General features: G+C 43.2%; 2 protein-coding genes across 2 annotated transcripts; both read left to right on the top strand.

Moving 5' to 3' along the window:
• The first annotated feature begins 23,032 nt into the window (after positions 1 to 23,032).
• Positions 23,033 to 47,339, top strand: LOC139168212 (antihemorrhagic factor cHLP-B-like). Its single transcript, XM_070753723.1, has 7 exons — positions 23,033 to 23,402; positions 25,312 to 25,422; positions 29,983 to 30,064; positions 32,843 to 33,006; positions 43,327 to 43,437; positions 44,196 to 44,297; positions 46,612 to 47,339. Exons 1-7 carry the CDS (start codon positions 23,199 to 23,201, stop codon positions 46,840 to 46,842), a joined length of 1,005 nt encoding a protein of 334 aa, XP_070609824.1. The 5' UTR covers positions 23,033 to 23,198; the 3' UTR covers positions 46,843 to 47,339.
• An 8,062-nt stretch (positions 47,340 to 55,401) lies between these two features.
• LOC139168208 (fetuin-B-like) lies at positions 55,402 to 68,535 on the top strand. The gene is made up of 7 exons (XM_070753717.1): positions 55,402 to 55,779; positions 58,280 to 58,390; positions 60,610 to 60,697; positions 62,799 to 62,965; positions 63,457 to 63,570; positions 66,329 to 66,418; positions 67,909 to 68,535. Exons 1-7 carry the CDS (start codon positions 55,570 to 55,572, stop codon positions 68,347 to 68,349), a joined length of 1,221 nt encoding a protein of 406 aa, XP_070609818.1. The 5' UTR covers positions 55,402 to 55,569; the 3' UTR covers positions 68,350 to 68,535.
• Positions 68,536 to 72,089: the final 3,554 nt, after the last annotated feature.

The raw sequence follows: 72,089 nt of genomic DNA, 5'->3' as shown, positions 1-72,089 counted from the left end.
AAGGAAAAAGAAACCGCTATGGTTTAGCAATCATCTAAGGGCTATAGTCAATGAAAAAAAGGCTGCCTATAGGAGGTATAAAGAGTCTGGAAGTATAGCTGAAAGGGAGGTGTATAAAATGAGACAGAAGGAGGCGAAACAGATAATATATGCTGCTAAAGCCTCAAAAGAGGAAGAAATTGCCAAATCTGTAAAGAAGGGGGATAAAACCTTCTTTAGATATATTAGTGATAGGAAGAAGAAAAACTGCAGCATGACGAAGCTTAGTACCAGGAATAATACATGCATTGATGGGAATAAGGAGATCGCTGACCATTTCAATAGCTACTTCTGTTCAGTATTCTCCAAATACACCTTACAAAATAATACTATAGAGGGATATAGTATTGCTTCCAGCTGTACGGATTCAGCTCCAGTGATCGTAGAAGCCGATGTCTTAGAAGAACTTGAACAATTAAAGATAAATAAGGCAATGGGTCCAGATGGCATCCACCCCAGAGTTCTTAAAGAACTCAGATCTGTCATTGCTACCCCCCTGACTGATTTGGTTAACCAATCCCTGTTAACAGGAGATGTTCCTGAGGATTGGAGAATGGCCAGTGTTGTGCCTATCCACAAGAAGGGCAGTAGAGAAGAAGCTGGTAACTACAGGCCAGTTAGCTTGACATCAGTTATAGTTAAAAGGACCGTTGAACTTACCTGAACAGTCTTCTCGATGCACTGCAAGGAGAGTCCAACGTGGGTATTTCTCCAGTCTCATTGGAGGGACTGAGTTTTAATTATAAACATTATGCAGGTACCGCCCCCTAGCCCACCAGTCATAAAAAATGAAGGAGCAATAAACTATAAACTTTTTATTAAACACTGGAAGGCAAAACTGACTAAAAATAACGTCAATAATGTCAGGAAAAGCCCTTGGTCCACCAATCGGGTGGGTTTGGACTCTCCTTGCAGTGCATCGAGAAGACCGTTCAGGTAAGTTCAACGGTCCTTCTCCAATGCACTTGCAAGGAGAGTCCAATGTGGGATGTACCCAAGACATAATAAACGGGAGGGAAAATTAGGCCCAAGGGCGTTCATGTGGAACACACCCTCTGCAACACCCTCCTCCCAAATGCTGCCTCCGCGGAAGCAAAAGCGTCAATCCGGTAATGCTTGATGAAGGTAGATGGAGCTGCCCACGTGGCTGCTCTACAAATCTCTTCGATCGAAGCTTGTGTAGCCCAGGCTGCCGAAGCAGCCGCACTGCGTGTTGAATGTCCTGTTATTCCCTGAGGAACAGTCCGTCCTGATGCTTTATAGGCTTCAGTGATGCAGTCTCTTATCCAACGGCTAATAGTCTGTGAGGACACTCTAGCGCCTCTTCCTTGTGAGGAAAAGGAGATAAATAATGCTTCCGATGTTCTGGAAGTCTGTGTCCTATGAGTATAAATTTTAACAGCACGTCTCACATCCAATTTATGCCATCTGAGTTCAGATGGATGTGTGCCATGTGTACAGAAATCTGGCAATACTATTTCTTGTGTTCTATGGAAACCAGAGTTCACCTTGGGGATGAAGGAAGGGTCCAATCGAAGAACCACTCTATCCGGATGGAATAGACAGAGGTCAGGCCTCACTGATAGGGCCGACAGCTCCGACACCCTTCTGGCCGAAGTAATAGCAACTAGAAAGGCCGTTTTGATGGATAAGAAGTGCATCGGTACTGTCCTCAACGGTTCGAAGGGTGGAGCTGTCAAGGCCTTAAGGACAAGTGGTAGGTCCCAGGAGGGGAACCTATGAACGGTAGCCGGCCTAATATTCGACGCTCCTTTTAAGAAATCCCTAATCCAAGGGTGTCGTGACAAAGGCCGGTAATAGTCCTGACTTAATATTGTAGACAGCACTGCCACGTGGCGTCACAAAGTGTTTGGAGCCAATCCCTTATCCAATCCTGCCTGAAGGAATGTTAGGACGGTCCCCGGCAAGGCCGATATAGGGTCGATCTTCTGGACTCCGCAGAAGGTGCAGAAGGCTGACCACGTCGACTGGTAGATTCGCCTCGTAGATGGTCTGTGCGCTGCCTGCATGGTAGCTATGACCGTGTCCGGGAGATGTAGCCGTCTCAGACGGTCCCCCTCAAGTGCCACACGGTCAGGCTCCACCACTGAGGTTCCGGGTGTGCAATGCATCCCTGGCTGAGGGCTACTAGATGGTCTCGGATCTTCCAATGTGGAGAGATGGACAGCTCCATCAAGTCCGAGAACCAAGCTCGTCGAGGCCAGAAGGGTGCTACTAGTAGTACATCAGCTCGTTCCTGTATGATCTTTTGCAGAACCCTCTGTAGTATGCGAGTAGGTGGGAACCCATACAGGAGTCCCTCTGGCCAGGGGAGTCGCAACGCATCCACTCCCTCCGTACCCGGAGATGGAAACCGGGAGAAGAAGCGTGGCAGCTGTGTGTTGTGACACGTTGCAAACAGGTCCAAGATCGGTGTGTTGAATCGATTTGTCATTTTCCAGAACACTCTGGGGTCCAATTTCCACTCTGCCGGGTCCAGAGTCTTGCGGCTCAGCCAGTCCGCCCACACATTCTCCTGCCCTGATATGTGTTCGGCTGAGAGGGAGGCCAAATGGACCTCTGCCCATCTGAACAGAGATTCGGCCTCCTGCATCAGGCGTCTGGATCTCGTCCCCCCCTGGTGGTTTATGTAAGAGCGGGCTGAGACATTGTCCGTTAGAATCAGGACATGGCTGCCCTGCACCAAGTGAGAAAAGCTGTGTAGTGCCAGGGAAACTGCCTTCAATTCCAAGAAATTGATGTTGATGTCCCTCAAATCCTGGGGACTCCACAGACCCTGGGCCACGCTGGATGAGAGGTGGGCTCCCCACCCCATCAGGCTGGCGTCCGTCGTTATAGTGACAAAGTCTTGTCCTCGAAATGGTGATCCTCGCTGGATGGCTGTTGAAGTCCACCATCGCATGGACCTCCTGACCCCTGCCGGGAGAATCACCTGTGTATTGGTGTGACTGGTCTTCCTCCTTTGGAAAGGTAGCAGGAACCATTGGAGAGGGCGCAGGTGTAACCTGGCCCAAGGCACGACATCTATGCAGGACACTAGCGTGCCCAAGGTCTTTGACAGGAAGGCTAGTGAATGCCTTGGTTGGGATCTCAAGGCCTGGGTCAGAGTTCGGACATTGGTCTGCCTGTCCTGTGATAGGAATACCTGGCACAATTCTGTGTCTATTGTGGTGCCCAGGTGAGCCAAGCGGGTTGTCGGTGTTAAGTGGCTCTTGTCCCAGTTTATGGTAAACCCGTGTGTTTGTAGGGTGGTCAAGGTAAGCTGAAGATCTCGTTGTGCCTGGTCCCAGGACTTTGACAATATCACAATGTCGTCGAGGTATGCCATAAGGCGCACTGACCGGTGTCTTAAGGTGGCCGTAAGGACGTCCAATAGTTTTGTGAATGTCCTTGGTGCTGATGAAAGGCCGAATGGCATTGCTCGATATTGGTAATGAGATCCGTTTCAGCAAAACCGGAGGAATTGTCTGTGTGCCGGGAGTACCGGTACATGGAGGTAGGCCTCTTTGAGGTCGATAGAGGTGAGCAGGTCCCCTGGGCGTATGGACTGTAGAATAGACCTCAGGGAGTGCATTTTGAACTTTTGATAACGCACATACAGGTTCAACCATTTTAGATTTAAAATCAAACGAACCCCTCTTGAAGATTTGGGAACCAGGAAAATGACTGAGTAGAAGCCTTTTCCCCTCAGGTGTACCAGAACCTCCTCTATCGCTTCTATCTCCAGTAGATGTTCTATTTCTTTGTGTAATAGCGCCCTCTTTTGCGGGTCCAGCACATGAGGACATGGAAGGAATCTGTTTGGAGGCAAACGAAGAAAATCTATCCTCAACCCCTGGGTTGCTGTGCCAACTGCCCAGGTGTCGAGGGATGTAGCCCTCCAGGTGTCGGAAAAGTGTAGAAGCTTGCCCCCCAGAGGGTAGGAGACTGCCGAGTCATTTTGCTCGCTTGGATCCTTTGAAGTTTGATCCTCTGTAGGGACGGCGTCCCTGCTGATACGGTCTGCCTCGGTCCACAAAGTACGGCCTGTCCGAGCGGTATCCTCCCTGGTTGAAGGAGCCCTGGGGAGATGTCCTCGACCCCTGAGAGGCAGCTGAGGAGGGCTCGGTACGAAATGTCTGCCTTCTGTAAAATGGAGTGAACCGTCTTTCCCCTCTCCTGCTGGACCATGGGAGCACTTTCTTCTAATCCTTATCCTCGATAAGGACTTTTTCCAGGGAATCCCCGAATAATTTCTCCCCCTGGAATCAAGCTGAGGCTAGGCGCCATTTTGATTTAACGTCCGCCTGCCAGCTTCGGAGCCAAATTAATCTACGGGAGGACAGGGAGGATGCCAGTGCGCGGGATGCGAATTTGACCGCATCCATTGTGGCATCCGCCGAAAATTCCGTAGCCGCCAACAGTTTGTTTAAGTCCTGGCGGAGCTTCTGGTCCTTCTGGCTCACCCTTGATTGGATGTCCTGTATCCACAGGATAGTTGCCTGATTGAAGTACGAGGCCGCCGAAGCGGCTCGTAAGGTCCAGGTTGCCATCTGGTGTGTCTTTAGTGCTATGTTTTCATCTTTCTTATCCTCCGCCTTCAGCCCCTCAGAGACCTCGGATGGCACCAGGGCGGTGGAAACTAAGCCTGCCACCGGAGGGTCTATGGTTGGAGGGGCTAAAAGAGATTCCATCTCCTGATCGAAAGTATAGAACTTTCGATCAATCATAGAGGGTCCTTGGGCTGCTGCTGGTGTTTCCCAAGGCTTTTTAATGTTTTCAAGAAATATATCAGAGGAAGGGATGTTCTCCGGTTCCTTCTTTGGCACCGAAAGCAAGACTCCCATTGAGGCCTGTGCGGTGGCATCCTTGGCCTGCTTCCCCTCTCCTGCCTCCTCAAAGGCTAGCTTGGACTTATTAAGCAAAATTCGAAAAAGAGAGGGCTTGAAGAGGCCTACTAGACTCGGGGGCTCGGGCGGTTGTTCATCTCCAGATAGTCCCTCACCCTCCTCGCTGTCCTCCTCCTCGGGAAACAACTCCTCCTCCATTGACCCTTGAAGAGAAGCTGGAGATGGAGCAGCCCACAGATTCCTATGTCGTGGAGGGTTCTGGACCACAGGGGCCTGTTGTTGAGCACCAATTGTAATCCCCTGGGCATATGCGTTGGCGATTAAGTCCTGGAGATTCTGTGGCATGCTCTGCCAGGTGTCCAGGGAGCTCCTCAGGCCCACTGCAGAAGGTGTAAAAGTGGCAGTGGGCTGGCTAAACTGTGCTCCTCGATGTACATTAAATGCCTCAGGTGCTGCTAGTAGGGGGCATTCTGGCGACCAATCCTGCTCCGTTGCCGAGCCTACAACCCCAGCAATGCCACTCAAGGGGGAGGCCGGAGGGGGCGTAGGCCCCAGAATGCTAGATTGAGACAAGGCGACTGGCTGTTGTCTCTGGGCCATTTCCAACTGTCTCTCAAGCCCTTATTCTTTTCTCAGCCTCCTTAAGGGAGGCTCCCTGAGAAGACTTTGACTTGGTCTTCTCAGCATGTGGCTTGTCCTTGGGGGTACAGGGCCTGATCGCGGCAGGCAACTCCTCCCCCAAATGCGCTGAGGTATCAGCCATAGTTTTTCTCCTTCCCAGTAACACTCACGGATGCCTCGGGAATCCGAAGAATCGTCTCGATCACGCAGCCGATAAAGCAGAGACCAACGGCTGCTGTTACTGCGGCTGCACGTCACTGGGTGGCTCTGGGCGTGGCTAGGAGCCTTCCGAGCTCCGTTCGACCACTGCCTGGTGTTTTCGGCAAAAAAACATGGCCGCCGCGCCGTTGCCATGGCAACCGGCGGGAAACAAAACGGCTTCTCCCGCCGTTTTTGTGTTGAAGTAATGGCGCCCGTGGCGTCTTCGTGCCATAGTAACCGGTGGGATGCGCATCGGCTTCTCCCGCCACTTTTTTACTGCCTTTAATGGCGGCCGCTGCCGATTCGACGCTGCGTTGCCTCTGGCGTCCCCGCGCCTCAGCCCTTTGTCGACAAGGTCGCCTGCATCCAAAATGTTCGGCTCTGGTATGTTCGTCGGGTGGGGCAGCCCCCCCCCCGACGTCAACAGCCTCCAGTCAGCCGGGTGTGACCACGGAGGTCAGCGACCCGGCCCGCCCTGCCGAGAAAATCTACCCCCCCCACAATCACTCCAACACCTGTGAAAAACAGGTGTGGGGGGGATCGGGCGTGACAGGCAAGGGGACAGAACCCACGGAGGGTCTGGTCCCCTGCTGCAAGGGAGGGAGCCACTCTTCGTAGAAGAAACATGCAAGGAAAAGAAAAAAGAAAAAAGCATTAGTAATTAAGAAAAAGAAAGGTAAAAAACCATAACATCTATTGTTTTACTAATACTTTTTATTATTATTATAATTATTTTGTTAAAGTATTCTCTCACACAATTTTAATTCCAATATATAATAGTCCCACTAGCTCGTGCCTCACAATCAGAAGACTGTGAACTGGAATCTAGATAGAGGCAGATATTTCTCTGTCTAGGCATAATGAGAATATATTTTCTGAAGGGCATCTAGCCATGAAACACTCTGCTAGCTCCATTCAGTTGCCCTGACTCCACCCTACAAGAGATTATGGGGTCATTGAAAGATGAAGATGATTTAATAGTTCCACTAAAAGTAGAATCTAAATAAAGTAATAGAATTCAGTACAAGTACTCCACAAACTGCAACCACGGCTGAGACCAACATTTCTGCTGCTAAGCAAGATGGTTGTTAAGTGAATTTTGCACCATTTTATGACCTTTCTTGCCAAACCTGTTAAGTGAATCCCTGCAGTTGTTATGTGAGTTAACACCACTGTTAATTGAATCTGGCTGCCCCACTGACTTGGCTTGTCAGAAGGTCACAAAATCTGATCACATGATCCCAGGACTCTGTAACCATCATAAATCTAAACCAGTTGCCAAGCATCTAAATTCTGACCATGGGATCATGGGGATGTTGCAATGGTCATAAGTGTGGAAAAAGGTATTATGCCACTTTTTTCAGTGCCGTTGGAACTTTGAACAGTCACTAAAAGAATGGCTGTAAGCCAAGGATTATCTGTAATGGCAGAATTATAAATTCAACTATTTATACCATAATAATTGAAGAAAAGATAACCTTTACTGTCATATTTTTTAATGTGGGTACACTGGCACATATTAACAATTAACTTCTGTTGCTTGTTCTCAAAAGAAAGTATATACCCAGACACATATACAACACATACTATATATAGCACATACTGTATATACACTAGATATATATAGATATATAGATATATATATATATAGATATAGATATAGAGACAGAGACAGAGACAGAGACAGAGACAGAGATAGATAGATAGATAGATAGATAGATAGATAGATAGATAGATAGATAGATAGATAGATAGATAGATAAGAACATAAGAGCCATGCTGAATCAGGCCAAAGCCCATAGAGTCCAGCATTCTGTGTCAAACAGGGGCCCACCAATTGTACATGGGGATCTTGAGCTAAAAGAGAAGGCAAAACTCCCCCTTTCACTCCACCCCCAACAAATGATACCCAAGGGAATCTTGCTTGCCTCAACCAACATAGAGATGACACTTGGACATCCGTTTCAATAACCACTGATACACCTGGCATCCATGAATCTGTCTAATCCTGCCTTGAAGCTATCCGGATTGACAGTTGTCACGACCTCTTCTGGAAGTGAATTCCATAAACCAATGACCGTCTTGGTGAAGAAATATTTCCTTTTATTTGTCGTCACATTCTTACATATGAGCTTTAGGGAGTAGTCCCTTGCCCTTGTATTGTGTAATAGAGAAAATATTTTTTTTCTATCCACATTTTTATTCCATGCATGAATTTATACACTTTGATCAAGTCACCTCTTAAATGCCATCTTTCAAGGTTGAAGAGGCCAAAGAATTGCAACCTGGTTTCATAAGGCTGGTGAGCCATTTCCTTGATCACTTTTGTTGCCCTTTTCTGCACCTTTTCCAGGTCCATTATATCCTTCTTGAGGTGCGGTAACAAGAACTGTACACAGTACTCCAAATGTGGATTTTGCGCATGCGTCGCTCCAGATAGACGCACCGAAAGAAAGCTCCCTCATGTGAAGGAGGAAAAGAGAAAGTTAACTCCCGACAACCCTCTCTAGCTTGGTGAATAGTGGATTGAGAGGAAGCGGATTGAATGGAGCAGTTGGAAACTCTATAAAAAAGAGTTAAAAGAAGAAGCAATTCACAGTTTTAAATGTGAGTAGGGGGAGAAGTGAGAACAAAGGGAAGATGGCGTCCACTTCGGAGCTGGAAGGAAAGATGGATTCATTGCTAACGGCATTTGCCAAAATGGGACAGTTACTTCAAGATATGAAAAAGGAGATTTCGGCTGTTGGAGCGGGGGTGGCAGATTTGAAAGAACAGTCTAAAACACAAGATCCAAGAATTGGGAAACTGGAGGAGGGAAAAACTCGCCAGGAACTCCGCATTATCAACTTAGAGGACAGACAAAGAAGGGCTAATCTTCGCCTAAGCGGTTTCCCAAAAGAGTTTGCGGAGAGCAAACATCTTATTCAAGCAATTCACCGATGGTTCAGTGAAAACAACGTTAATTGTGACCTAGGTGAATTTGAAAGAGCGCACTGGGCTTTTGGATCTAGGAATCAAGATCAAAAAGATATTATTGTAAGGTTCAATTCGCAAAGGAGGGCGGCAGAAATATTCAGAGAGTTAAAGCAGATCTCAAACTTACGTTATAAGGCTATTCCAATACGCGTTTTAAAAGATTTGTCTGCAGAAACTCTCAAGATGCGAAACCAGATGAGAGAAGTCACCTCCCAACTTTACGAAAATGGAATCCGGTTCTCATGGCGGTATCCAGCTACAATAATTGTTTTTAAAGACTCCAAAGTTTTCCAGGCGAGATCTCTGAAGGAGGGAAAGATTCTGCTTCAACAGCTGGGAATAGGTTTGGAGGGATGTTACCAGGCTTTGACATCGAAAAGCCAGCCAGAAGTTGGAGACGGCGATGCGAGGCATGGAAGAAGGGAGGAGGATTTGTTCATGCTTCAACCGACTCGTGCAGCAGAACAAAGCAAGGAGGAAAAAATAGCAGCTCTCCAAAAGGAACTGGAATTTCTCCAGGAAAAAGAGAAAAGAGATAAGCCGAGGGTTACGCGTCAAAAAAAGAAATAATGAATTGAACTGAGCTGAATTGCTAATATGGTATCATGGTTTTCAACTAATTAATCTTTTCTTTGTGTATTTTTCTTTTTTTCCTTCCGCTAACCATTAAGGGGAAAAGAGGGAAGGAGGGGGGAATCTTTTGATATGGTATTAAATGGGGAAAGACGGGGGGGCTTTCTAGTGGAACGCAAATCCAGGGGTGCCTCTCGATAACGAAAGGTTTTTTCGTGGCCTCCCCTTGGGGGGGTGGCAGGGAAGAGGCACTAGGGTGGGGATTCAAGGTAAATAAAAAGGATTTTTTCGGTAGGCTCTGTTTTGCAGGAGAGGGAAATGTATTTAAAATTATATAAATGGGTGATACAGTATTATTGTCGTTGAATGTAAATGGTCTTTCATCACAGAAAAAGCGTTATAGAATCATGAAGCTGGCTAGGGATAGTAAAGCTGATGTTTTATTCTTATCAGAAACTCATAAAGGAAGGGAAAAAACAGATAAATTAATTATAAATAGCGAGTGGCAACAAGTTTATGAGTCGAGAGGGACGGCCAAATCAAGAGGAGTCGCCATCTTGTTTAACCGAAGAGTGTTATTTCAATTAATTAATATTAAAAGGGATAAAGACGGTAAAATGCTATTTATTAAGGGGAAAATAAAAAATAAGTTAGTAACCTTAGCGGTAATCTATGCCCCCAATGTTAATGCAAAACAATTTATAATGAATGTAAAACAGAAACTAGATAATTTTGCGGAAGGTACAGTGATTTTAGCAGGCGATTTCAACTTGGAATTAACAGCAGGGAGGGGGGGAAAGAAAAAATTACATTTAAATAAAATCAATATGACGGATTTACATGAAAATACAGTAAATAGGGACACCTTTTATTCCGCAAGACATAATAAATTTAGTTGTATTGATTATATGTTAATTAAAAAGACAGCTGAGGCAAAGCTCAAGAAAGTGGAAGTGAAAAGTATTTGGTTATCAGATCAAGCGCCTCTACTAGCAGTGATTGAGTTAGAGGCTGGCAGGAAACAATGGATTTGGAGATATAACCCTGTGGTTTCAGCTAATGAGGAAAATAGAATTAAATTCCAAAAGGAACTGAATGGATTCTTTCGTATTAACGCAACAGGTGAAATTAAGCAAACAATAGTTTGGGATACACATAAGGCTGTTATGAGGGGTAATTGTATCAGTACTGAAGCTTTTATTAGGAAATCTTGGGAAGCTGAAAGGAAAAATTTATTAAGAGAAATAGATTTAATCCAAGAAACTTTAAAAATTACAAGAAATAGGGATTGGAATTCACTATTATTATTTAAGAAAAAGAAATTACAATTACTTGATGAAGAAAGATGGAATAAAAGAACCGTTGTACATACCTGAACGGTCTTCTCGATGCACTGGAAGGAGAGTCCAACATGGGTAATTACCAATCCTATTGGTAGAGACTGAGTTAATTTAAATATTTAAATACGAGGTAGTCACCGCCCCTTAGCAGCCCCCAATACCTCAGTTTTAAAAACGAAGACAGTATAGAGGTAACACAATTTATTGAAATTCAACCATATAACAATCAACTTCAACCTCGTAAACCCAAATACTCCGGCGACCTGGCAACTACGCCGGGTGGGTTTGGACTCTCCTTCCAGTGCATCGAGAAGACCGTTCAGGTATGTACAACGGTTCTTCTCCACTGCACTGGGAAGGAGAGTCCAACATGGGATATACCAAAGTTCACATCCCTTGGGAGGGAAAAGGCTGTGCCACGGTCGACGGAGAGGAACACACCCTCTGTAACACACGTCTCCCAAAGGAAGCTTCAGCCGAAGCAACCGAGTCCAGTTTATAATGACGGATGAAGGTTGTAGGCGAAGCCCAAGTCGCTGCCTTACAAATGTCCTCTATAGAAGCTTGTGTATGCCATGCTGCCGAGGCAGCAGCACTCCTGGTGGAATGCGCCGTTATGCCCGCCGGAGGCGATTGAGACCTAGCTTTGTACGCTTCGGCAATGCAATCCCTAAGCCAGCGACTAATGGATTTGGATGATACCCCAAGTCCCATAGACCTTTGCGCAAATGATACAAACATTCTGTCAGTTTTCCTAAACAGAGCAGTCCTTCTGATATAAATCTTCAAGGCCCTCCTAACATCCACCTTGTGCCACCTTAACTCCAAGGGATGTTGGCCATGTGTACAAAAGTCAGGGAGGACCAACTCCTGCGATCTGTGAAATCCAGAGTTGACCTTGGGAATAAAGGCCGGGTCCAGTCTCAGCACCACTCTATCTGAGTGGAACACGCACAAATCCGCTCGAGTAGATAGAGCCGACAATTCGGACACTCGGCGCGCTGATGTGATTGCCACAAGAAATGCCGTCTTAAATGATAGCAGTCGAAGTGGAACAGACCTTAGCGGCTCAAAGGGAGGTGCAGTAAGAGCTTTCAGCACGAGAGACAAATCCCAAGTTGGGAACCTATGTATCTGAGGTGAGTGAGAGTTGACCGTTCCTTTAATAAAGTCCCGTACCCAAGGGTGTTGTGCTAGCGAACGAGATTGATGTACCTGTACAATGGTCGCGAGAGCCGCTATTTGTCTCCTCAAGGTATTTGGTGCCAGACCTCTATCCACTCCTGCTTGCAGGAACTGTAACACCAAAATAACCGAGGCTTGTTGTGGATTAGCACGCTGTGTTAAACAAAACTTACAAAATGCCGCCCAGGTGGCCTGATAAATTCGCACCGTAGACGGACGACGAGCAGCTTGCATGGTAGATACCACATTGTCCGGTATACATTGGTTTCTTAATCTCAGCCTTTCAAGTGCCAGGCGGTCAGCTGGAACCATTGAGGGTTCGGATGATATACTGACCCCTGGCTCAACGATATTTCGCAATCTGGAATCCTCCACGGGGGAGACACAGAAAAGGCTGTCAGATCTGCAAACCAAGGGCGTCTCAGCCAATGGGGAGCCATCAATATCAACTCTGCTCTCTCCTGCACCATCTTGTCCAATGTTCTTTGAATAAGGCATGTTGGTGGAAATGCGTAAAGTAGACCTTTGGGCCATGGAGACAGAAGAGCGTTGACCCCTTCCGCTCCTGGCGTTGTGAACCTGGAATAGAATCTGGGCAATTGGGCGTTGTCCGGAGCTGCGAAAAGATCCACTGATGGAACTCCGAAGCGGCGGGTTATGTTGTTGAAAAGAGCCGGAGCGAGTCGCCATTCCGACGGATCCAGGGTCGCCCTGCTCAACCAGTCCGCTTTCACATTGCTGGTCCCCGCAATATGCTCCGCCCGCAATGAAGACAGATGAAGCTCGGCCCAATCGAAGAGGGCCGTAGTCTCGAGCATGAGGCGCTGTGACTTCGTGCCCCCCTGATGATTGAGGTGGGCCCTGGTCGCTACATTGTCTGTTAGGACCAGTATATCTCTGTCTTGAACCCAGCAAGCAAAGGCTTGGAGTGCCAGAAACACAGCCCTGAGCTCCAGGAAATTGATGTTGATAGGGGTCAGGTCGTCCTGAGACCAAAGACCCTGGGCCATATGAGGACCCATGTGAGCCCCCCAACCCGACAGACTCGCATCTGTGGTCAGAACCAAGCACTCGTGGCTGTGGAGAGGGGAACCCCGGAATAACGCTGGGGACAACCACCATTTCAGTGAGTGTTTGACGTATGTTGGAAGCCTCACCTGCCTGTGAGAGTGGCTCACCTTGTCCTTTTGGTACGGTAGTAGGAACCATTGGAGACTCCTGATGTGGTGTCGAGCCCATGGTACGATTCCTATAGATGACACGAGAGTCCCAAGAACCTTGGACAACATGGCCAGCGATACTTGATGTTGACGACACAGATTGCTGACCAGTCGCCGTATGTTGAGGATTCTTTCCGGTGTCAAAGATACCGTGTCCTGAGTAGTGTTTATAATAGACCCCAGATGTTGGATGCTTGTAGAGGGAACAAGATGACTCTTTTCCTCGTTGATGGTATAGCCATGTCGCTCCAGGACGGTTCTTGTAAGAGTCAAATCCTGTTGCGCTTGGGGCAGTGACTTGGACATAACGATGATGTCGTCCAAGTATGCCATCACCCGCACAGACTGGGCCCTGATATGCGCCGTCAAAATGTCCATCAGCTTTGTAAATGACCGAGGCGCCGAGGACAGGCCGAACGGCATCGCCCTGTACTGGTAGTGTGTATCGTGCAGGCAGAACCTGAGAAAACGACGATGGGCCGGCCAAACGGGAACGTGCAGGTAAGCATCCTTCAGGTCTATCGACGTTAGAAAGTCGTGATGACGAATAGAGGAGAGAATCGATTGGAGAGAGTGCATTCGAAACCTGCGATACCGGATGAAGGCATTCAAGGACTTGAGATTTAAGATCATCCTGAACCCTCCGGACGCCTTTGGCACGAGGAAAACGATTGAATAGAACCCCCGTGCCTTTGGCATGCTCGGGCACCCTCTCTATCGCCTTGATCTCCAAAAGATGGGCTATCTCCTGCTGCAAATGATGTCTTTTCAACGGATCCCGTGTTAATGGACATTGGACAAATCGGTGTGGTGGGGGCTGAAGAAACTCCAGACGCAACCCTTGAGAAATTGTGGCTAGCGCCCATTTGTCGGTGGAGATACTTCTCCAGGAGACACTGAAAAGTTGTAGCTTGCCTCCTATGGGCGGTAACGGTTGCAAGTCACTTTGAGTTGCGTTTGAAGCCCCTTTGGTTTCCCCTGAAGGGCCGTCTCGCTTGTTGATATCCCCTCGGTCGGTCCTGAAAGGCCGCACGGTCACCTCGAAATCCTGACTGACCATACTGGCCTTGCTGGAAAGGTCTATTCTGACCCACCGACGAGGAGGAGTCCCAACGAAATGGCTGGCGACGATTATAGGGGTTAGCCCGACGCTCCTGTCGCCTGTATGCTCTGGTAAGGGACTTCCGTTTGTCCTTGTCCTCAATGAGGACCGGGTCCAAGGCTTCCCCAAACAGCTTTTCTCCTTGGTATGGCGAGGAAGCCAGGTTCCATTTGGACTTAAGGTCCGCGGGCCAGTTTCGTAGCCAAAGGAGTCGTCTGGAAGCCAGAGAAGTTGCCATTCCTCGAGCCGAAAACTTCGCTGCATTGAGGGTAGCATCTGCAGAGAATTCCGCTGCAGCTAACAACTTACTGATGTCCTGTCGTAAACGGCCATCCTCTGGCCCTAGACGGGCTTGCACCTCTTGCAGCCATATTATGGAGGCCCGATTGAAAAAGGAGGCAGCCGTGGCTGCTCTAAACCCCCAACTGGCCATTTGATGCGACTTACGCAATAAAATCTCCGCCTTTCTGTCCTCTGGCTTTAAGCTATCGCCAGTTTCAGAGGGAACCAAAGCCTTTGAAATAAGAGTCATTACTGGCTGGTCTATAGGCGGAAACTCCAACAGCTTCTCCATATCCTCATCCAGAGTATAGAATTTCCTCTCTATGACCGAAGGTCCTTGAGCCGCTGCTGGAGTCTGCCAAGGGCGCTTGATACTTTGTTTGAAGATATCCGAGGATGGCACATGGTCAGTCTCGGGCTGAGGCTCTTTGAAGAGAACTGTAGATGGTTTAGGGTCCTCAGTAGAATCCGTAACTTTAGTAGAACCTGGCAAATCCGCAGTTTGCTTTGCCTTATGGAGTAGAAGCTTGAAATAAGAAGCCTTAAAGAGACCCGCCACCACCGGGTGTTCTGGAGTGGTCTCGTCATCTGAGAAATCATACTCTTTCTCAGTCTCCTCCAACTGGGAAGGCTCTTCAACCCAGGACCCCATACCCGAGAGGGGCGGTACTGACCAAGGATTTCTTGTAAGACAAGGATGGCGTGTATTTTGCACCTTTGCAGCCATCCCCTGGGAATATGCATCAGTGACAAGCTCCTGCAACGCTGGAGACATCTGTTGCCATGTGTCAGGGTGCACTCGAAGCCCAGCTGCAGTGGGTGTAAAGGTAGCTGAAGGCCCACTTTTCATAGAATGAGGTGCTGAAGGAGGCCTGGCTTGACTAAGGCCTAATGCAGTCTGACCAGCTGCAGGCAGAAATGGGCCCTGCCTCTCTGGGGACCAATCCCTTTCTGACAGGGTGTCAGTTGGTCTCAACCCAGAATATGGAGCTTGAGGATCCCTGGCCTGAAACACCAACTGCGCAGGGAGAGGCGAGGCAATTCTAGGTGTCAGAATGGCTGCCTCCAGCCTCTGCTCCAGTGCCTTAATTCGCCTCTCTGCCTCTTTGAGAGAGGAGGAGGAGGCCTGAGCATTGGATTTCTCCTTGGGTTTTGACTTCCCCTTATCCTTGGGCCCCATGCTAGGAGAGGATGCCTTGTCAGAGGTCTTCTCTTCCATAGCTACTCACAATCAACTGTAGTTAACTTTCAATATAGAAGCAATGCTACACCAACGAGTCCTGACAGCAAAATGGTGGCTTTAACCCTTTCAGGCCTGACTCCTGAGCATAGCCACTGTTGGTCGCGCCCACTAAGTGGGCGGAGAGCAACTCCTTCCCGCTCGAAAGACCGGGCTGTCAAGCTGTTATAACAGTATTGCAAGCCTCAAAATGGCGGGCGCTGTCATTGCAAGCCTCCGCTGCCATCGCAAGCCCCAAAATGGCGGGCGCGGGGGAATCTGCCTCAAAGAAGGTCGCTCCCCATAGCCAGCCGCATGCTCCTTATCGGTTTCCTGCCCAACCGGCCTAATAGCCCTCCTTGCCGTTCCAGCGGCTTATAAGGGCTGGAGCAGTCCCACAGTCTCTGCTGCGGCAGCGGCGGCGGTAGCGCTGCGGCGCGGCTTTTTTCTCTCAGCGCCGAACAGCTGAGAGGCGCTGGCGCTGTGCCAGGTAGTCGTCTTCAAGGGGAAAACGTTCCCCGAGCCTCCCAGTGAGGGGGGCGGACCCCCTCACCTTCGGCTCTCAGCCAGGTATGGCCTCTGAGGCCAGTGACCCCAGGCTGAGTTGCTCCCCGCTCAGGATATGCCCGCTGAGGGAAGGGATCCCCGGGAAGAGAAACGGTGGGGGTAATGCCCACGGAGGGCAGAAACCCCTTTCCAAAGGCTCCTCTTCATTCTGCAAGAGAAAGGGAAAAGGAGAAAAAAGAAGACAAATTATTTATTAAACATTATTAATACTTAGATTAGAAACTCTTAAAAAACAGTCTCTACACTTAGACTGAGTTTTTAAAACTGAGGTATTGGGGGCTGCTAAGGGGCGGTGACTACCTCGTATTTAAATATTTAAATTAACTCAGTCTCTACCAATAGGATTGGTAATTACCCATGTTGGACTCTCCTTCCCAGTGCAGTGGAGAATGAAGATGATTATAAAACATAGAATCAGGGGATGGGGGAACAAATCAATGAAGCAAATGGTACACTATTTGAAAAAAAGAAAAGAGAAATCCCACATCTCTGCTTTAAAGGATAAGGAAGGTGTAATTAAACGTAGTAATGTAGAAATGGAAAAAATAATGAGTGACTTTTATGGGAATTTATACAAAAAAGAACATATTACTTTGCAAACCATAGAGGTCAAAGAGAAATTAACGGAAGAAGATAGACAAATGCTAAATGCAAAAATCACAAATGATGAGATATCTAGAGTTATTAAAGGGTTGAAACCTGCTAAAGCCCCAGGTCCAGATGGTTTTACTGCTGAATATTATAAGGCGTATATGAATGAATTATTACCGCATATGGAAAAATTGTTTAATGATGTAATTAAGACTTCTGAAACTCCACAGACGTGGAAAATATCAGAAATTATAACTATCCCAAAACCAGATCGTGATTTAACCGATCCAAGTTCTTATCGCCCTATCAGCTTATTAAATCAGGATTATAAAATATTTATGAAAATATTGGCAAACAGGGTGGAGAATATTTTACCAAAAGTAATTGGGGAAGACCAATATGGCTTTGTTAAAGAAAGAAAGATTTACGAACCAATAAGAAACGTGGTCAATGTTATACACCATGCTACCAATACCAAAAGAAAACTAAGTATTCTAAAGTTAGATGTCTACAAAGCCTTTCACAAAGTTAATCATGATTACCTATTTCAACTATGTAAAGATTTAAATATGGGAGATTCATTCTGTAGAATTATAGAAACAATATATAAGGATAATATAGCTCAAATCAGAGTAAATGGTAACAGAACAGAAATGATTAAAATTCAGAATGGAACTAAGCAGGGTTGCCCAGTATCCCCAATGTTATTTGTATTAGCAATTGAGACTTTAGCAAACAAAATTAGAAATGATAAGGAATGGAGAGGTTATCAAATAGGGAAATTTGAATTGAAATTAAATTTGTTTGCAGATGACGCTATAGTGATGTCTGAAACCCCAATCGAAATGATGAAAAGAATAATGATATTGCTCCAGGAATTTAAAGATCAATCGGGACTTATGGTTAATATAGAGAAATCAGAGATAATATGTTTAAATACTGGCCCTAAAGAGCAAATTGAGATACAAAAAATATCAGGATTGAAGTTAGGTTGTAAAAAAATGAAATACCTGGGAATTTGGTTGTTCAAGAATCCAATAAAAATAGTAACGGCCAAATATAATTTAATATGGAAAAAAATTCAGAAGCAGATAAAGAACTGGAAGGGAAAAAAGTTAGGAAGAATTGCCAAGATTAGGGCCCTTAAAATGATGATAATACCAAAAATGATGTATCTATTTCAGGTTCTACCGGTTATCTTTCCTGAGGCAAAACTAAGAGAATGGGACAGCAAATTAAATTTCTGGATTGAAGGAAACAAAAAGCTTAGAATAAGCAAACATTGGCAGTTTGCACAAGAGAAAGAGGGGGGTTGGGGCAGCCCGTGCTTAGTACTATATAGAGAAGCATTTCAAATAGAAAGGTTAATGGAATTACAGTTATGGGGGGGAAAGAAATGGGTAAAGTTAGAAAAGGAAATTAATAATATAAATAATAAAGAGTTATTATTTAAAAATTGGAGTAGAACAGAAATTAGCAATTTAAGTGATCCTCTCAAAGCATGTTTAGAAATATGGTCTAAATGGCAGAGGAAAAGTGGAATTAGAATCTCCAGGCTATCAACGTTATATGTATTGAATATAGGGGATGATGTTAACTTAAGCAGAATTATCAAAGTATTAAATAGTAAAGGGATAACGAGAATTGAACAATTATATGAGAAAGATGGAAGAGTTAGTAGAACTCGATTGGAATGGTGGATTGGTAAACAGAAATGGCTGCAGATTAATGCAATAAGCACATATTTAAATAAAAGTGAGAATAAAGAAGCTCTCTTACGAGAAGAAAATTGCTTAGAAAAAATAATAAGAGAAAAGATAAATGAGAGTAAAGCACAAGCCGGCAATATATATAGAATGCTATTGCAGATGGAAGAGGAAGTAACAAAAAGTTTGACAAGATGCTGGCAAAATGACATACAAATAGATGAAAGCGAAATGAAAGAAATAATAGAAAATATATATAAGATTAAAAACACGAGAGTTAGAGAGATGAGAAGGAAAATTTTACATAAATGGTACTATACACCAGTACAAATTGCACACTTCCAGGGGAAAGAGAAGGGTAATTGTTGGCATGGGTGCCAAGAAAAGGGAATCTTTATGCATATGCTCTGGGAGTGTGCAGAAATTCAGAAATTCTGGAATGAAGTGCAGAATGAAATTAATAAAATGCTAAACATTAACTGGACAATTACAAAAGAAATAGCAATTTTAATTAAATATAGGGAACTAGGAGAATTCAAGGAAATTAAAGCTGCAGCATTGGAAAGTGCTCAAGCGGTAATGGTATTAGGTTGGAAAGACTACAAAATGGACACTACAAAATTGGTACTGGTACATGGTGGACCACATACACTTCGAAATTATGGAAATAAGATTAAATAATTTTGACGAGAACAAATTGGAGAAGCTGATAGTACGATGGAATAAGGTAAAAGATTATATGTTGAGTAGAATCTGTGATGTAAATGTGAAAAATAAACTGCAATCACTCTTTTAGTAATATTCGATGCAAGATAGAGCCAAGGAACAATAGATAAACAAATTAAATTCTTTGAATCCTCTTGTATGGGTGGTGGGGGTGATGGGGGGGTGTCTTGTTGTTAGGTGATGGGCACATGCACTGTGCACTGTTGTATGTTTGTTTTATGTAACTACTTTATAAAATCAATAAAAAATTTATTACACAGTACTCCAAATGTGGTCTCACCATCGATTTGCACACAGGCAATACAACACTTGCCAACTTATTTTCGATTCCCTTTCAAATCACGCCAAGCATGGAATTTGCCTTTTTTTTACTGCTGTTTGCACTGGATTGACATCATCATTGAGATGTCCATCAAGACCCCAACATCCCTTTCTTGGGTTGTCTCAGAAAGCTTGGTCCCCCTCATTTGATAGGCATAATTGGGGTTCTTTGCCCCGATATGCATAACTTTGCACTTGTTTAGGTTAAAATGCATTTGCCACTTTGTTGCCCACTCTCTCGATTTCGAGAGATCCTTCTGGAGATCCCAACAGTCACTTTCACTTTTCAAGACCTGTCCTCTAATTCCATGGCTGAAGAGTATTTTTAGGAGCCTCTGATGAGGGACTTTGTCAAAAGTATTTTGAAAGTCAAGATATACAATATCAACTGGGTCTCCTTTATCTATGTATTTATTTACACCGTCAAAGAATTATAACACGTTAGTAAGACATGATTTTTCTTTGCAGAAACCATGTTGCTTTTCTTTCAGCAATGCCTGTTCTTCTATGTGGCCAGTAATTTTATCTTTAATAATGGTTTCCATCATTTTCCCTGGAACTGAGGTTAATCTGACAGGTCTATAATTTCCTGGATCATCTCTGGTTCTTTTCTTGAATATCAGAGTTACTTTTTATTTATTTATTTATTTTATTTATTTATTTTGTCCAAAGTTAAAGAGAATAAAAACATGTAGTAGTAAATATCAGGGAAGGGATAGAAGAAGAGATATGAGAATAGAATACATCAATGAAGAGTAGAGGAAAGGATATATGAATGGGAGAAAAGATATATAAAATATAGGAGAGACAATTGGACAGGGGACGGAAGGCACACTAGTGCACTTATGATCGCCCATCCCTCTAATCCTCAGCTATAATGCCTGATCTTAGAGAAATATTATATATTCACTCTGTGAAACTTTAAGGTCTCTGTATTTGTTTTCACTGACAATTTGCCATCCATGGTTAAGTTGAAGATTTTCACTGACAATTTGCTATCCATGGTTAAGTTGTGGTCGCTGGTTCCTATGAGCTCGGTTACAAAGACCTCATGAATCAATTCCTGTGTATTAGTTAGAACCAAGTCCAGGATCCCCTTTCCCCTGGTTGGTTCCAGGACCATCTGCTCAAGGGAATAATCAGCTAACGTGTCGAGGACTCTCGTCTCTCTTTCATGTGTAGAACAAGAATTTGTCCAATAGGGGATAGTAGAAGTCCCCCATTATGACTGCCCTATTTATTTTTGAGGCCTCCTTAAATTCATTTTCCAAATAGCAATCTGCCTCTGGAGTTTGGTTGGGAGGGCGATATCTGTCCTGCGATAGATAGATGATAGATAGATAGATAGATAGATAGATAGATAGATAGATAGATAGATAGATAGATAGATAGATAGATAGAGAGGGGGGAGGGAGGGAGGGATGGAGGCAGGCAGGCAGGCAGGCAGGCAGGCAGAGTGTTGTAGCTGGTCCATGTCCTGCTCAGCTGATTTCGAGGATTGCAAATGCTGGCCGGGGAATTCTGGGAGTTGAAGTCCAGATATCTTCAAGTGGCTACGGTTGGGAAACACTGTTCTTGACAACCAAGTCTGAGAGTGAAGAGGATGAGGAGTTATAGATTGGAAACCAACCAGAGACTGTGTCACTTTGGCTGTCGTGTTCGGGCTTCCTGGACAGCGCATCAGCCAATAGTTTTTTCCCCACTGGAATGTGCTTCAGTTCTAACTTCAACCTCCTAAAGTATTGCGCCCATCACACCTGTTTGGGTGAAAGTTTCCTAGGGGACTTCGGGGCCTCAAAGTTCTTATGGCCTATCCACACTTCGGAAGATACCCTGCTCCCTTCTAGGAATTATCTCCACGTAAGCAGCGTCCAACGAATGGCATGATAAGACGGAGTGGCTGTGGGTTTTGCCTCCCAAGGACAATTCCATCTGTCCGTCCTGGGGGGGGAATTATTGACCCCCTCAGAGAGGGTCCGCAACTTGGGCGTCCTCCTCGATCCACAGCTCACATTAGAAAACCATCTCTCAGCTGTGGCGAGGGGGGCGTTTGCCCAGGTTCGCCTGGTGCACCAGTTGCGGCCCTATCTGGACCGGGACTCATTGCTCACAGTCACTCATGCCCTCATCACCTCGAGGTTCGACTACTGTAATGCTCTCTACATGGGGCTACCTTTGAAAAGTGTTCGGAAACTTCAGATCGTGCAGAATGCAGCTGCGAGAGCAGTCATGGGCTTACCTAGGTATGGCCATGTTTCACCATCACTCCGCAGTCTGCATTGGCTGCCGATCAATTTCCGGTCACAATTCAAAATGTTGGTTATGACCTTTAAAGCCCTTCATGGCATCGGACCAGAATATCTCCGAGACTGCCTCCTGCCACACGAATCCCAGCGACCGATTAGGTCCCACAGAGTGGGCCTTCTCCGGGTCCCGTCAACTAAACAATGCCGGTTGGCGGGTCCCAGGGGAAGAGCCTTCTCTGTGGCGGCGCCGGCTCTCTGGAACCAACTCCCCCCGGAGATTAGAACTGCCCCTACTCTTCCTGCCTTCCGAAAACTCCTTAAGACTCACCTTTGCCGTCAGGCATGGGGAAACTAAACATCTCCCCTGGGCATGTTAATTTATACATGGTATGCTTGTGTGTGTGTTTGCTATTACATGGGGTTTTTCTTAAATCGTTAAATATTTTAATTAATTGGATTGTTGTGACTGTTTTTACTTGTTGTGAGCCGCCCCGAGTCTTCGGAGAGGGGCGGCATACAAGTCCAACTAATAAATAAATAAATAAATGAGCCTCTTTCTCCCAGATGGCCGATCTCCTCTTGGTCGGCATAAGTTTCTTTGAAATATGAGCACATGGCAAACACCTCACCCCCTTGCCACAGCTGAGAGATATTGTTCTAGCCTCAGCTGTGGATCAAGGAGGACTCCCGAGTTGTGGACCCTCCAGGCAGCAATATAAATTTACTAAATAAATATACAAACAACTGTAGTGGCTCATGTAACAACTCTTCCAAGCAAGGTTGTATGCACATCCCGAAAATCGCTACCGGAGCATAGCACGTGACTGCTCTGGTAGCAGGCAATAACTGGTGTCCGGTACTTGCTACCTCTTTAATAAAATAGATGGATTTGACAACTGCAATGGTTGCCATTTTGGACGGCGTAAAGGCTAGTCTGGGGACAGATCATTCCAGAAAAGGGTCGAATTAGTTGCTAGGAGTCAACGTCTGTTGGGTGGCACTTAATCTCTATTAGTTAGATCAGTAATGGAACTGAGGTTTGACACAAAGTCTTCCATATAAATCACACTATCTTTGTGCATCATTGATATATAATTTCATATTCTGAAAATACCATTTTCTGCAGCAGTGTCCTGGGATGAATAGGACTGACTGAATGGAACAGTTGCTTTCCTCTTTTTGCACAATCTGCATTTCCTCCCCTTACATAATCAAACTTTGCCTAGATGTCCCCACATATTTATTTTGCCTTTCCTCTTGTTTGCAGGACCTTTGGCAATATTGCCTCCTTCCAAGTAAGCCAATGTGAGTGGTAGGTGGTGGTGTTGGCATAGCAAACAGAAACACTCCATAAAAAGGAGCCCCTGACGTCGGACCCTCTGAAGTCCACCTTCCTTCCCTTGGCGCCTTGTGCATCCTCTCTGAATCCAGCCATGAATTCCCTGGTAGCTCTCGTGCTCCTGGGTCAGTTTATAGGAGGCACATCACTGAGCTATCTCTTGATCCCGCAATTGGACTGCAACGGCGAAAAAGCTAAGGAGTTTGCAGACCTGGCCGTGCACTACATCAACGATCATAATCTACACGGATACAAACAAGCTCTCAATGTAATTGCGGATGTTCATTCCTATTCCAGTGTAAGTACAGTGGGAGGAGAATTTTTTCTAGTTTCATTTGCTAAATTAATAACAGGTGATTTTTTTGTGGGGTGGGGGAAGGATTTGATGTTATGCCTTTCTGATGAGATTTGGGCAATTTATGGCCTCTTTCTAGTCAATGCTCATTTATCTCATAGTTTCCATTTCAGTTGAATTGCTAGACAGGTTCAGACAATGCGTGTCCATCATTTTAGAAACATAGAAACAGAAGATTGATGGCAGAAAAAGACCTCCTGGTCCATCTAGTCTGCCCTTATATTACTGTATTTCCTGCATTTTATCTTAGGATTGATATATGTTTATCTCAGGCATGTTTAAATTCAGTTACTGTGATAGTGACACACAATCCCCCCACCCTGTCCCATTGAATGCTTATGCTTCTGACCACTGCTTTTTTAGCTGTCAGATGCTTAGAAAGGGAGGGTGGTCATCTCGTGATCTGCACCATATGCACAACATGTTTAAACTATAAATAAAGAATAAAATAAGAGCATGTTTTTCTGTTTGCATTTTGATATGCAGAACCTGGTGCGAGTACTGGTTAGATTTCTTGCGTCCACTCATCCCCTTGGGTTATTTAATGGTTCAGTGTGTGATGGAAATCCAGGAAAGGGTTCATTCTGCAACTGGGTTAAGTGTTGCATGGACTCTCCAATGGAGAAAAATGTTAGCTCCCTCCCAACAATCTGATCTTCATTCCTGCCCCAAACATTTGTATCTATAGAGAGTATCTATAGATAGACAGGCCAGGACTACCCAATGCCATTTTTTGGAGTCCAAATCAGCGCCGGGTTGCTCCTAGTTCAGCCTGGTTCTGCAAACCAGTAATGGCGGCTGCAGGAGGCTCCACCCACCATCCGGGACGCTTCTGCAGGAACTGGTAGCAACACAATTTAGAACCCTCTACTGGCCCCAATGAATAGACAATATGTACATACCTGAACCATGCAATGTCAGAAAGAGGCCATTTCTTCCTCCAAAACCTGGCCAAAAACAACATCTGGGAAATCAGCTGAGATCCTCGTACCACATGCAGAACAGATCAGATATTCATGTCAGTCTTGTCGATTCCTGCCTTTCAACTTCCAAAGGAAGTTGTGTTTATCTTAAGGCAGCATTGAGTCTTCGGAGAGGGGCGGCATACAAATCTAATAAATACAAATACAAATAATTGACATTTCCTGTTGGGTGTATTTTCTTTAAAGCAGTTTTTATTTATTTTATTTCATCAAAAACATGCACAAGGTAGCAGGTATTGGTATAAACGTAAACAAAAGCAAAGTAAGTACAGTGGTACCCCTGCCGCCCGCTTGGATTTCTCTCTCTGGCGCAGTGTATGGGAGGCATGTGTTCCTCCTCAGCGTCTCAGAATCCCTCTTTTTTTTCTTTAAGCCTTAAAGTTTTGGATTTTTTTTATTCCCCTCACCTCACCTTCTTCCCTTGGCAGCGACTGTCCTCCTCTTCTTCCTCCTCCTTCTCCCACCCAAATTCCAGGCTTTTATTTCTTTCTTAATGGGTTTGCACACATTATTTGCTTTTACATTGATTCCTATGGGGAAAATTGCTTCTGCTTACAAACCTTTCTACTTAAGAACCTGACCACGAAACTAATTAAGTTCTTTAGTAGAGGTACCACTGTACAGGTAAATTTGGACAATAGGACAATAAGATAGTGAAGGTAGGCACAATGGTGCACATATGCCTACTCTCTATATACTTCGTAGAAATGGGGTGAAGTCAACTGTAGATAGTCTAGAGTTAAAGCTTTTGGGGTTAAAGCTTTTGAGAAGCACACCAGGCAAAGATCTATAACTTCCACGTGAATTCAAACATTTCCAAGTCCGTAAAAGACAGAAATATGAGTTATTCTCCTAATTTTTCATTTTAGGGACCCCTTGATGAGAGAGCCTACATTGACCTATATCTTCTGGAGACAGATTGTCATGTCTTGGATCCAACTCCTGTCGAGAATTGTACTGTAAGACCACAGCATGAACATGTAAGTGTTTGAAGGTTTCTGAACATGCGAGACTTTGGGAGAAGACAGGTGGCTTCTTACCACTCTACCAAGAGTAAATTGAGTTTCTGAACACATATACACACAAACTGATATATTTATTTGTTTATTTTGTCTAACGTTTATATAATTAAAGACAATGTATAAACATGATTGTGAAATATAGTACAAGCATGGTTATGAGTACATGACATTTTACAAATACATGGGAACATTGGGGCATGGACGATAGGCATGTCATGAGGTCAACAGTAGGCAGTCTAAGGTTAAAGTTTGGGGGGTTTGGGGAAGGAACTACAGAGTCAGGTAATATATTCTCACCATTGACCACTCTGTTGCTGAAGTCAATTTTTTTGCAATCAAGTTTGGAGCGGTTTAAATTAAGTTTGTATGATTTGTGAGCTTTTATATTGTTATGGTTGAAGCTGAAGTAGTCATTGACAGGTAGGACAGTGTTGAAGATAATTTTGTGTGCTACACTTAGGTCAGATCAAGGCGGCGAAGTTCTAAATTTTCTAGGCCCAAATTTCAAGTCTGGTGGCATAAGGTATTCTGTTGCAAAGAGAGGAATCTATTATTGTTGAACAAATGTTTAATGAAACCTCAGGGGTCGCTAACATATTCCATGGGCATCATTTTGAGTTCACATTACATAGCCAAATTTCATTTCAACACTGAGCAATGAATTATTCAGGAATTAAGAGGTCAATTCTTCTTTCATGTTCACCCTCTGACCCCCAAAGCTGAATTGTTCCCATGCCAGATTCCATGAAAACACCTTATTGCTCCTCTCCTTAAAACAGGAGGTATCCAACCACAGCAACTTTTAAGACCACTGGACTTACAGAATGTTGTGGTTAGCTCTGGCCCTGCTCTTGCCCCAAGGACTGTGGATGTGGGGGAGACATCCACATGCTACAGGCCTGTTTTGCTCCCTGTGGAATCTGATGGTGAAGGCTCCTCTGACCAAGAAGACATGAGTGACAGGGAGGAGGAGAGGGTGGCAGACAGCTCAGAAGGAGATCAATTATCTCTCTCCTCCTTGGATTCAGAACAAGACCTAATGATACAGCCACCCATGGGGAGAGCGATGCACAGGCAACAACAACTGAGAGATTATTATCAAAGAAAATGAGGCCACCTGTGGTTGGGTGGGGCTGTGGTAATTAGTGAGGCTGCTATAAATAGCAGCCTGTGGGTTTGGCCATTGTGGAGGATTATCTGATCGTTGTGTTTCGTGACTGCTTTACTGACTTTGACCTTTTGTGTGCTGATTTTTCCCCGCTTTGAAACTAAACCAGAGCAAAGTGTGTTTCACTTTGTGAAAGAAGAAGGACTGTGAATGGGAATGGGACTTTTTGCCTCCGCCAGTTGGATGAAGCTCTTTCCTCCACAGCAGCTGATCAGCCGCTGCCTTCACTCCCTCGCCCAAAGGCCCCTAGCTCTTGGCCCCAGCCCTTTGGCCACAAAAATCCAAATTCAGCCACAACCTTTTGGCCACATGGGACACTTCGCCACCATCCAATCAGAATGGTTGTTACAAAATGTTACTTTTGGAAGGAAAGAATGGGACAGTTTGCTCTTTCATACCAAAACACACACATTGAATGATAGAGAGGGAAGGGACCTTGGTGGCCATCTAGTCTGACCTGACCCACCTTCTCATTCAGGAGACTTACAGAATGGTATAGAGGAAAGGGAACTCAGTGGCCATCTAGTCTGACCCACTTTCTCATTCAGGAGACTCACAGAATGATAGAGAGGGAAGGGACCTCGGTGGCCATCTAGTCTGACCCACTTTCTCATTCAGGAGACTTACAGAATGATAGAGAGAGAAGTGACCTCAGTGGCCATCTAGTATGACCCCCTTCTCATTCAGGAGACTTGTAGAATGATAGAGATGGAAGGGGCCTCGGTGGCCATCTATTCTGACCCCCCTTCTCATACAGGAGACTTACAGAATGATAGAGATGGAAGGGGCCTCAGTGGCCATCTAGTCTGACACCCTTCTCATTTAGAAGACTTACAGAATGATAGAGATGGAAGGGGCCTCAGTGGCCATCGAGTCTGACCCATTTTCTCATTTAGGAGACTTACAGAATGATAGAGAGGGAAGGGGCCTCAGTGGCCATCTAGTCTGACCCATCTTCTCCTTCAGGAGACTCGCAGAATGATAGAGATGGAAGGGGCCACAGTGGCCATCTATTCTGACCCCTCTTCTCATTCAGGAGATGTACAGAATGATAGAGAGGGAGGAAACCTCAGAGACCATCTAGTACAACCCTCTTCGCAAGCAGGAGAATTGGTCTTCCGGTCAAATTCTTGGGCTGCTAAATTGGCTGGTGGAACTCCTTGCCTCACAACAAGCTAATCCTTTAAAAGCTAATTTGGGAAACTAGAGCAGTCCTCTCAAAAGAGGTTTGGGAGAGACTGCTAGTTAGCAAAGGACAGAAGTGAAGGCTGGTTGCTGTCTGGGGCCCCTTTATGACCTGCTACTCATGGTAATCTTTGGAATTTTTACGATGCGTGGAGCATTTATGACAAAAGAAAGTGTCAAGAGAGGCAAAAATTTGGAGGCCCCAGACATGAGGGTAGGGGGCCACCCCCACCCTCCACCCATACACATTTAACAAGAGTTGGAAGGGACCTTGGTGGTCATCCAGTCCCACCCTGTCCTTCCGCCCATACACATTTGACAAATTCTGACCTGCTAAATTGGCCAGGGGAACACACTGCAACATAGTCCTCTCCCAAACTCCCTAGCAGCAGCCTGAGCCCAGGGCCAGGATTACACCCGTCACCAGTACCCTGGGTTGAGCTCACAAAGCCAGAACAAGGTATCACTATTAAGAAGTCATCTCTCCTTCCCCTGGAAAGGTTAGCTCCATGGCTCCCACCATATCTGCCACTCTCCAGCAACACCAGGATATTCTGACCCTCTGCCACCCCAGAGATAGGTGTCCCCTCCCCTCCTGCCTCTCCAGGTGGGTCAAGTATATCATTCATACCATTCACATTCACCTCATCCATACCATAATCCCACCCACCCCACCAATACACATTACTCCACCCTATCCCAATTATCCATCAATTAAAAAAACCCAATAATTTAATTAAAATATTAAATTGATAATAGTTAAAAAACACTAATAAAAATAAAAAATATCCAGGATATAGGGAAAAATACAATACATTAGTTTTAAAAATTTTCATGAGTCACAGTTCTTCCACAAAGGGTACGGTAAGATTTTTCCAAAGGCAATAAAGGGAAAGGACTGGTTTTTTTTCAAAAATAGTAGTTCGGGTGGGGGGAGGAGGGATATCACCTTAGTCTCCAGTCTTCTAAATAAGTTCTCACCCCCATTGTTGTAACTTCGGTCTTCTCCTGGCTCAGCTGGCTACATACAAGGAACATGGTCCTTATTAGTCAGGTCTTGGTTTCCACAGGTTGCTTTCAAATGACGGCCCCTCTCACAGGTCGACATCTCCGGTACTCCACATGGTCTTAAAATGGCCACAATGCAGCCGGCCACCATCCTCGTCAACTCCTCTCTCGATGGCTGGTCCTGGCCCCTCCAACCCACAGATCTTCTTCCAGCAGATCTTCTGGCGCTGGCTGATCTCACTACCAGCACCCCAGATTTGCCTGCTCTCACCAGCCAGCTCCCAAGGGCACCCAGCCACCCAGCCACCTTCGATCTTACCAGCTCAGCTTTCGCCTGCTTTGTTTCCATTTGGGTCCGCCTACACACATGCACGCTCGCCTCGCTTTCACTGCACTCGGCTTCCATTTGCTCAGCTGCCGGTCACCTAAGTTCACGATCTCAATATAAGTTGGCAATCTCAAAACAATTTAAAAAAAACCCCTAGCTCCTTTCAACCGCAGTTTTAGAGACGGAGAGAGAGGCTGAGGGGGTGGCATCCAAAGACGGCCGCTATCTTCTGCTCAACAGCTGATCTCACTGTATTTTTCCTTTGATCGCTGTTGTCTCAAAATGCCCCGAATAAAGCCCTCGGCAGTTTCAGTCTCAAACAAAGATATTCCCACATCAGGCAGTATTGAAAAGTGCTGTCTCGAGCTAATCAATTATCTATATCCTGGATCTTTTGCTGTAATCCGGCGGGAGCAGCGTCTCCCAGCTACCTCCTGCTGCCGCACCGGAACTGGAACTTATTACTCTGAGAACTTCTAGCAAGGAGCTGTCTGGACCTCCTTCTTCCCAATGAAACTATCTAAACTTTGATGTCTCTTGCTTCTTTGGACTGCAACCCCTCCCACCTGGGAATTCAGACTAAAATCCAATACAGTGCATGAGCTACTCTAATGATGACAAATTAGTCTACCCGAGTTACTAATGCACTGTGTCCATAGTAATAATCTCCAATCTCTTAAGAACATGAAATATGCTGTAGTGGACCATAATAAATGCTACTAATGCTATTAATCCCCCAGAAGCACCAGTTTTAAAGCACTAACCCAAAATGTTAAATCATGTTAAGTTGATTGTTAACATGTTTAATGTGATGCTTTTATGTCTTTAGGCTGTTGAAGGACACTGTACTCTCAAGATTCGACGTTATAGGAACAGCACCACATTTGCTGCAAAATGCCACTCAGAACCAGGTAATTCGTCTTCATCCCTCTTGGATTCTTAGCTGGGCTCCGCCACTGTCCATCTGGCCCTGCTGCTTACAGCAGCTCCGCTGTTCGCGGCCCACGTGGCCCTTAACTTTGGGGACCTCGTTCCATGCCACCACTTGCCCACAAGGCCTCCTGCAGCTTTTGCCTTGCCGATCATCTACAAGGTTGTATCCTCAAAGCTTGTATTTTTTGTTCTCATTCTTTTTGCCAATGTAAGATTAGAACATTTCTTGCTTGAGATTTGAACTTGCCAGTTCTCAGACTATTGTGATACATGGTCAAGGTCTTTTTGAAGGGTAAAAGTATTGTCAATTGTGTTGAATAGTTTAACATTGTCAGCAAAGAGAACACAGTTGTTTATAATATGGTTACAAAGGTTGTTTATGTAAAGAATAAATAGTATTGTTCCTAGAACACTGTCTTGGGGGACATCACTGTTGACCGGTGCAGGGTTTGAGAGGGCACTCCCTATTTTAACTATTTGGTGTCTGTTTGACAAGAGCATAGTTATCCAATCATGAAAGGGACCAGAGATGCCACAAGATTTTAGTTTCCAAAGTAGTTTATCATGTACTACTGAATAAAAATCTTTACAAAGTCTATGTAAATTGTGTCTATTGATTTACCTTGATTGAATTATGTAGTCCATATGTTTCTGCAGTGTAGGAGTTGCAGGTTACAGTATAATTTTTTCTGAAACCATTTTTTTCTGTTTGTTAGAGAGTAGATTGTTAGTTTCTATGGGGAGGGTAATGGATTGATTAATGATAGATGCCATGACTTTGCAAGTGACACAACATAAAGAGGTTTGTATGCAATTTTCAATGTTACTTGGCTCTCCTTTTTTGAAGATAGGGATGACTGTGGCCATTGACCGTAAATTGGATAAGAGGCTAGTTCTGAAGGATTTTTCAAATATTATGCTAAGAGGTTCAGCAATGGCTTTGGAGAGCATTTTTAAGAAATATACACATAGACTGTCAGGTCCAATGGATAGAGATGGTTTTAGGTTGCACAATGCTTTCCCAACATTATCTGCTGTAAAATCAATTATTATTTGCATACAAATCCAAATAATAAATAAATAAATAAAATCAATTTGTGTTAGATTGTTGCAGTTGTTTGTGGTACAACTAGGAAATATGGGGCATGAGCCAATTGCTGTTTACAAAGAGGGAGCCGAATCATTTGGTCCTTTGAGGGGTGGAATGGATCTCAAGTCTTGGAGTTGATTGTTTACAAAGTTATAAACGGTGCATGTGGTTAGTTGAATCTTGTCTTCTTGATTAATTGGTGGCTAGGATTTTGGTAGGGATTTTTAAAGTTAGCAACACAGCCAGGTTTCTTTTTCTGCTTACTTATATAAATAAGCTTACTTATTTATATGGGCAAATTCTTTTTCTTGGTTTTGATAATAATTAGTGGTACATATAACTTAATGACTCTGCATTTCAAGCAAAAAGATATTGTAGTAGTCTTCAGCAATATTACAGTCAGAGAGTAATGTTTGCCAATCCAGGGATGAGAGGTCAGCATCTATGATCATAGTTGGCTTTTTAAAAGTTGTAATTAGCTATCCTATTATTGTGATTGGTTTTGTAAGGACATATATTGTCTTGTCGTATACCGTCTTCTGCCGCACGAATCCCAGCGACCAATAAGGTCCCACAGAGTTGGCCTTCTCTGGGTCCCGTCAATTAAACAATGTCTGGCGGGACCCAGGGGAAGAGCCTTCTCTGTGGTGGCCCAGGCCCTGTGGAATGAACTCCTCCCAGAGATCAGAATGGCCCGCACTCTCCTTGTCTTTCGTAAATTGCTTAAGACCCACCTATATCGCCAGGTATGGGGGAATTGAGACATCTCCCCCAGGCTTATATAGTTTTATGTATGGTATGCTTGTGCTGTATGGTTTTTTAAATGATGGTTTTTTAGATGCTCTCTTTTAAATATTAGATTTGTTACATTATCACATTGTTATTATTGTTGTTGTAAGCCAACTCTGCGGAGGGGGCGGCATACAAATCTAATAAATTATTATTATTATTATTATTATTATTATTATTATTATTATTATATTGAAACAAAAGTCAATCATGCTGTGATCACTGTTGGAAAAGGGCTCTATTATTTGAAGTCCATAAATTGAGTGTAAATGGTTGCAGAAGATGAGGTTAAGATAATTGCTGAGCCTAGTATTGTTTGTTACTATTTGTTCAAGCCCTAGATTAGTAAAGGGTTGAGGGTATGGGTTCAGTTGAATATTTATTTAGGATCCATTTATTTAGGGTAGGTTGAAGTTGCCAAGAAAACTATTGGATGGATCGGGGCGGTGTATCTGACAATAGCTTATATGGTACTTTAACACAAAGTGCAAAAAAAAAAAAGACTTTGTTTCTCAAATGTTCCTTCCAATATTTGGGGGGCTGCCTCAGAGAGGAGGGGGTCAAGCTGTTTTCCAAGGCACCTGAAGTCCAGACAAGGAATAATGGGTGGAAACAGAATAACCTGGAAATAAGGAGAGGTTTTCTTGAAAGCTTCCAGTGATGAAGCTCCCACAACCTCCAAAGACAAGATGTTGCTTTGGTTGATTGAGCTTCATCACTGGAAGCTTTCAAGGAGGGACTGGACTGCCATCTGTCAGAAATGGTGTAGGGTCTCCTTCTTGGATAGGGGGTTGAAATAGATGGCCTACAAGATCCCTTCCAAGTCTGTTAATCTGTTTCTGTAAATGTTGTTCTTGACATTTTTTTTGCTTTTCAGAGTCTGAGGAAGATGTGCGGCGACACTGTCCGAAGTGCCAAATTCTGCTGCCTCTGAATGACCATCGTGTGGTAGAATGTGTGGATTACGTGATCCATAAACACAATGAAAAATTGCCGAACCATGCTTATCAAGTCCTGGAGATTTCAAGAGGGCAGCACAAAGTTAGTATGCAAATCTTAAAAAATAATTCCAATGACCTCTTTCGGTTGAATGCTTTGATACTTCATATAACAAAGAAGAAACAGGAATTATGCTCTGCAAAAGAACCAGATACCAACAAAGTAGTAGAGAGTACTTCCCCCAGAGTCAGCCTTTTCCAGGTCCCATCAACTAGACAATGTCGCTTGACGGGGCCTAGGGGAAGAGCCTTCTCTGTGGGAGCTCCGGCCCTCTGGAATCAGCTCCCTCCGGAGATTCTGAAATGGTATAGGTTCTGACTCACTTTTCTGCAATCCGGCTGAGTCCCTGGTGACTGCATCAAATAAGGCTGCATCGGGGGCCTTAGACCGGGTTGCTCCTTTGCAGCCTCTCCACAGTGGTGGCTCCTTGGTTCACCGAGGAACTCCGGGAGATGAAACACCAAAAGAGACACCTGGAGTGATGATAGAGAGCCAGTAACTCTGAATTGGAATGAACACAGGTAATGGCCAGCCGCCCTATTTAGGGTGACCCATTCCCTTCTTAATGTGGAGGGAGCAGAAGTGTCCTTGCAGGGTAGAGCTGAGGAATCTGTTCAATTTCTGGTGGATAAACTCTGTGAGATTCGGATGGACCTGGCAATTCAGACAGAGGTGACAGGGGCAGGTCTTTAGTCCTGTTGGCCTGATGACCCCTGATGGTGGACAAGGCCATGGGAGTTGTGAGTTCCTCCACTTGTTTACTGGACCCATGCCCATTCTGGCCGGCAGGGAGGTGTCACGCAACCTGAACTAGGCAATGGTTAATGCTTCTTTGAGTGAAGGGTCCTTTCCACAACTGCTGAAAGAAGTAGTTGTGAGACCCCTCCTCAAGAAACCATCCCTGAATCCAGGCAAGTTGAAGAACTTTAGGCCAGTTTCCAACCTGCCCTTCATGGTTGTTGAGAAAGTGGTGGCGCTCCAGCGATCTTTGGATGAAACTGATTACCTAGACCAGTGATGGGCAACCTTTTGAGCTTGGTGTGTCAAAATTCGCCAAAAAACCGAGCATAACTCGGGTGGTGTGTCACCTTGAGAAAAAAACACTCTCACTCTCTCTCACTCCCTTCCTTCCTCTCTCATCTCTCACTCTTTCTTTCTTGCTCTCTCTCACTCTCTCTCTTCCTTTCTTTCCTTCTCTCTTCCTTCCACTTTTTTTCTCTTTCTCTCTTTTCCTTCCTTCCCCTCTTCCCCTCCCTCTCCCTCTCATCTACTCTTCTCCTACTCTTCCTCTCCTGCTTCTCTTTCTCCTCCTCCTTCTCTTCCTCCTCCTCTCCTTTTTCTCCTCCTCTTCCTCTCCTCTTCCTCCTCCTCTCCTTTTTCTCCTACTCTTCCTCTCCTGCTTTTCTTTCTCCTCCTCCCTCTCTTCCTCCTCCTCTCCTTTTCCTCCTCCTCTTCCTCTCCTTTTCCTCCTCCTCTTCCTCTCCTTTTCCTCCTCCTCTTCCTCTCCTTTTCCTCCTCTTCCTCCTCCTCTCATTTTTCCTCTTCCTCTTCTCCTTTTCTTTCTCCTCCTCCTTCTCTTCCTCCTCGTCTCCTTTTTCTCCTCCTCTTCCTCTCCTTTTCCTCCTCTTCCTCCTCCTCTCCTTTTTCTCCTACTCTTCCTCTCCTGCTTTTCTTTCTCCTCCTCCTTCTCTTCCTCCTCCTCTCCTTTTTCTCCTCCTCTTCCTCTCCTTTTCCTCCTCTTCCTCCTCCTCTCCTTTTTCTCCTCCTCTTCATCTCCTCCATTTCCTTCTGGTTCTCCTTCTTCTGCTCTTCCTTCTCCTTCTCCTTCTCCTATTCCACTTTCTCCTCCTCTCCTTTTCCTCCTCCTCTTCCTCTCCTTTTCCTCCTCTTCCTCCTCCTCTCATTTTTCCTCTTCCTCTTCTCCTTTATCTCTTCCTTCCTTCCTTCCTCTCTTCCTCCCTTTCTCTCTCCCTCTCATTCACTTTTCTCTCCCTTCCCTCCCTCCCTCCTTCTTTCCTCTCCTCTTTCTCTCCCTCTTTTTCCCTTCTTTCTCTCCACGTCTCCGGCGGGCAGACGGCTTTGCTAACCGGCACAAGGCTCAAGCCAGCTGCCCGGGAAAGCCCTGTGCCAGCCAGGAAAGCCGGCTTTACTGGAAAGCAGCGCGCTTTTCAAATGCGCTGCTTTCCTGCTGCAACTCTTTCCTGGGCGGGGGGGGGCACCCGAACAGAGGCGGCGGCGGGTTCAAGGGACCAACAGCCGGTCCTTTTCGGGGCTGCGTTGTTGCAGCGTCTGAGGCCGCCGCTGCCTCCGCCTCCAGGCGAAGGGATCTCCTCGGTGGGCGGCCTCGGAGGCTACAACAACGCAGCCCCGAAAAGGACTGGCTGTTGGTCCCTTAAAGCTGCCGCTGTCGTCCACTGCGGAGATCCCTTCGCCTGGAGGCGGAGGCGGCCTCAGACGCTGCAACAACGCAGCCCCGAAAAGGACCGGCTGTTGGTCCCTTGAACCCGCCGCCGCCGCCTCTGTTCGGGCGAAGGGATCTCCACAGTGGGCGGCAGCAGCTTGAAGAGACCAACAGCCGATCCTCATTGAGCTGAGTTTCCTTTGGCTTCCTTCGAGGCAGCAGGTGACCTTTGCAGCTTTGCCTTGAAGGAAGCCAAAGGAAGCTCAGCTCGGGGGCAGGCCTGAAGCAGCAGCCACCTACTCCGCTCCACGCTTCGGCCGCGCCGGGGCCAAGTAAGCTGAGGCTAGGCCCATCACCCCGGCTCCAAGTGCGGGGCCTGGGCGGACAAGCATTGGGAGGGCCTCGCCGTCGCTTGGCGGGAGAAGAGCTCCCCTCCCCGCGATCCGGGACGGCATGGCCGTCAACAAATTAGTGTGCGGGGGTCCTGATGGCGCCGCTTGCTTACGGCCCCCTCCAGCCGCTCTCGCAGGGCTTCCAGGCTTCCCGCAGGGCGGCGAAGAAGCAAAAAAGCGGCACTGGAGGGACCAAGAGGGTCTGCAGCTGAGCGTCTGGAGGAGGAGGAGGAGGAAAGCCAGGGGGCGGGGAGGAAAGCGGGCCTGCAATTGGCCAATTTCTTTCTCGCCTTCAGGGAGAGGAACTGCTGCTGCTCTGCCATGGGGTGCTTTCCTCCCCGCCCCCTGGCTTTCTTCCTTGCCACCGCCAGATGCTCAGCAGCAGAGTGGAGGGGAGATTCGGGAGCTTATGGTAAAATCTCTACTGTAGTTTGGGGACCGCTGCCCTAAAGCTCCCCGTTTCTCCAGCCGCGTGTCACCGAAAATGGCTACGTGTGTCAGTGCTGACACGCGTGTCATAGGTTCGCCATCACTGACCTAGACCCTGCTTTGTTTCTAGATAGATTAGATAGATAGATAGATAGATAGATAGATAGATAGATAGATAGATAGATAGATAGATAGATAGAAAGATAGATAGAAACATAGAAACATAGAAACATAGAAACATAGAAACATAGAAACATAGAAACATAGAAACATAGAAACATAGAAACATAGAAACATAGAAACATAGAAACATAGAAACATAGAAACATAGAAACATAGAAACATAGAAACATAGAAACATAGAAACATAGAAACATAGAAACATAGAAACATAGAAACATAGAAGACTGACGGCAGAAAAAGACCTCATGGTCCATCTAGTCTGCCCTTATACTATTTCCTGTATTTTATCTTACAATGGATATATGTTTATCCCAGGAATGTTTAAATTCAGTTTCTGTGGATTTACCAACCACATCTGCTGGAAGTTTGTTCCAAGGATCTACTACTCTTTGAGTAAAATAATATTTTCTCATGTTGCCTTTGATCTTTCCCCCAACTATCCCCTTGTTCTTGTGTTCACTTTCCTATTAAAAACACTTCCCTCCTGAACCCTACTTAACCCTTTAACATATTTAAATGTTTCGATCATGTCCCCCCTTTTCCTTCTGTCCTCCAGACTATACAGATTGAGTTCATTAAGTCTTTCCTGATACGTTTTATACTTAAGACCTTCCACCATTCTTGTAGCCCGTCTTTGGACCCGTTCAATTTTGTCAATATCTTTTTGTAGGTGAGGTCTCCAGAATTGAACACAGTACTCCAAATGTGATCTCACCAGCGCTCTATATAAGGGGATCACAATCTCCCTCTTCCTGCTTGTTATACCTCTAGCTATGCAGCTAAGCATCCTACTTGCTTTTCCTACCGCCCGACCACACTGCTCACCCATTTTGAGACTGTCAGAAATCACTACCCCTAAATCCTTCTCTTCTGAAGTTTTTGCTAACACAGAACTGCCAATGCAATACTCAGATTGAGGATTCCTTTTCCCCAAGTGCATTATTTTACATTTGGAAACATTAAACTGCAGTTTCCATTGTTTTGACCATTTTTCTAGTAAAGCTAAATCATTTACCATATTACAGACCCCTCCAGGAATATCAACCCTATTGCACACTTTAGAGTCATCGGCAAATAGGCAAACCTTCCCTACCAGACCTCCCCTATGTCACTCACAAACATATTAAAAAGAATAGGACCCAGAACAGACTCTTTTTTTTTTAAATTGTTTTATTATTAAAATGAAAACATTTACATCATATAATACAACATAAGGTACAATTCGAAACATAAGGACAAACAGTACAGAAAAAAAAGGAAAAAAAAGAAAAACAAAAGAAAAACCTATAGACATAACGAGTAAAAGTGTCGGCGAGTAAACGGGGGAGTTGTATTGAGAACGAAAATTGGGTCAAATTGTATATGCTCATTACCATGTTTCAAGGATTGTATCAGAGGTGTTCAATGCCAGAGTTGAAATAAACACATTGCGGAGAAGTTAACAGATAATAATAAATCTACATATCTAAATATATATAACGTCTCATGTTATTTTATGAGATAATAAAATGGTTTATACCAGATTTGTGACAGTTCGAAGTGTAGTCAAAAATCACAATCTTATAGCCTATTGTTCACGTTTTTGCTTCCTAGCCAGTTATAAAAAGGGTCCCAACACTCGTTGAACGTAGCCGAGGATTCATTTCTAACTTGTGAAGTCAATTTTGACATTTCTGCACAGTAAAATATTTTTTTAATTATTACTTCATTTGGGGGTACTTCTTCGTTCTTCCACCACTGCGCATATGAAAGTCTAGCTGCGGTTACTAAATGAATGATTAGGTGTACTTGGGATTTCGATAGATTTTGTCTGATTATGCCCTGATTAATTAGCTTTTCTTGAGGGCCTATACATAGCTTGTCTAGAAGAGCATTTTTCCTTATCCCAGATATTTTTTTGTCTTTGTTATATTTAGATTGGATCTGGAGGTATTCCCACCATTCCACTTTTTGACCCAAATTTTCTAGTTCTAGCCTTGTTTTAATTGTTCCATTTGAGTTTAGAATGTCATTATATCTTATTATATTGTTTTTTTAATATAAATTTGGATGTACGTAGGCTTCTAACGGGGCGTACCACATGGGAGTTCCTTTATATAATTTAATTTTAATTTTTTTCCAAGTGTTGATTAGTGATTTCCTTATCAAATGGTTAGAGAAATATTTATGGGTTATTGGTTTTTCGTCCCAGAGATAATAGTGCCACCCTAAATGGAGATCGTGGCCTTCTAAACTAAGAAGTCTAGTATTAGTTAGACTCATCCACTCTCTTATCCATGCCAAGGAAGCGGCAATATAGTAATCCTTCCAGATTGGAAGAGCCAGTCCTCCCTCTTCTTTCTTACCTTGTAAATATTTCAGTCGAATTCGGGGGCGTTTGTTTTGCCAAATGAAATTGTTAGTTACTTTAGTCAGATTATTAAAAAAAACCTGTTTTAATTGTATGGGGATTGTTTGAAATAAAAACAGAATTTTGGGTAATATATTCAGTTTGATGGCTGCAATCCTCCCAAGTAGGGAAAGTTGTAAGTTCCTCCATTTTGACAGGTCTGTTTGTACTTGGTCTATTAGAGTATCATAATTGTTTGATTTTAAGCTAGACACTCTGTTTGTCAAATTGATGCCGAGATATTTAATTTTTGTAGTTATTTGAATGTCCAATTTAGCTGATAATATATCTTTCTGTGATTGTCGCATATTTTTGGTTAGAATTTGGGTTTTGGTTTTATTTATTTTGAGGCCTGCCACTGCACCATAATCTTCCAGGACTTCTAATAATTTGGGACCTGAGTCTAAAGGATCTTCTAAAATGAATACCAGGTCGTCTGCAAAAGCTTGGAGTTTATAGGTTTCTTTCTTGCAATTTAATCCCCTTATATCTTCCTTGTCTCTAATAATTCTCGTTAGTACTTCAAGGGTTAAGATAAATAATAAAGGGGAGAGTGGGCATCCTTGTCTTGTACCCTTGTAAAGAGAGATTTTTGTCGATGTGTCCCCATTGAGAATAATATAGGCTGATTGGACAGAGTAGATGGCTTTTATTGCATTTATAAATTTGGGACCAAATTCCATATATTCTAGTTGTTTAATCATGAATTTCCAGGACACATTGTCGAAAGCCTTCTGGGCATCAAGAAAAATTAGCGCCACTTGTTTTTCGTTATGAACTTCATAATACTCCAGTGTGTCTAACACAATTCTGATATTATTTTTAAGCTGTCTCCCGGGAAGAAAACCATTTTGGTCCGAATGTATAAAATAGTTTAGAAATCCTTTGATTCTATTCGCTAGGATAGAGGTGAAGATTTTATAATCGGCGTTTAAAAGAGAGATCGGGCGATAATTAGATATGTCTGTATGGTCTGTGTCTTTTTTTGGAATTAACGCTAGGTTTGCTTCTGTCCATGAAGTTGGGATTTTACCTCTGTCTAAGGCCTCATTCAGTGTTTCTAACAGGGCCTTTTCCATTTCTATAGGCAGATCTTTATATAGTTCTACGGGAAGCCCATCCGGCCCTGGTGCTTTATTGTTTTTTTGATTTTTAATTGCTTCTTTTAATTCCGTGTCAGTGATCGGTTTATTTATTATGTTGACCATATCTTGTGGAACTTTAGGAAGTTTGGCCTGTTCTAAAATTTCTTGCATTTTTAGCTCTTGAGTGTTATTTTGTGTAATATCGGCATACTCGTAAAGTTTGCTGTAGAAATCGCCAGCGATCTTTTTCTTCCTTTCCAGGTCGTGACATAGTTCCCCATTTTTGTTTTTAAGACAATTTATTAGTTTCTTTTCTTTTTGCTTTCTGAGTTTATTGGCTAACCATTTGCTAGGTTTATTGGCATTTTCAAAATTATATTGGTTAGTTCTTTTAATTTGTTGTGCCAAATTTTGTTGATCTATTAGATTTAGTTGATGTTTGATTTGTAGCATGTTTTGTTTAATTTCTTTTTTTGGGGGAAATTTCTGGAGTTCTTCTAAAGCCCTATAATCTTCCTCTAATTTAGCCGATTTCTGCTTTTTTAGCTTAAATTCTTTGGCCATATATGAAATCGCTATCCCTCTGATAACAGCTTTGGCTGTGTCCCAAACATTTTGAAGATTTGTATGATCTTTGGGGTTTTCTTGGAAAAAATAGTTCATTTCAGTTTGGAATTTTACCTTAAACTCTTCCTGAGTTAACATGGATTTTTGAAGAGACCATCTGCAACACTGTTTAGATCCTTTCCAAATTACTTTGAGTGCATTATGGTCTGAGATGTAACTGGAATCAATCTCTGACGAATAAATTTTGGTATTAATTTCTGTTGTTACCCAAACCATATCTAATCTTGACCAAGATTGGTGCCTATCGGAATAGAAGGTATATTTTTTAAGATTGGGGTTTCTATCTCTCCAACTGTCTTTCAATTTTAGTTCTTTAATTAATTCAAAGAAAGCTTTCGGTAATGTTCTTTTCTTTTGTTTGGTCATCTTGTCATTTTTATAATCCAGTTCGGGATTAATTATACCGTTAAAATCTCCTACTAGACAGATATTGTCTGTGGAGTGCTCTTTAATTATATTTAACAGTCTTTTATAAAATCTTTCTTGGCCTTCATTCGGAGCGTAGATATTAATTAGTGTTATTGTATCTCGTTCTATATCTAATTCTAAGATTAAAATTCTGCCCTCCCTATCTTTGTATTTCAATTTAGCTTGGATGTTCGAATTGATGTAGCATATTACACCCCTTTTTTTCTCTGCGGCCAAAGATGTAAATAACTTCCCAAGTTTATTTCTCTGGAGTAGATGTTCAAATTTATGTTTAATATGGACTTCTTGCATTGCAATGATGTCGAAGTTTAATTTAGCAATTTTATTTAAAATTTGATTCCTTTTTTGGGGGGCATTCAGTCCATTTATATTAATTGTATATAACTCGATTCCCTTATTTGGTTTTTCCTGAGCCAGGTTTAGGTTATCTATATTTAGGTCTTGTTGCCCTAGTACTTCTTGTTTCCTTTGGATATCCTGTATAGCCATTATTACCTGACTCTTGTGGCACACCGCTTGTAACCTGTCTCTGCTCAGAATACTCACCATTAACAATAACTCTCTGATGTCTACGCTTCAGCCAGCTTAAAATCCACTGAACTATCCAGGGATTAAGTCCAATCTTCACTAATTTATCTATCAGCTCTTTATGTGGAACCGTATCAAAGGCTTTGCTGAAGTCCAGATAGGCAATATCCACGGCACCACCTTGATCCAACACCTTTGTGACATAGTCAAAGAAATCAATGAGATTAGTCTGACATGATTTGCCTTCAGTAAAGGCATGCTGATTTGGGTCCAATAAGTTATTGTTTTTTAGGTGCTGATTTATCCTCTTTTTGAGTAGAGTCTCCATCATTTTAACTACAACTGATGTCAAGCTAACTGGCCTGTAGTTACCAGCTTCTTCTCTACTGCCCTTCTTGTGAATAGGCACAACACTGGCCATTCTCCAATCCTCAGGAACATCTCCTGTTAACAGGGATTGGTTAAACAAATCAGTCAGGGGGGTAGCAATGACAGATCTGAGTTCTTTAAGAACTCTGGGGTGGATGCCATCTGGACCCATTGCCTTATTTATCTTTAATCGTTCAAGTTCTTCTAAGACATCGGCTTCTAAGATCACTGGAGCTGAATCCGTACAGCTGGAAGCAATGCTATATCCCTCTATAGTATTATTTTGTAAGGTGTCTTTTGAGAAAACTGAACAGAAGTAGCTATTGAAATGGTCAGCGATCTCCTTATTCCCATCAATGCATGTATTATTCCTGGTACTAAGCTTTGTGATGCTGCAGTTTTTCTTCTTCCTGTCACTAATATATCTGAACAAGGTTTTATCCCCCTTCTTTACAGATTTTGCAATTTCTTCCTCTTTTGAGGATGGATGGATGGATGGATGATAGACAGACAGACAGACAGACAGACTAGATAGATAGATAGATAGATAGATAGATAGATAGATAGATAGATAGATAGACAGACAGACAGACAGACAGATAGATAAATAAATAAATAAATAGATAAATACCAGTGTTGTTCGCTGGAGTAACAATTTTCTTTGTGTTTCCCTGCTCTCCTTCCTGGGTTGCCCGCTGCCACAGGCTGGGTAGGTATGCGAACAGGTGCTAATCAGCTGTTGAGAAAAGAGGGGGGAGGAAGGGATTTAAAAATATTAGAAAGTAGGGGGAGGGTTACATGATTATTGCCGCACGATGCCTTTTCATCTCAGCTGCGAGTGGAGTGAGGGATTAGTGAAGGGGAAAAGACCGCAGCCCAGATCGCTTTGGTGCGGCTTGGCTCAGCTCTTTTTTTCCCTGCTGCTGCTGCTGTGTGCTTGTCACTTTTTTCCTCTTTCTTCCTTCCTGGCCTTGGGAGGTGGCCACGTGAGGCTGGAGGGGAGCCGGGCAGGAGAGAAGGAAGCTCATCCGAGGCCAGGAAGGAGGAAAGAGGAAAAAAGTGAGGAGCGCAGATGGAGCAGCAGCAGGGGAAAAAAGGAGAGCCCAGCCAAGACTGGTAATGCCAGAACTTACTGCCACCGGTCAGCTGGAGCGTTCCACCCCATCCTACCTGCTGCCCAACTCTGTCTACATACATACGTAAATTAATTAATTTTCCTGGTTGAGCAGAGTGGGATGGACTAGAAGACTTCCTAGGTATCTTCCAGCTCTATTCTATTGGTAAATATTCTAAAACAGAAGCAATGAATCAGCCATGTAAAAGCTAAGAAATCCTTATTTCTTAAGGGTGTTGGAGATCCCAAATGACCTCTCCCTCTGTCAAAAGAAGGTGTAGAATTCAGTAAGAACAGGTGACCGTGGGTGATGATGGGATATGCAGCAGACAGGACTAAAATTCCATTCTCCCAGCTCTTCACTTTTGCCATTTCTATCCACAGCCCAACTGAAACATCTCTTGCTTTGATTTCAGTTTGAGCCTGAAGCATTCTATGTGGAGTTTGTTATTGTGGAGACCAACTGCACTCATCAGGAAATCCATGACGACCACCATCACTGCCATCCCAAACCTGTAGGAGAAGCAGTAAGTGAGAAGGGTCGTCTCCAATCCTATTTAAGCAATTGCCATCTTTCTTTCTTTCTTTCTTTCTTTCTTTCTCTCTTTCTCTCTTTCTCCATCTCCCTCCCTCCCATTTCTTTCTCTCTCTTTCTCTCTTTTTCTTTCTTTCTTTCTTTCTTTCTTTTCTCTCTCCTCTCCCCCTCTCTTTCTCTCTTTTCTTTCTCTTTCTTCCTCTCTCTCCCTCTCTCTCTCCTTTTTTTCTTTCTTTTTCTTTCTTCTCTCTCTTCCTCCTCTCTCTCCCTCTCTTTTTCCTTCCTTCCTTCTTTCTATCTTTTCTTCTTACCTTCTTCCTTCCTTCTTTCCTTAATTCCTTTCCTTTCTTCTCTCTCTCTCTCTCTCTCTCTCCCTCCCTCCCACAGTCCTACCCCTCTCCTAGCAAACCAGGACCACATTCCAAATAAATATACAAGGCCAAATACTCCATACAGAAATATAGCCCAAATCCTACAATTAATTGATTGATTGATTGATTGATTGATTGATGAATAATCAACAATATAACCTTTGACCTCTATGCAACGTTAATTTCTTCACAATTTGCCCAAAATTAATGCACTCCCCATCCCCTCCCACAAACCTCCAGTCAACATCTGAAGAACATTTTCATGCTAAATAGTCTAATGAATTGGGTTGTCATCTGACCAGATCCTTTAATTCACTAATAACATTTTGTTTCATATAGACATATCTTAATTCTTCCTTCTCTCCCTCTTTCTCTCCAGCATATTGGATTCTGCAAAGCGACTGTGTTTAGATCACATGATGCCACTGAAAAACCTAAAGATGAACAGTATGAGTCGGACTGTGTCATCTTTGATGTCAAGGTATGTATGATAAATTTAAATTTGTTCATCTTCCTTCCCTTTCTCCACCCCGAGTTTCTTATCCTCATCAACTTTAAAGTGTGTAGAATTCAACTCCCAGAATTCCCTAGCCTGCAGGCTGGCTGGGGAATTCTAGAACCTGAAGTCCATATATCTCCTGATTTTTCTTATCCATTCTGTCCATCTACCGGGTTCAAAATAGACTCCCTATCTATAGATTCCCCCGCATCCCTTCACATCAGCAGATGCTGTGATATATAATACGGTTTGTTTGGTTTTTATTTATATACTTCCTTTTCTCTGAGATTATTATTTTTATCCTCACTAGGACCCTTTGGGTTATAGGTTGGGCTGAAACAGAATATATGAAATTTATCTAGCCAGGAAGAGTTTGAATCTAATCTCCTCAATTTAACTCTGACTCCTTAATTGCCATTCTATTCATTCAACAAACTGTAGTTATAACTATTTATTTGTTTGTTTGTTTGTTTGATTGATTGATTGTTTGTTTACTTATTTACTTACTTACTTACTTACTTACTTACTTACTTACTTACTTACTTACTTACTTACTTACTTACTTACTTATTGGATTTATATGTCACCCCTCATATGCCTTACAATAAAAAAATAAGAATGGTCCTCGATTAATCGAAGGATTAATTGTGGGTTTTAAATTTTATTCATTTGACTTGTACTCAAACATTTGCCAACTGCCAAGTTAGAGGTAATCCTCAATTTATGACGACAACCCCAAATTTTGATTGCTAAGCAAGACTTTTGTTAAGTGAGTTTTGCTCTGTTTTACACCTTTTCTTGACACAATTGTTAAATGAATCACTGCAGTTCAGTTAGTAGCATGGTTGTTAAATGAATCTGGCTTCCTCATTGACATTGCGTGTCAGGACGACACAAAAAAAGTGATCCCATGACCCCGTGACACGGAAGAGTGTCAGTTGTCAAGCATCTGAAATTTGACCACAAGGATGCTGCAATGGTCATGGGTGTTAAAAAAATAGTCAGAAGTCACTTTTTTCAGGGCTGTTGTAACTTCAAAGAGTCACTAAATGAATGAGGAGTATTGAAAATATAAAGAGCTGTCAATTTTCTTGATTTTCTATTTTCAATTTCCAGTGGATTTTCTTAATTCACTTTTGTGAATTCATATTTATTTATCTGTCTGTCTGTCTGTCTGTCTGTCTGTCTGTCTGTCTGTCTGTCTATCTATCTATCTATCTATCTATCTATCTATCTATCTATCTATCTATCTATTTAATTTGATCTCTATGCCACCCAATCCCAAAGGACTCAGGATGGCTTACAACAATTAAAAAAACCCCTCTAAAATCCTAATATAAAATAGACACAACAACATGCATACACACCAATCCTTCACATTCATATATGTGGCCAAGGACGTTACTTTCAGGACCCCCGGGCCTGTCGGCATAGCCAGGTCTAAGTGGCCTAATGAAAGGCCAGCAAGGTGGGGGCGGTGTGGATGTCAGGGGGAGTTGATTCCATAGAGCCGGGACAGCAACAAAGAAGGCCCTTCCCCATGGCCCTGCCAATCTGCATTGCTTAGTCGACGGGACCTGGAGGAGGCCAACTCTGTGTGCTCTAATTGGTCTCTGGAGGTATGTGGCAGGAGACAGTCCTGTAAATAGTCTGGTCCTAATTAAATAATTAAATAGTATTTTTTTACTCATAAATGCTATAATTATTATATATTAACACTGTGCTCCTCAACACATTCACATGTCATTTGTCCTTTTTGTGGCTATTCAAATAATGTAACTAAATCAACTGAAAAAGAGTCCCAGCACCTACAGTATTTGAAAACTTATCTTGGTTGGTAAGCCACTCCACCGAGTCACATGACCAATAAGCCACCACCCCCGGTGACATGATTGTCAAACCACTACCACCTGCTCACATAACCATCGAGCCACACCTACAAAATAACCGACGGCCACAGCGTGGCAGTAAAAATATTGGCAGCCCATCACCGGTTCTGAAGCAACAGCAACCCACCTCTGAATAGCACTTAGATTTATATTCTGTTTCACAGTGCTTTGCAACCCTCTCTAAGTGGTTTAGAGAGCCAGCCAATTGCCCCCAACAATTGGTTCCTCATTTGGAAGACCAAGTCAACCTTGAGCCTAGTGAGAGTCGCTCTGCCAAAATTCAAGCAGCCAGGAATAAACAAATGTAGCACTGTACTCTAACCACTGTGCCACCGCGGCTCACCGTTCAACGGCTGAAGAAAATTCATCTGTGTTTGTATGTTGTTCTTTTGTTTTGTTTTTTCCAGGAGGGACATTCTCGCACCCATTTGATCGACCATCACTTTGGAAAACATATTGCTTCCCCAGCACACAACAATACTGTCCTAGACCTTGCCCATTCGCACAAAGATGAGAATACCGTATATTCTTTGCCGGTATCAGAAGAGACTGAGGACGGAAGAGAAACAATAGTAGACCCTGGTCACAAAAGTGATTCAAACATTTGTCCAGGAAAAATACATCACTTCAAGGTGTAGGCCAGCCGTGCCAGAGAGCAGAGAGAAGCCGCCCAGTTAGTGCAAAGCCCTTTTCCAAATCTGAATACAAACCTTGAATCTAAAAGGGGAGTTTAGCCTGGTACATGACAGTCTTGCCCAAGTGCTGTGATTACCCCTTGTTGTTGTTACGAGAAAGAGGCTTTGTATTTGTGCCTTTCTGCTTTTAGAACTGCAGATGCTTACTGTCAACTTAACATCTTTCAGTCTTTCTCTGTTCCACCAAGGAACAAGAAGAAAGTTCAACAAAAGTTATATTAGCCCCAAAGACAAAATTCTTCTTTTTTTATTTTCAAGGAGAAAATGCATAACATTTTACAACAGTATCTGCTTATTACCTCTATAACTTATGAGATTTTTCTCCCTCTGAATTTTTCACCATGCTACATTATTTTACGGGGGTAAATGTTGAACAAAGTCCAATATATTGACAGCAAAAGGCACGAGGTACTTCCTAAATAAAATGTTCAATTCTAAAATGGCCTTGACCTTTGTTTTGCTTTGGGTGGATTTGGTCACTCTGGGTGAGAATACTGGGAATTATAGTTGAGCACCTCTAGCAGAGGACAGTGGGTCAACCTATTCTCCAAAGCACCTGAAGGCAGGGCAAGAAGCAACAGGTGAAAACTAATCAGATAATCAACCTATAAATAAATACATTTCTTGGCAATTAGAAGAATAAAATAAAATAAAAATTAACAATGGAGAAACAAAGATTAGAAAAGCCAGCATCTTTTCTACGCCATATTCAAGTTATGTCTTGGACATGTCTTCTTTTTGATGGAATGCAAACCTGTAGGCAATAGATAGATAACATGGATGGATGGATGGATGGATGGATGGATGGATGGATGGATGGATGGATGGATGGATGGATGGATGGATGGATAGATAGATAGATAGATAGATAGATAGATAGATAGATAGATAGATAGATAGATAGATAGATAGATAAAGACAGACAGACAAACAGACAGACAGACAGACAGATGATAGACAGATTACAGGAACCATTTGTGCTTTCATTAGAGATGCAGACAACACAGACTCATCCTCAAGAGGGGATGGGTTCAACAATGGAGGGATGCAAAGCAGAAAACATCCTGCAGAAAGCATAGTTTCAACTTCTCAACCACAGACCAGAAAGTCAAGTTGCCTCTTGAAAAAGTACCTTTGGGCCCCTTGTCAGTTAACAGGAGTGCTGATTTACTACCAGCTTATCAAATATTTAGGAGTCGAAAGCTTGCCACCACAACAACATCCAATCGCCAGCGATCACCTGGGAGAGGCACATATGACAGGAGCCGGGGAGGGAGGGGGGAGAGTGCTGCTTAAAAGTGATTCCTTGTTCAGGTAATCGAAACTCTGCTGTACTACAGCTAAATGTGTACAGAGATTTTCAGTCATCCAGGTTATCATTGTCCCAAAGCCGCTTTTTTCAAGCAGCAACTGGGTTTTCTGGTTTGAGATTAGATTAGATTAGATTTATTGGATTTATATGCCGCCCCTCTCCGCAAACTCGGAGTGGCTCACAACAATAATAAAAAACAGCACATAATAAAAATCCAATGCCCACCAATCTAATTACAATTTAAAATTAGTAATTTCATAAAACAATCCCAATATATATAAAATATAAAATCTGAAGAAGCTTCTTGGATGAGAAGCGAAACATCTTCAAAGAAAAACCAGAATTTCCAGTTGCCTCTTGAAAAAGCACCTCTTGAAAAAGCACCAATTTCCAGTTGCCTCTTGAAAAAAACAATCAGAGAGGATAACTGTGTAAAATTAAAAAAAAACAAATAGGGAAAGACTTGGATAAAATGAACATATTACCCCAACTACTATTTTTATACTGAATAATTTCCATAAAAATAGAAAAAAAACATATTTTAAAGAAATTAATACATTGATTTCAAAATTTGTTTGGCAGGGGAAATGAGCGAGAATTAGTCTAAAATTACTCCAAGATGCTAGGAATAGAGGTGGATTCAGAATGCCAAACTGGGAGATATATTATCAAGCAGCAGTTTTGACATGAATGAGAGTATGAATTCTTTTAAGAAATAAAAGACTATTGACATTGGAAGAGCATGATTTGCAGATAGACTGGCACACATTTATATGGCATGGGAGAAATAAAATACACATTTATGTCCAGAGACACTTTATTAGGAATCCATTATACAGTAATACCTCGTCTTACAAACCTAATTGGTTCCAGGGGGAGGTTCGCAAGACGAAAAGTTCATAAGACGAAACATTGTTTCCCATAGGAAACAATGTAAAATCCATTAATCCGTGAAACGAAAAAAAAACCCGCAAAAAAACGACGACGCCCAGCTGTCACCTTTTGAAACAGCAGAGGGCTTCCCAGCAGCCTCCTGAACCCGAACGCCAAACCCGAACTTCCGGGTTCGGCATTCAGGAGGCCTCCGAGAAGCCCCCCGACTGTTTTAAAAGGTGACAGCCGGGCGGCGGGGCTTCCCAGTGGCCTCCCGAACACCAAACCCAGAAGTTCGGCAAAAGTTCGGGTTCGGGAGGCCGCTGGGAAGCCCCGCCGCCTGGCTGTCACCTTTTAAAACAGCCGGGGGGCTTCTCGAAGGCCTCCCGAACGCTGAACCCGGAAGTTCGCGTTTGGCGTTCAGGTTCAGGAGGATGCTGGGAAGCCCCCCGGCTGTTTCAAAAAGCGACAGCCAGGCGGCGGGGCTTCTCGGGGGGGCGGCGGTGGGTTCGTAAGAAGAAAAAAGTTCATAAGAAGAGGCAAAAAGTTTCTGAACCCTGGGTTCGTATCTCGGGTTGTTCGTAAGACGAGGGGTTCGTATCATGAGGTACCACTGTATTTAGTTTGGGGAAATATAAAGGGGAAATACTATATGAGTGTAGCTAGTTGGATATCGACAATAGAATCATTAATGCATCCAAATCTTGTGGACTGGCAAAACACACCGAGATACAAGGACTTTTTAACCAATGAAGGGAGGTTGAAATCTAGCCAGGAATTAGAACAAGAAATTATAATGGATTGGTATATGAGATTACAAATCAAGTCTTCAGAGAGGGGCGGCATTCGAATCTAATAAACTGTATGAAAGGCAGAAAAATAAATAAATAAATAAATAAATCCATTCATTCATTCATCCATTCTTCTATTCCACCCAATCCAATTGGATTCAGGGCGACTTACAACAGCATTATGTTGAAAATCAACCAAAGTGGATGAAATTTTGCTAGGAGTAGATGAAAATTTGATAGTTATTTGTTGCGTGTAGAGTTAGAATTTGAAAAAAGTTAAAGATACTATGATTAAACAGGCACAAAACTTTGTGTACTCAATAGAGTTTCATTCTACCGCCCCAATCCCAGCAGCTGATCAGGTGTCACAGAATTGGCCTCCTTCAGATCCCGTCGACCAGACAGTGTCTGGTGGGTCCTAGGGGAAGAGCCTTCTCTGTGTCAGCCCCGGCCCTCTAGAATCATCTATCTCCAGAGATTCACACTGCCCCCACCCTCCTCGCCTTTCGCAAGAACCTTAAGACCCATCTATGTCGCCAGGCATGGGGCAGCTAGATCATGCACCCCCCCTTTCTGACCATTAAATGTTATGTGAGGATGTGATTGAGTAAATTGACTGCTTTCAAAGGTAATGGGATTTTAGCTTATAGTTTTAACTATTAGATTTGTATACACATTGTTTTTGCACTGTATTTTGTGAGCCGCCCCAGGTCTCCGGAGAGGGGCAGCATACGTCTAATAAATTATTATTATTATTATTATTATTATTATTATTATTATTATTATTATTGTTGTTGTTGTTGTTGTTGCTGCTGTTGTTGTTGTAGTAGTAGTAGCAGTAGTAGTAGTAGTAGTAGTAGTAGTAGTAGTAGTAAATGGGAACAACTTTGGGAAAGGAATTATTGGAACAGTTTTGAAAGAAATTTTATATAAAATGCTTTACAGCTGGCACATGTCACCAGAAAGAATTGCTCAAATGTTTAAGGATAAGAGTATGAAATGTTGGAAATGTCAACAGGTACCAGGATCTTTTTATTATATGAGGTGATCATGCGCAGAGGCAAAAATATTTTGGACTAGAATTCAGACATAGATTGAAAAAATGTTAAAACAAAAACTAGAACTGAAACCTGAAATATTTTTTTCCAGTATTTTCAGTATTTCTAGATAAAGAACATATATATTTAATAGTACACATAACAACAGCAGCCAGGATTGTTTTTGTGCAAAAATGGAAAGGATCCAAAATTCCATCAGAAGAGATGTGCTTAAAAAAAATTGGATTTATTTATTTATTTGCTCAGATTTCTATGCTGCCCTTCTCTTGGGATTTAGGATTGTGCTGAGAAGAGTAGCATGACAATGAGACTTAAAGACAGAAATAATTTAACCTGGTCGGCAAAATTAGAATTACAAGAATTTAGTAAATATCAGCATTAAAGTATATACAAATTTAAGAATAATAATTATGAATATGTTTAAAATTATGTAAAAAGAGGGAAGAAAAAACTAAGGAAATAGGTTTTAAGAAAAATATTATATTAACAGTCTGCCAAGTAAAAAGGCTTTTTTTCCTCTTTAAATTAGAAGTCACTCAAAGAATGGTTAAGAAGGGGAGGGAGGAAGTAGGTTTTTTTGGAGAAGGTTAATAAATGCAGCCTTTGCTTAACGGCCACTGCAAAAGACATAAAATCAAATCTGGTCACATGGTGATCTGCTTAATAATCACAAAGATGTATGCCATAATTCTTGATTCAATTATATTTGTAAGCTGAGGACTACATAAAACAACTTTGGAGGCATCAGTGAAGGGCTACCAAAATTTTTACTACCACACTGTGGCCGTGGCTTATTTTATAGGTGTGGCTTGATGGTCATGTGATCAGGTAGGAATGGTTTGACGATCATGTGACTTGACCAAGGATTTTCTAAGAACCTCAAAAGAATATACATATCAATGGAAGGAAGGAAGGCAGGAAGGCAGGAAGGAAGGAAGGAAGGCAGGAAGGAAGGAAGGCAGGAAGGAAGGAAGGAGATGAGGAGGTGAAGGAAGGTAAATGGGAGAAATGGAGAGTGTATGAGGGTAGTGAGAAAATGAGACTTGAATGCAGACTGATGATTTATTAACAAGAAAAAGGTGTAAATATGGATATAGAAATGATTAAGGAATATGGACTTAAGCACTGTTTTTGATATGTCTGCAAGGTATATGCATTGACATTTCTATGAATACATGTCAAAAAAAATTAAAAAAAAACTTTTTTACAGATTAAAAAAGCACCTTTGGGTCTGCATTTACCATGTACACTTGCCAAACTACTTCTCTAGTGATGGACAGTTTTTACATTCTAGCATTAAAATCTTTGCCTCTTCCGCCACTTCCCAATGGGCCTTTCTATCTCTTCCATCTCTTCATTAGAATCCAACAGATGCTCACAAATTTTGGAGACAGGTAGAAGTGACCTAGTCCCAGTCTGGCCTATAGAGCAGATGGGGTGAAAAGGGGAGACCCACACTCAGAATCGCATTATTGTTATAGTTGCACAATTTTCTGTCTGAGCGGACAAATTTGGTTTATTTTTTCTGTTTGTTTCAAAGTTTTGAATGTTGCAATATAGTACTGTGACCTGAGAGTGGTACCAGATTCCAGGAAATCTCTATCAGTATCTCCAGCTGTGTCAATACGTTTCTTCACTACTGAAGCTTTGTGATGCTATTCCATGGAACCCAGGTTTCATCAGCTGTCTGTGTACTGTGTACTGATAAGAACTTACTGCAGGCTCCACAAATCTTATCAAAAAAAGTCTATGGCGATCATCAATCAACTAGGCCGCTTACCTCCTACTGGAGCTCCCTCCATGCATGTGCAGAAGTAAAAAATCAGTGAAAATTGCTGAAATCTCACTCTCGCGCATGTCCTCACGCGGGTTGTGCAGCTGCGCACTCATCTCGGATTTTCCTACCAGAGTCGCGCACCTCGGCCCACCGGCTGCTGCCTGCCATTGCAACCAGGACATGGCGGTCCCAAAGGTGCTGTTCAAAAGACAACCGGATTTTTAAAAGGATTTTCTTAAACGTTTTCTTGAAATGTTTCGCTTCTTGCCCAAGAAGCTTCTGAGAGAATTTCTCGGATAAGAAGGGAAGCATTCTGAAGGCAAAAAAACCAAGGAAGTCCAGCACCTTTGGGACTTAACAACAAATATTTTCTTCCAGAAACCTCCCAGCAACTAAAGTGACAGAACAGTTGCTAAAGAACATGTCACAGCATCTTCCATCTCATTCCTGCCATCTATTGGTGACTACAGGTAATCCTCAACTTGTGATCAGTGGCTTCACAACTTTTTGAAAATATGATGCCCCTCCACCAAAGGTACTTATAACCCACCCACGCCATTTAAAATTTTATGGCTGTTTGCAGTCATGTGCCTTCAATTTTTAACGTTTTTTTTTTTGCCTATTTCTGCTTTTTACTTCTGGGTATACATTGGTATAATGGATTTGCTTAATAAATGCAGCCTTTGCTTAACAGCCACTGCAAAAGATATAAAATAAAATCTGGTCACATGGTGATCTGCTTAATAATCACAAAGATGTATGCCATAATTCTTGATTCAATTATATTTGTAAGCTGAGGCCTACATAAAACAACTTTGGAGGAATCAGTGAAGGGCAACCAAACTTTTTACTACCACACTGTGGGCGTGGCTTAATTTATAGTGTGGCTTGATGGTCATGTGATCAGGTAGGAATGACTTGACGATCATGTGACTTGACCAAGAATTTTCTAAGAACCTCAAAAGAAACCCATATCAATGCACTCAAAACAAGAGGGTCATTGAATTCACCCACATCCTAGAAGTGAGCTGCTATGGAACAGTGAAATGACAGAAACATCTTGCTTAGAATTTTGAAAGCACATTTTGAGCATTGTCATAAAAGTGCCTTCATGATTAAAACAGCCACTCACTAAATGATCACTTACTCAAAGGCAACACAATCTAAAGTGTTCCTTGCCACTTTTGCAGCCTAAGTGAATATCCAAAAATGCTCCATTCCACATAACAGTCTTATTTATTTATTTTATTTATTTATTTATTATTTAGATTTGTATGCCGCCCCTCTCCGCGAACTCGGGGCGGCTCACAACAAAAATATAAACAATCGTACAAATCCAAATAGATTCAATAAATTTAAGTATTTAAAATAGTTTTAAAAAGAACCCCACTATATTAACAAGCACACACACAAACATACCATACATAAATTGTATGTGGCCGGGGGAGGTGTTTCAGTTCCCCCCATGCCTGACGACAAAGGTGGGTTTTAAGAACTTAACCCTCCTTCCTGTAGACCACCAAACAAAATCAAGGTTTCTGGCAAAACATTAGTTTTCATGCATTATTCATTTTATTTTCTAGAGCAGGGGTCCCCAAACTTGGGAACTTTAAGACTTGTGAATTTCAAGTCCCAGAATTCTCCAGCCAGCTATGGAGACCTCTGTTCAAGAGAATATTATACGCATTCGGAAAGGAGGGGGAGGCAGAAACCCAGATCACACAGAATTAATTACAGATCTTGTCTCCTTATAATTTTCCTAGACACTTTTGTTTGTAGCAGAATTGCTGGCTTTGGGGGGTCTTACATGCTTTCAGGAAGAATGCAGAGGCTGCCCAAGAGGACTTCCTGCATTTTATTTCAACATCTTTTGGTGCAAATTGGGCACTCTGGGGTGGAGCTCCATATTTGCTACCCTATTGCGTCCCCCCCCCCTCCAGGCAGCAGCCCACCCCTGGGAGGCATTGTTTGTCATCAGCCATGATGATGCCTTTATATTCTACGGTTTTCCTCTGAGAATTCATGACTGCTTGTAAGGCCCTTCCTGAATATTACCCTAAGTTTAAAAAACAACCGTGTGTTGTAGGCTAAGTTGAGAAACAATAGGAAGGCAGAGTTATCCTTTGGCTTCCCACAGTTCAATACCTGCTGCACTCTACTAGTTCATGATGACCTGGTAATCTGGGAAAATGCAGAACTCAGGGAACTAAAGATACATTCCCAACTTGCCTTCTCATCGATGGATGTCTTGTAATTAATCACATCATCAGTATTAGCCACTGTATAGCTAATGACATACATAATCCATACAATACTCATAGCATTCCATGACAAAGCAACACTGACAACCTCAGCCATTTTACAGTGAACATATGAGCCATTTGCTGTCCAGCCACAACCACAATATTGTTGCCATTCACAGTACCCGCAGATTAGATTAAATTATGGTCATACCTATAATTTTTAAAATATCCTTCAGCTCTTTCAATATTGTGCTACTACAGTACAATAGCCTCATTTTATTGGTAAGTCAACTCCACTGAGTCCTATGTCGTGGGAGGGAGGGAGGGGAGGGAGGGAGGGAGGGAGGGAGGGAGGGAGGAAGGAAGGCAGTTCTTTTTGCAGTGAACTTGGCTTAAAGGACATGACCATAATTCTAGGTTAAAATTTACCCTGCCAAAGTATATACTTCCAATAATTGGGTAACAAGTTGAAGTGGGGTGATGGTCACCATGCAGCAGATAGAACAACAAATATTAGCTATTGGTTTCAAGTATATATAGAAAGACAAAGCTCTGTCAGATTCTTGCTCTCTAAGCATAGCTTCGGTTATTCTCTGATTCTGCAAAAAATTCCAAAATGTCTCGTTTAATTTCCTTCTTGATTGGGATACAGATGCTTCACCTGGTAGTTGCCACATCACCCCCTTTTCCCTTTCTTTTTCCATCATGCAACTCTTTGGTGGTAAAAGCTGCTGCAGAAGTGGCCCTTGACAAGGTCAATGCCGATCAGACAGAAGGCTACGTTCTTGCCCTCCAGCGCATTTCTGATGTCCTTGAAAAACCTCAGGTATGGTCAACTCCTTCTACCGACTCTTCCTCCTCCTCCAACTCCCCCCCTCCTCCTCCTCCTCCTCTTCTTCTTCTTCTTCTTCCTCCTCTTCCTCACCCTCTTCTATTCCCATCCCCTCAGCACCAGCCATTCTGTTGCATGGTAACCTCATGTCTATGGAGATTCTAGGTGATGGAAACTTCTTGGATGAGTAGTGAAATGTCTTCAAAGAAAAACCAGAAAGGCCAGTGATGGTCATAAGTTGAGGACTAGCCATATTGCCAAGCAGAGAGAAAAGATGTCAGTCTAGCATCACAAGGCCACCACTGCTGCACTTCCATTACTTAGTTTCTTGACATCATGTAAACATGGTTGATCTCCTATCTTTTTCCGAAGTTTCATTTATTTCTATGGGATGTGCTTTAATATGATGTTCTGTATACCACCAGAAAAATATGATAAAGGGATTGTATATTTAATATTATATGTCTTGACAGCAGCAAGAATTGTATTTGCTCAGTATTGGAAAAATGAGGAAATTCCTACAGATGAAAGCATAATTTTAAAAAATATTTGATTGTGCGGAAATGGATAGACTAACATTAATGATAAAGGATAAAGAAGATATACAATATTTTTAACGTGGGATTTCTTTCACAAATGGTTAACAAAGATAGAAATTAGAAGTTAGAAGAGTACCATTATTTATAAGTAAATATGTTTTTATTTAAATATTAAGTAAATATGTGTTTGTTTTCATAGACCTCTTTTTGACTTGTGTAGTATACAGATCCTCAACCTGCCTTCCATTGATAATCTGTATACTGCACAAGTCAAAAAGAGGGGTGTGAAAATATCTACAGACCCCTCACATCCTGAACATAAATTATTTCAACTTCTACTCTCAAAATTATGATATAGAGCACTGCACACCAAGACAACTAGATACAAGAACAGTTTTTCCCTGAATGCCATCACTCTGCTTAACAATTAATTCCCCAAATACTGAAAAATAATTTAGTAAGACTGTATTGCTATCATTCTTCTCTTCCTTACTAATATCTATCTCTTCCCACTTATCACTATAATCATGTTGCTTGTATCTTTCAATTGATATTGCTTTTTGTTTCCTAGTACTATTTGATAGCTTATTAGTAACCTTGACTATCACTGTGTTGTACCGCTTTATTCTTGATGAATTTAATTTATTCTCCTTATGTAAATTGAGATGATATACACCTAAGACAAATTCCATGTGTGTCCAATCACACTTGTCCAATAAAGAGTTCTATTCTATTCTATTCTATTTCTATATTCTATATTGTTACTATTATTGATATATAAGTAAATTGACCCCAACAATACACTGAATTTTAAGCAGCCATGGGTTACTCCCAGTTCACAAACTGCTGGTAACATCACAGGTTCTGTTGGTGCTGGTCCATGGGCACCACCATCTTTCTTTTTGGGGGGTGGGTGGGATATCTTTGGCCAGAGCCGTCATTTGGAGTTAGAGACTTTTGTCTACCACAGTAGAATAGTATCGTCGGAACTGGGAGGAGTAGTTGTGTGAGAGGGAAAGTTACTAGCCACAACAAATTCCTTTCTTACAGTCCAAGGTCATCCTTTGTTCTGCACCAGCGCATGTAAGGAGGTCGGTATGATCCCTGCACTCAGACTGGTGCTCTTGATAGAAACATAGAAACATAGAAGACTGACGGCAGAAAAAGACCTCATGGCCCATCTAGTCTGCCCTTATACTATTTCCTGTATTTTATCTTACAATGGATATATGTTTATCCCAGGCATGTTTAAATTCAGTTACTGTGGATTTACCAACCACATCTGCTGGAAGTTTGTTCCAAGCATCTACTACTCTTTCAGTAAAATATTTTCTCATGTTGCCTTTGATCATTCCCCCAACTAACTTCAGATTGTGTCCCCTTGTTCTTGTGCTCACTTTCCTATTAAAAACACTTCCCTCCTGAACCTTATTTAACCCTTTAACATATTTAAATGTTTCGATCATGTCCCCCCTTTTCCTTCTGTCCTCCAGACTATACAGATTGAGTTCATTAAGTCTTTCCTGATAGGTTTTATGCTTAAGACCTTCCACCATTCTTGTTGACCATCCACCATTCTTGATGAACTGGATGTGGGGATCGAGGGATGAACCTTAACCTGGGTGGGGTAATGGGTGGAAGTTAGTATCAGGATGGCAACGGCGTGACCAACATGGCTCTGCTAATAAATCGAACCTTGGATGAGAGATTTGGACTGGAATCTGATTTATTTCTCAGATCCAATTTGGGAAGCTGCCACAAGTGCATATTAGCCAATGGAGGCCTGGATTTGGAGTCAGAGACAAAATTAAAATGTAAAGTGTTAAAGTGTTCCCTTTATTTGTTTGAGCAATGTATGTATGTATGCATGTATGTATGTATGTATGTATGTATATGTAAAAGATAAGGGACACCCTGCCTTGCCATTTTCAATGTTTTTCTTTGTTTATCCATAGTGGCCTCGTGGTTCTTTTTTCTACCTGATCTTGGATGTGGTAGAAACGGTCTGTCATGTCCTGACTAGGAAACAGTGGAAAGAATGCGAGATTAGAGACCTACACAAAATAGTAAGTAACTAATCAACTTCGGTTAAAAGAAGCACCAATGAGGAGTAGAAGGAAGTCACATAAATTTTGAATTGTTTATCCTGTAGGTCTTATACTTGGGCAAGGCTTCCTAATAATGGAATAACAGCACAGAAGGGACCATGGCGGTCTTTTAGTCCAACTCCCTGTTCAAGCATTCACTCGTGATGGTGAATCTATGGCCCACCTGCCTGAAGTGGCACACAGAGCCATGTTGCCTGTTCCTCTTCTGGGTTTCTGACACACATGCGTGCATGACTATCAGCTATTTTTTGCGCATGCTGGATATGGGAAGAGGTGGTTTTCTGGTTTCTATTGTGTGCATTCATGCCAGCCAGCTGATCATCACCCAGGCATTCACACCTGTAACCAGAAGACAATGCACACGCATGCCGGATGCTAGAAGTTCATTTCCTGGTGTGTGCTTGTCCACTTGACAGCTTCTTTTTCAGGTTGCATTCCTGAAGAGCAATGAAGGGTTTGGATTGGTTCAGGCTGGTTCACCCAAACTGGTAGCAAGCCGCTGGTGACATTACGATGATGTCACCAACCTGGTTCAGTGAGTGACGGTCCATTGGTGCCATCATCTTTAAAAAAATTTTTTTTACAAAATTCTTCTGAGCATGCGTACAAGCTGAGTTTCCGGCATTGTGCATGCGTTCACCATCTTGATTCTGGCTTTTTAAATATATTTTTGGCCCAGCACGCATGCATTCATGAGGCGAGGCCTCACGGTGTGGAAGAAACAGAACCGGCAATGTGATACGTTAGAAACTTATCATTTTGCCATCACTACCCTATACTATTCGGGCCCAAACCTAGATGAAGTACAGTGGAACCTTGGTTAACAAAAGCCTTGGATAGCAAACATTTCAGATAACAATCAAAAATTTTGTTAAAACTTTGCACCGGATACAGAACAAAAATTTGGATACCGAACATAAATTTTTGGTTGTTATTTGAAATGTTACACCCATTGTCCCTCACCCCCCCTCTCCTTACCTCTTAACTTCTTATCTCTCTGCCTTCGTCTCCTTGCCATGGGAGCAGCAAGGCGTTGCTTTGGCTATGACAAGGCAGGCAATGAGTTTCCTGGTCTGGGCGGCAGCTTCTCTTTAAGGACAGTGGCGGTGGCGGGGGCATGGGGATGGACATGATGTTCCCGGCGCTGCTGCTCCTCAAAAGGAAGCTGCCGGAGCCGCCTCAGCAGTTGCTGCCGCTGCCGCCTCCAGCTGAATGTGATGTTCCCGGCGCTGCTGCTCCTCCGAGCTGCTTTTCGAGCTGGCTCGGCCAGGAGAAGCGCCTGCTGCCCCACTGCAGCCAGAGTGAGACCGGGGCGGCTCGAGCAGGCAGAGCACCAGGCGTGTCTCCTAGCTGAGCCAGTGTGAGAAGCAGCTCGGAGAGGTGGCCACCAGCTGGAAAAAGTGCTTCAGGGCAGATGTGGCAGGTGGCAGCCACCTCTCTGAGCTGCTTCTCACGCTGGGGCAGGAGACATGCTTGGCGCTGCCTGCTCGAGTCGTCCTGGTCCCACTCTGGCTGCGGTGGGGCAGCAGGCACATCTCCTACCTGAACCAGCATGGGAAGCAGCTCGGAGAAGTGGTTGCTGCCCACCCGCCAGGCCCGCCCTGTAGCATTTTTTCCCTGATGGCATTTCTAGGCTGGAACTAACAGCTGCCGCCGCCTACGTTGCTATGCCTCACAGGACCCAGCCTCGTGTCCGCCAACTGGAGTGTCAATCTCTCACAGGAGCCACCAGCAGGAAGAAATCAGCCAGAAAGGATAGCAGCTCATTAGGGAAACTCTGGAAAGCAGGCAAAGTGGAAGCAACATCGTCTCCCTGACTAGCTGCTCTCCTTCCAGGCAGATTTCTTCCCACCAGTGGTTCACAGGGGGGAAAGGTCTGGCCACAATTCTGCACATGCACAAGAAATCAAAGGTGAATTAAAGGGCTGTGAATGGCTGCCCTTTTTCTGGGTGGAATTCATATCATGTCTGCTGGATCAATCATCTATGCTGCACGAATGAGCATTCGTAATATTATATTCTGCAAATTCAAAAAAGTCACTGGGGTTGTAAGTGACAGGAAGAAATGTAGGAAGTGTAGAGATATAAAAAACAAGACATGTAGACATTATCACTTTTTTTTTTCCATTTTGGAAGGAAAGTAAATTGGAGTCTAATCCTATCTTTTCTTGTTCCAGGTCCATGGGCAATGTAAAATAATAATTCACTTCAACCGAAATTCGAATACTTCGAACTTGCACGGTTATCAGTGTGACTTACACCCAAGTATGTATTTTACATGTTTGCCTGCATATAGCTTTGCAAGAAAAATCTGTATCAACATAGCAGCGGTGGGTTCTAATTTACCTTGCTGCCAGTTCACTTCCTCCCATGCTCTGTAGCCGAAAATCCCCCGCCCCCGTTCTGTTTCACGGGCTTCCGATAAATTCCAATCTCTGGCAAATCAATTCTTTAGAAATAAAACTCACTCTTTATTCACTCCAGTAAGTACATGAATACAAAGGCACAGTTAAAAGTAGCAAAGGAGCAGATTCTCATTTAGAGCCAGCTTTCATTCTGGGTCCAGGAAGAGCGCCAGACTCAGTCTTTATCTATATTCCTTAGATAACACCCATTCATTCAATCAAAACAGATGTATTAGCTCATCCAAAACTTTTACTAGCACAGCATATAGCACACATGGGTTTTTCGAGGCAGAAATCATGATTTTAAAACTTCTTTTCAAGCACAACCCCATTTCTCAGATCTTCCATCAAACGACATTGAGATTCCATGCCCCATTTCCTACAACCCCATTCATTTATATTGCCTGGAAGTGACATCACACCTCAAAGAGCTAAGGCTGTGAATTAATACCCTTTACTCTGGATCTCCGCTCGCCTTCTGGCCATTCATCTATAGTGAGGGTTTATCCAATTGTTTTCTACTAACATGTCTTCCCCACTGTCTGACTGAGAGTATTTTCCCAGTGTCACACCAGCCCCCTCAGGCTCTCCCCAATCATTTTCTGCCTCACTCTCACTCTCAGTTGCGTCTGGCAGCCCTGCTGGCCCAGGGAACCCAGAGGAGCCTGGCTCATCTTCTTCACAATCAGACATGACCTGAGGTGGACAAGGAGCACTCACAACGCCCCACCCCAAAAATTTTAAAAACTGAAAACAAGATGTCAATGCATGCCCATTGCTGGAAACCTGGCACAGAAGAAAAAAATCATAACACCCCCCCAAATTTCACAAAACGTTTTTTTTAAAAAAACAGGTTGTGGCATCCATGGACCGGCCCCAACCAAACCGGCTCCATGATGTCATCAGTGGTTCGCTACCAGTTCTGGTGAACTGGTCGGAACCGGGAGGAAACTACCTCTGCTGCATAGACATCTCCCAAATGCCATTTTGAAGATTTCCTCACAGAAATTTTTAAAGAAAATGCAGAAGGCCCAAGTGGAAGCCTTGTCTCATTCTTCAAAATATCTTTGTTACATCTGTACCTCAACTTAAAGCAGCTCATTTAGTGACTATTCCAAGTTTCAATGGCACTGGAAAAAGTGACTTATGACAGTTTTTGCTACTTAAAATTATTATAGCATCTCATGATCAAGAGATCAAAATTCAAATGCTTGGCAATTGGTTCATATTTATGACGGTTTCAGTGTTCCGGGATCATATGATCCCTTTTTGCAACCTTTTGACAAGCAAAATCAATCTTTCCTCATCTCCCACAATAGTCACAATGAAGCCAAGTGCTACATACATTTTGTCATATTTCCTTGTCTTAGCTTTTGGGAGACTTACATTTGTCTCATTATCTCTGTCTCTCTCCTCCTTTCTTTTCATCTCTGTTAAATATTTTTCCATAGTGTCTCTTTAAGGTTTGTTATCTGCATTTCATGTCTCCTGTTCTGTACTGTGTGCTATTCTTTGGTGTAAAGAACCCCTACTCCCTGCTGCAAAAAACCCCATACCCCCCAGGGTCATGCCCCCCCCCCCGGCATCCCGCGGTGGGGGGACCGCCCACTATTCTAGAAGCACTGATGCAGTGGCATGAAGCCAGCAGTGTTCTTCGGACTGGCCACTTCCTCTCAGCAATAGGAAGATGGTAATAGTGAGCCACTTCTGAAAAACCATGCCAAGAAAATTACAGAAACTTATCTAGGCATTCTCGAAGAATGAGATACGATTAAATGGAAGTGAAGGATTGCAAATTGGGTTTGTTTTGGGAGATTCAAGTCTGATGCTAATTGGTAGTAGGAGGCTTACATTTCAAGCTACATCCAAGCTTTCCATATCTCATTTCATTTAAATGTAAAAGATCAAATTCAAATACTTTGTCTCACCTTATTAAATAATACTTATTTGTTTTTCTAAAGTTTCTCGTTCAGATATTGGACTTATTTGCCCTGATTGTCCATCCCCTAGAGATCCTTCTCTACCCATTTTTCAGGAGACAGCATTGGAGACGCTGGACAAATTCAATGCTGAAAATGACCATAATCACCTCTTTCGCCTTGATAAAGTCACCAAAGCAAGTTCGCAGGTAAAGTTGAAATGGAGCATTTTTCAGCCAGAAAGTTCTTGCTATTTCATTTGTATGAAGACTGCTGCAGGGTATGCTACAGAAATTAAAAATAATAAATGGAAATAATCCCAGAAGAGGATGATTGACTTCTGCATAATTTCTAAACTAAGTGCAGAGCCAGATTCACAAGGTCTGCAGGAATCTGATATAAAGTTGATTTCACTTTTTATCTGCCAGAGGGCTTCCTGGGACCGTCTAATTTCCCACATGCATAGGACCGTGATCTTTGGATAATGTGACATCCACTTTGATTACTGAATATAAATACTCTATTATTAATAGGAACATTTGACAATGTCCTACCTATTCTCCAGGGCCTAGCATTGAGAATTATGGGAACTTTACTCAAGGGCATCAGGTTAATAAAGATTGGCAGGGTACCTAAGATTGGGAAGGGTACTTCCTGCAGACAATGTGGTCCACTCTGACTCATCTATGACTTTTTACAGTGGGGTATTGCTTCTTCCAACTTTGTGGAATATACCATCCATGAGACTTCCTGTGGCAAAAGTCCACCTGTGTCTGACATCACTCAGTGCCCCCTCCTACCAGTTGAAACTGCAGTAAGTATTTCCCCATCTTGCCTAAAATCTATCTTGCCATTGTAGCTCCATGCATTTTTTCTCAAGAACCAACTTTTCAGCTGCTCAAATCATATTCATTATTTATCAGTGGTGGCCAGACTCAATGGCTGCCTTTATACAACATTTAAACTGGCTTAAAATGGGATTGGATAATTTGTGGGAATATAGAAATGATCTTAATTTGTTGTATAAATCCATCACATTGTGCCATGCTATAGTTTATTGGTTTGGCCATTGCATTGTGGAAAGCTGAATACTTCTTCTATCATTTTAACAAGAGGGAGATTTATTGTGCAAATAACATACCCAGTATCGGGTTGCTACCGGAGTGGTGGGAGACGCCACCATTAGCGAAAATAGAACTCGGAACACAGCTCCAGGTGAGGGGCAGGTGGGCAGGTGCGTCAGAGCAAGATTTGGCTTTTTACATGCGCAGGAAGCAAAATTTTGCAAGAGGATTCATGTATGTGCAAGATTTTGATGAATTTTTGTTTCCGTGCATGCATGGAAGAAAAAAATTGCAGAAAACTCACACGCTCGCACACCTTCTTGCTGGATTTGCTTCCTGTGCATGCGCAGAAACCAAATCTCGCTCCAACACACATGCGCCTGCTGGTCACCCAGAGATGTGAGTGCATCAGCACCGGTAAGAGGTGGTAAGTTGAAACCCCTGCCTGAACATACCCCTAATATGTTAAGTAAAAGGGGCACAAGGGCTCAGTGACTAAGACAGTGAGCTTGTTGATCAGGAGGTCGGCAGTTCAGCGGTTCAAATCCCTAGTGCTGTTTAATGGAGTGAGCTCCGGTTACTTGTCCCAGCTTCTGCCAACATAGTAGTTCGAAAGCACATAAAAAATGCAAGTAGAAAAATCTTTGGGGAGAAGATAACAGCAATCCAGGTGCCTTCAGCATTTAGGCATTCAGCATTTGTAGCCAAGTTGGGGGTGAGGGTTTTTAAACTATTTTAAACTATTTAAACTCTTTAAATTTAGATTAGATGGGTGGTTTGGGTGGGCCGGGGTATAAGTGTTGGATGGTATGTCTGTATGAGGAAGGATGATGTGACCGTGAAATAGAATTTGAGGTGTGGAATAAAGGTTGGGGATGCACTTTTTATATATGTCAACAGTAGTGGGCGAAGTCTAATTTATCTACCAGAGACCGGTATGATTGGTATGGCAGGCCTGCCAAGAGATAGAGAGGCCAGCAAGGGTGGGGGGATGACTTCGGGTGTGATGAAGAGCCGGCTCATTATGGTTATTACTGGGAGGGGCAGGGTATGATGGGAGCCGAGGGGTAGGCTGCTCTCGGAGAACGGGGACTTGCTGTTTGGAAACAATTCCCTGTTGTGGCCTCCTGGTCTCACCCCATGTAGCTGGAGTCAGACATAATCAGGGTCTTGGTCTCAGGCTACTGCTACTCAATGCCAGGTTCAGTTGCCAACAAGGCCCCCTTGATCCGATACTTACTCTTGGAGGAGGGGGCTGACCTGGCTTGTGTGACCAAAACCTGACTGGGTCTGAAGGGAGGCATCCCTCTCTCAGAAATGTGCCCAGACAGGTTTCTGGTCCTGCATCAGCCGCAACACCAGGGAAGGGGTGGGGGACTGTCTGTCATCGTCTGTGAGACTCTAAGCCCTCGCAGGGTCCCTGCTCCTGAGATTGTCGTGTGTGAGTCTCTCCTCTTGACACTGGACTCAGGGGTTCAAGTGGATTGTTGTTAACATACCTGCCTCCCAGATGTGTTTCAACAGCCCTGCCTGCGCTGCTTGAGTTGGTAGCCAGGCTGGCGGTGGAGTTTCCCAGGCTTGTGGTCCTGGGGGACTTTAATCTTCCATCACTTTGCAAAACCTCGGAAGTAGTTCAGGAGTTCATGGCTTCCCTGACAACCATGGACATGATCCAAGTAATCCAGGGTCTGACTCATAGAGGGGAACATACACTTGACTTGGCGTTTTTCTAAGAGCAATAGAAAAATGATCTGGTTTTAAGGGATATACTCACCACACCCTTGTCATGGTCAGATCATTCCCTGTTGATTCTGGACTTTGATTGACCAATCCCCCACCACAGGGAAGCGGAACCGATTAGGAGGTTCCACCCCAGACGCCTAATGGACCCGGATGGGTTTCAGAGGGAACTTAGGGAAATTTCCGACTCGTTTGTCCGTAGTCTGGCTAAGTCTCTGGTGACGGCATGGAACAAGGCCACATTGGGGGCTCTGGACCAGATTGCACCTGAGCGGCCTCTTTTTGGTTCACTGAGGAACTCCAGGGGGTGAAACGCCAGAAGAGATGCCTAGAGCAAGCATGGAGGGACAGTAATTCTGAGTCCAACCGAACACGGGTAAGAGCCTACATTAGGATTTACCTTGTGGTGATAGAGGCGGCAAAGTCAGCATACGTTACCACCCTTATTGCATCCGTAGACTCTTGCCCAGCCACCCTGTCTAGGGTGACCCGTTCTCTCCTGAATAGGGAGGCAGCGGTGGAACCCTTGCAGGGGCGGGCTGAGGAATTTGTTCAGTTTCTTGCACTTCTCACTCAGATTCAGAATGATCTGGACTCCAATTGGGCAATTCAGACTGAGGTGACAGGGTAGAATAGTATATTCTACCCTCTGTAAACCACTTAGATAGAGCTGTAAAGCACTGTGAAGCGGTATATAAGGCTAAATGCTATTGCTATTGATTTGCTTTGATTGTGCTTTGCTGATGGAAATTTTCTCTTTTGCTCTAGGAAAGAGGTCTATGCAAAGGCTCTGTGACAAATACTCAAATAGAACATAAGAAATATATCACTGTAAAATGTGATTTCTTCCCACGTCTGGTAAGTTCCTCAGTCACCTACCATCTGTAGAAAACATTCATTCCAAGGTGGTAGAATAATTTATTTTTAAAAATCTTGACTGGCTGTATTAAGCAGATAGCTTCTGGAATAAGTCAGTATATACCTCTTTAAATAACATACAATAAAAAATGAAATGAAATGGAAACAATTGAACAACACTCCCCTCAATTACATAATTACACAAAGAAGTTCACAGGTTATTGTAATTTTATGGGGGAAAGGTCTCAGGGAGCCCTTGGTGCTTTCTGAGTTGGTTGATTTCTTTCAGACGATTCATTAGCCAAACTAGATAACATCTTCAATGCTAGTACATGACTAGCACTAAGGATGTTACTCAATTTGTGTAATGAAACATCTGCAAGAAAACAACCAAGCTCACAGAGCACCAGGACCACTCATCTCAACCCTGAACTACAAATATTCTCAATTAAAGATCTTGGGATTTCTTAAAAAATCCATCACTGTCATCACTGGCAACCTTCAGTCTCGAAAGACTATGGTATCATACTCTGGAAAGAGTTAAAACAGCATCTAGTGTGGTTATAAAGGCCAATCCAAGAGTGACAATCCCTTCCACACTGAGGGCAGATCCATTCTGTACCCTGCACGGCCCCCAGATTTTGTTAGTTCCGGGATTGCCTCTTTGCCACAGCCTGCTGAATCAAAATGGAGAATGCTGTGTCTTTAGCCGCCAAGCTAATAGATCAGAGATCAAGGTTTCCCAACTGTTAATGTCCATTCCCAAGGCTTAAATCCTTCTTACAGATATCCTTATATTACATCTGTGGCAGTGTTCCCTCTAATTTTTTGGGGGGGTGGGCGGAAAAGTATAGTTTCTGAGTGGCAGTCCCTTTGGGACTGGGCGGCACTCTTTCCCTCTCACTCTTTCCCTCTAGACTTCTGGGCAGGTTGAAAAACTCTGAATTGATGATTATTTTTAAGTGAGCCAATGCTCACTGCTCAGCTTAGAGGGAACTATGATCTGTGGTCTCCCTCTGGGGCACTTTCCCTGCCCTAGTTCACTATACAGGAGATCTTTTGGAATCTGCCCACCATCCATTCTCACAAGCCCAAGCCAGTGAAGACGTTGCTATTTCAATAGTGTATAAATGCTAGAAATTCCAGCATGTTCCAAGACTGCACTATTTGGAACTTTGTCATGCCAGGTGAAACCAAGGGTACTTCACAGACAGCGCATATAGAAGTCATGGAGACTTACAACAGAGTAGAATTATCTCGCCTCGTTGAGTTTACCTGCTAAGTAAGATTTACATGGTAGATTTTACTTAAGTAATTACAATCTACTTGTGAGGAAGTACAGGTGGAAAGATCTTCTCTGCCTGCTCAATTCTGCATCCCAGAGGGCAGAAGTTACGAACACCAATTGCCTCAAACATTTCACAAAATGATCTATAATCCAGATCCAATCAACCAACTCAGCCATTTCTCTGTATCTTTTGTCTTATTAGCCATCAGTTACAGCTGAACAGATTCCACAATCCAAGGAGGAGCACCATGATGAAAGTGGACACCACCATCAACACTCTCGTCCCCACCACCACAAGCATGATGGACAGGGTCAGGAACACCAGGAACCACAACAGCCTCTCCCCACAGCTGGCATCCAAGAGACACCATCAAAGCAAAAGAAACCAGTGGGCCTGGTGATCCTCCATACTCTTTCGAGCAAACATCCAGTGCAGGAGCCCAGTGCAACCTCTGGCCCCACTCTTGCTTCTCCAGAACAGGAAGCTGAGCCTCATTCAGACAAGGCCACTTTTTCCTTCCCCGAATGGTTTTCACCATCAAACCAATGTCCTGGAGACATTTTAATAAACATCCCCGGCTTTGAACTGCCTCCACGGCCACAGGCCGAAACCTCCCAAACAAAGAGTGATGTGCAACACTGATAGCTTAATTTGGAGGAAATAGAGCAAACACCCTCTAGATGAGCAGGAAAATAAAGGGAAAACATTCTAGAGCTCTTTCATAACCAAAACGTATCTGGAAATGTGGAGGTAGACAATCTTGATATATTTGATCAAATTAGAGAATCCTTCTGAAACGGAAGTAAATAAATAATTAAGCATCTTTCATTCTTGTGATCTTTGGTTTAAGTTAGACATATAAATGAGAGCCAATTTTTATTCATTCATTCTTCTATATTTCTGTAATTATGGAAAGGCGAGAGAGAGAGATTTCAGAATCAGCATTTCTTTTTGAAACAGAACCCACAATAAAACTTGAATTGTTTCTGAAAACATTTTACCCCAGTGATAGCAAACCTCAGTGATTGCATTTATAGATCTTTGAAAGAAGACAATCTTTTCATGTGCCCAAAGACTGTCTTAAGAGCTTTCCCTCCCTTCCTCCCTGTATGAAGGGTTTTACTGTAGATTTAAACTTTGGATCTTCTGCACCAATGCAATTTCATTCATTCAGTCAGTCAGTCATCCATCCATTTAATATATATCACTCCATAGAACCTCGCAGAATAATAATATAAGAATATATAAGAGAAGAAAAATGCATTTGCAGTCTAAGACAGTATCCTGTACACATTTCTATGGAATCTATTTAACTTCTCATAGGAGGCCATTTTCAAGGGCCAACCCAATGACCAAAAGGCAAGGACCTTGGGCTTCAGTCTGCCTGAATGTTCTCCTAGTTCAATGAAAGCAGTTGGGAGAAATGCAGTCTGCAGCCAACCCATCCCAAGCCCAAAGCAGTTTCTTACGACAACCATGATGCGATGCAGGTGTGTTAAGGAAGGATGCCAGGCTCAAAGGCAACCAATGACTCCCCTGTCAGCATTCCAAATAACATCTAAATTCAAATCTGAGTCCCAGGCAAAATTTTCCTCAAAGTTCTAATTTATTCCTAGAGCCATGTTGGTACATCTGTGAGAAACCTGAATCTGAATTCCCAGTTTAAAGTTCATTCCCCTGTCCCACACTCACAAGTTCATCACATGGACCACTCATCTTCTGCCAATGGGTCTGTACACTCTCATCTTCTTCTGAGCAGGTGCTGGACAAAGGATGACCTTGAAAATATTAAAGGAATTTGGCATGACTATCTCTTCCTCCTCATGCAACCACCCCTCCCAAATTTCCACATCAAGAACACATTCCAAAAGAGCATAGCATAATGTGGCAGGCCAAAATCTCCAAGCAAATCTGGCTTCGGCCTAACATGAAATCGCTGGGTGAGATCATCCAAGGACATGGGGTGAGGTATCATCAATATGCCGATGATACCCAGCTTTACATCTCCACCCCATGCCCAGTCAACGAAGCGGTGGAAGTGATGTGCCGGTGCCTGGAGGCTGTTGGGGCCTGGATGGGTGTCAACAGACTCAAACTCAACCCGGATAAGACGGAGTGGCTGTGGGTTCTGCCTCCCAAGGACAATCCCATCTGTCCGTCCATTACCCTGGGGGGGGAATTACTGACCCCCTCAGAGAGGGTCCACAACTTGGGCGTCCTCCTCGATCCACAGCTCACATTAGAAAACCATCTCTCAGCTGTGGTGAGGGGGGCGTTTGCCCAGGTTCGCCTGGTGCACCAGTTGCGGCCCTATCTGGACCAGGACTCATTGCTCACAGTCACTCATGCCCTCATCACCTCGAGGTCCGACTACTGTAATGCTCTCTACATGGGGCTACCTTTGAAAAGTGTTCGGAAACTTCAGATCGTGCAGAATGCAGCTGCGAGAGCAGTCGTGGGCTTACCCAGGTATGCCCATGTTTCACCATCACTCCGCAGTCTGCATTGGCTGCCGATCAGTTTCCGGTCACAATTCAAAGTGTTGGTTATGACCTTTAAAGCCCTTCATGGCATCGGACCAGAATATCTCCGAGACCGCCTTCTGCCGCACGAATCCCAGCGACCGATTAGGTCCCACAGAGTGGGCCTCCTCCGGGTCCCGTCAACTAAACAATGTCGGTTGGCGGGCCCCAGGGGGAGAGCCTTCTCTGTGGCGGCACCGACTCTCTGGAACCAACTCCCCCCGGAGATCAGAACTGCCCCTACTCTTCCTGCCTTCCGTAAACTCCTCAAAACCCACCTTTGCCGTCAGGCATGGGGAAACTAAACATCTCCCCCTGGGCACGTTTAATTTATACATGGTATGCTTGTGTGTGTGTCTGTTAGTATATGGGTTTTTTTAAATCTTTAAATATTTTAATTAATTGGATTATTTATGATTTGTTTTACACTTGTTGTGAGCCGCCCCGAGTCTTCGGAGAGGGGCGGCATACAAATCCAAATAATAAATAAATAAATAAATAAATAATAAAATAAATATACACACACACAGTTCAGGTCCAACACCAGTAACTGCACAATGCTTGTTATGTGAGGCAAAAAGCAAGAGAAACAACAAAGACATCCTCAAGGTCAGCCTTCCAAGAACAACTGAAAGGAAATATGACCAGATTTCAGAAATCATGTTTTTTTCTTTTTCATTTTTGAAGCAGAGACACAGCCCAGGCACAATATCCTGTGGCAATGACAGGCTTGGAAAAAATATATTTCAAATTGACTAGTAGAAGTTGATATATAGAAATCCAAACATGATACCTATCACTATTTTCTAGCTCCACGTTGCATCTTTTATTTGTCCCCCCACCCAAAAAAAACAACCCAGCAAGAGTAAACAACATTACAAAATTGTAAGTGGCTATTTAGACCAGAATTTGCATAATGGCTGGGGAATTTTAACATTGAGGTCCCCACATCATGGCTTTGCCAAGATTGTAAAATATTAAATTAAGCCACAAGTCTAACTCAGTATTGGTGTAGTAATCCCATTTAATGCATCCCAGAAAAAGAGTCTTCTAAATTTTACCTGAATACATGCAGTGAAGAAGACACAATCTATGCCACAAAAACACTCTCCATGAAGTATTATGTTCCTGATTTTGAATTTTGTTTATTCAGAAGGATTGACACTTTCCAATTTGCTTGTCATGAATAAATGCTTAGCAATCAGCCACACCTCCAACGGCAGCCATTTTGTAGCAAATTATACCCACAGAATCAGCCATTTTCCAACTAAGGACTCCCCCAATCCCAGACATATTGCAGCAGGGGCGAAGTTCAATTTTTTTCCCTAACGGTTTTGTGGGCGTGGCTTGGTGGTCATGGCAGGGGAAGGATACTGCAAAATATCCATTCCCACCCCACTCTGGGGACAGCCCGAGGGGGTGTTTTCCAATTCTCCAGATGACTCAAATTTTCTGCTACCGGGTCTCACAATTTCTTTTCCTTTATGTTTCAAAGGTTTATCTAAAAGTCTTTCCTTATTCTTTTTTACTATTCTAGTGCTCATTTTCTCCCAACCAGCCCCATGGTTGCATGGAATCTGGCGTCCCTCATGCAAGATTACACAGCCAAACTTTGACTCTTTCCAGAAGGCTAAAGGACCTCTTTTCTACAATGCAGGGTCAGGGGCAGAGAAGACCCTCTTCCTTTAATAATAATAATAATAATAATAATAATAATAATAATAATAATAATAGCAGCAGCAGCAACAACAACAATAATAATAATAAAGAAACAGAGTTGGAAGGGACCTTGAATGTCTTCTAGTCTAACTCCCCGCTTAAGCAGGAAACCCTACACTACTTCAGACAAATGGTTATCTA

Source organism: Erythrolamprus reginae, chromosome 5 (assembly GCF_031021105.1).
Source record: "Erythrolamprus reginae isolate rEryReg1 chromosome 5, rEryReg1.hap1, whole genome shotgun sequence".
Classification (NCBI taxonomy): Eukaryota; Metazoa; Chordata; class Lepidosauria; order Squamata; family Dipsadidae; genus Erythrolamprus; species Erythrolamprus reginae.
The sequence above is the reverse complement of the archived record's forward strand: the minus strand, read 5'-3'. Positions and strand labels throughout refer to the sequence as shown.

Bases quoted from the DNA above. Each gene is read 5' to 3' on its own strand.
- LOC139168212 (XM_070753723.1), top strand. From the start codon at position 23,199: ATGAATTCCCTGGTAGCTCTCGTGCTCCTGGGTCAGTTTATAGGAGGC. The intron at 25,423-29,982 runs GTAAGTGTTTGA...TTATGTCTTTAG, and splicing joins TAAGACCACAGCATGAACAT to GCTGTTGAAGGACACTGTAC. The intron at 30,065-32,842 runs GTAATTCGTCTT...TTTGCTTTTCAG, and splicing joins AAAATGCCACTCAGAACCAG to AGTCTGAGGAAGATGTGCGG.
- LOC139168208 (XM_070753717.1), top strand. From the start codon at position 55,570: ATGTCTCGTTTAATTTCCTTCTTGATTGGGATACAGATGCTTCACCTG. The intron at 58,391-60,609 runs GTAAGTAACTAA...TTCTTGTTCCAG, and splicing joins TTAGAGACCTACACAAAATA to GTCCATGGGCAATGTAAAAT. The intron at 66,419-67,908 runs GTAAGTTCCTCA...TTGTCTTATTAG, and splicing joins GTGATTTCTTCCCACGTCTG to CCATCAGTTACAGCTGAACA.